This window comes from Manihot esculenta, chromosome 17 (genome assembly GCF_001659605.2).
Source record: "Manihot esculenta cultivar AM560-2 chromosome 17, M.esculenta_v8, whole genome shotgun sequence".
Classification (NCBI taxonomy): domain Eukaryota; kingdom Viridiplantae; phylum Streptophyta; class Magnoliopsida; order Malpighiales; family Euphorbiaceae; genus Manihot; species Manihot esculenta.
Window position 1 is genome coordinate 21,137,390 of NC_035177.2, and position 72,089 is coordinate 21,209,478.

At 40.8% G+C, this 72,089-nt stretch overlaps 2 protein-coding genes, 1 non-coding gene and 1 pseudogene across 4 annotated transcripts; 1 reads left to right on the forward strand and 3 right to left on the reverse strand.

Annotated features, from left to right (window-relative positions):
- Positions 1-11,012: 11,012 nt before the first annotated feature.
- On the forward strand, positions 11,013-12,685 carry LOC110604544 (cytochrome P450 77A2). Its single transcript, XM_021742752.2, has one exon. The coding sequence runs from the start codon at positions 11,047-11,049 to the stop codon at positions 12,562-12,564; it is 1,518 nt and encodes a 505-aa protein (XP_021598444.1). The 5' UTR covers positions 11,013-11,046; the 3' UTR covers positions 12,565-12,685.
- A 7,746-nt stretch (positions 12,686-20,431) lies between these two features.
- On the reverse strand, positions 20,432-41,497 carry LOC110604870 (annotated as a pseudogene).
- Positions 41,498-43,469: 1,972 nt separating this feature from the next.
- TRNAA-UGC lies at positions 43,470-43,542 on the reverse strand. Its single transcript has one exon. It is a non-coding gene; the product is annotated as a tRNA-Ala (tRNA).
- Positions 43,543-43,755: 213 nt separating this feature from the next.
- LOC110605383 (glucose-6-phosphate/phosphate translocator 2, chloroplastic) lies at positions 43,756-47,014 on the reverse strand. Of its 2 annotated transcripts, XM_021743943.2 has the most exons (5): positions 46,214-47,012; positions 45,882-46,107; positions 45,535-45,757; positions 44,514-44,727; positions 43,756-44,094 (listed from the first exon to the last, which is right to left on the reverse strand). In XM_021743943.2, the coding sequence occupies exons 1-5, from the start codon at positions 46,736-46,738 to the stop codon at positions 44,083-44,085; spliced, it is 1,200 nt and encodes a 399-aa protein (XP_021599635.1). In that variant the 5' UTR covers positions 46,739-47,012; the 3' UTR covers positions 43,756-44,082. The 2 variants fall into 2 exon arrangements, with proteins under 2 accessions (XP_021599635.1, XP_021599636.1); XM_021743944.2 differs by lacking the exons at positions 43,756-44,094; positions 44,514-44,727 and adding an exon at positions 45,024-45,333 and having other exon boundaries at positions 46,214-47,014.
- Positions 47,015-72,089: the final 25,075 nt, after the last annotated feature.

Here is a 72,089-nt window from a genome sequence, read left to right on the forward strand (position 1 = left end):
CAATCCCAACAACTTGAGCGATCTCGGCCATGTGGGATGTGTGCACAAATAGGACACCTAACTGATCAATGTCCTATGCTTTATGAGAATTACCAACAAGTAGATGCATTTGGAGGATACTATGGACAGCCAAGACATGATCCCTACCTTGACACATACAATACAGGTTGGGGAGACTATCCGAACTATGACTATGCTAGGGCTGACCACTACCAGGACTACCAAAGAGATTTGCAATACAATCCATGTAGGGAAGACCATCCGAATTATGGCTATCCAGCCCAACCAACACCTACAAGTTCACAAACTGCCATGGGTGAGTTGGCAAAGATGATGCAAATGATGCAACAGCAGATAGATCAATTGAAGGCAGCCATAATAAGGAGAGAGGAAGAGCTTCAAGATGTGTGGGATGATGATGAAAGTTCACAAGTGCAAGAACAAAGTGCTGAAGAGAAACAACCAGAAAACTGTTTGTCCAAACAAACGGATCAAACAGAACTTGTTGTTGATTTAGATATCATTGATTGTTCAAGTAAAGATGTTTTTCATGTAAATCAAGATGACATACTAAATGATGATCTTTGCAGGAAAGAGAGCCAGAAAGAGCCAGAACTGAAAGAAACTGACTGTTGCATCCAACAGGTGGACTGCAGCCATGTGCAGAATGAACAGAAGCAGATCGCACCACTTCAGCTTGGTGCGCAGATCAGCCTTGCGCAGACTAAAACCACCACCTTTCGGCTGCCGAACTTCACCACCTTTTGGAAGCCGAACTTCACCACCATTCGGCCGCCGAACCTCTCACTACAGCTTCCATCGCAGCACCTTCAGCCTTCAGTGCAGAAAGAGGAAGCTGAATCCAATTCAGCCATTCCTCCATCGCAGAAAGCCCATGCACACAATGAACAAGAGGAAATCCAAGACCCAAAACCAAAGGAGCATGAGGATCTATGCTTTCCCAAACCGCCGGATAAGGTAGAGTTTGTTTTGCCTGAATTCAGTACTAAATTGCAGCTACCCATGGAGAAATATGAACTGGAGTTCAAAGTGCTGCCCAATCATCTAAAAAATGCAAACATAAGGGCAAGAGGTACACCTCATCTGAAAGAGGAGAAGCTAATCATGTTACTTCATGAGTACATGAAAGAAATAAGATGGGTCATGACAAAAACAAAAGGCGTGCTACACTATTCACTTAATTCTGTTGGGACCCTTTTTCCTCCCCCAATTACTTGAGGCAACTTGCCAAGTGGATCGCACCATACAACACCACACCAGGGGAGTACTCAGTTTCCTTTGTTCTTTTATGTTTTCTATACATTGAGGACAATGCATGATTTAAGTGTGGGGGTGCGAATCTCTGAAATTTTTAATTTTTTTGCTTTAGACACATTTTTCCTTTCAATTTGCATTTTCCTTTCAGTTTTTTTGCTTTCAGTTTGCGTTTTCTTTTCAGTTTTCCTTTCAGTTTGTGTTTGATCATCCACAATCTTCTTTTTGATTTGCTTTACTCAAACTGATGAACTATGTTGGATGAGCTTTCTTTCCATGACCCCATTGATGTGATAACTCTTTAAACCTGTGTTGAATCAATTGCAATGAGATATATTCATGTTTGGGAATTGCCTTTGAATTGAATCTTTGAGCTTGCCATGGTGAAAAATATATTGATGACACTCATTTGAGAGAATGAATTGAGAATTGTGTGAATGAACTTAATGTGACTTTTTAGCAATTGGTGTTGATTTGCCCAAATCATTGAGAAAAAGAAATTCAGAAAAGGCCTAGACTTCATAAGCACAAATTGAAAACTGTTCCAATGGTCAAAAGACTATGAACAGAGCTAGTAGCCACTTGGACAGGTGACCAACTGAGTAACTGGGGGTGGGTATCACCAATATGTACCCTCACGTCAAAAGGTTGGTGACTTTTTCAAGCAAGTTTAAAGTGCAAAAAGGCTGAATAAAGTACTTCAAGGTAAGGGCAAGTCACTCTGAAAGCTAGAATATGTCTTATTGAACTAGAACTTGTGCATGTATGATCTCTCTCTTGAGTAAAACCGATCCTAGCCATGGTAAGTAAAGGGAAACAAGGAAAGAGGTAAGTAACCTAGATGCATATATTCTTTATTGCAATGCTTCAAAATAGGGGTTTAGAGTAAGAGCTTAAGTGGACATAAAGGATCAAAACAAAGAGAGTTTGTTTAACTATGTTTGTTTGCTTGAGGACAAGCAAAAGGCTAGGTGTGGGGGTATTTGACAGAGCATGTTTTAGCCCACTTTATCATGATGTTCTTGATGTTTATTTGCACCTTTTCTGCCTAATTTTGTGGTTTTAATCATGTTTTGCAGATTTTAGGTGTAAAGAGACAATATGGGGAAAATGCTCTCAAAACTGCCAAAAAGTGCCAAATATGGAAAGTTCCAGAAAAGGAAAGTTTTCATATATGGAAAGTTCCAAATAAGGAAAGTTTTCATATATGGAAAGTGCCAAATAAGGAAAGTGTCAAAAAGCACAGTCAGCAAACTGTCCGAAATTCGAACTGCAGAATCTTTCCTGCCTTATTTAGAACATGTGCCAAGAAAGGAAAGTTTTCAAATAAGGCAAGTTTTCAGAAAGGAAAGTCTTCAAATGAGGAAAGTGCAGAGGCAAAAGCAAATAAGGAAAGCTCAGTCAGAAGATTATTTGAATTTCAAATCACAGATCTTTCTTTCCTTGTTCAAAGATGTGCACACACTGCAGCAGTCATATCTTCCTGTTTAGGCAGCAAGATCTCAAGGAGATGCTCTTCCTCTTCTGCGTTCAGCATTCAAAATTCAAACGAAGGCTCCGCCTAAAAAGGAAAAGATTAGACAGATGCACTTTCCCTTCCGCCTTCAATGACTGCGCACCACTTGCCTCTTGCAACACAATCTGCGCGCCACTCCCTATTCAGGAAGGAGATCTCAATGCACTTGGCCTTTATTTAGTCCAGATTCATAATTCAAAAGAGGCTCCATCTAAATAGGAAGTTTGGACAGCAAATACTTCCTATTCAAAAGCATCCGCGCGCCTACCTCTTCTGCAATCCGGATCCGCGCGCCTACTTCCTATTCAAGCTCCATCCGCGCGCATCTCTCTCTCCTGCAGAGCAAGCCACGATTTTTCTTCCTCTATTGGCATCCATGGATCGCTCTTCCTTCCTTTTCAAGCACAAGGTACGCTCCTTTCCTATTCTGAAGGCAATCTGCGCGCCAACTTCCTTCTGAAGCCTTGCAGTCCGATTCTTTCCTCTTTTGCAACAACTTGGGCAGCAAGTTGCATATGGGCAGCACCTTGGGCAGCCTCTACACTAATTAGGAAGCAAGGTCAGCATCTAAACTTATTTAGGAAGCATAATCTGCGCCTCCTTCCCTTTCTGAGACCAAGCCGCGCGCGCCAACTTCCTTCAGCAGTGCATTTTCGCGCAGCCTTCCTTCTGAAGCCGAAAAGCACGATTCTTTCCTTTTCAGACACATCTTGGGCAGAAAATACCTCTTGGGCAGTAAGTATGACCTAGGGCAACACTTTTCAACTATAAAAAGCCACATAAGAAGCCTCTACAGGGGCCGGAAGCTCTCCTTAGGAGACACCTACGAAATTCACATCTCTTCTTCTACATTTCTTCTTTTCTTTTATTTTTAGTTTTTGTTTCAGCCATGAGAGGCTGAAACCTCTTTTCTAGTTGAAGAACAAGTGAAGCTTTAGTTGTATTGTGGATTGAGAGACTTGGACTACATTGTTTATCTTTTGTTATTCAGTATTCTTGTGATTTCATGCTTAAGGACATTATTGCTTTGTTATTTAAGATCTCCATTGATTCTTTGTTGCAAGGTAATATATTGTTGGTTTGAGTGATTTTAAGTCCGAAATTGCTTGATTTATTCAACCATAAGAACACTTGGTGCTTCACCAAGGAAATCACATGATCTAGTGTTGTCTCCATGCATGTGGGTGACTAGAATTGGTTCTCTCTATATCTTTATGCAATTGACTATTGTAAAAGGCCTAAGGCTCAAAGACGTTCTTTGGCAATTGTTAATTAGTAATTAATTGGAGGACTTTCCCTAATTGATTTAATCTTAAAGAGAGACAATGGATGTGAGAAGCTTCTTCAATCTCCATGGCCAATTTATTGAATCAACAAAGGAACATATGAGTCAATGATCAATCCCATCAACTAAAGTGAATCTGAATCTTCAACTAGAGCTTTTCTCATATTTGTTTTCTCTTTATTATATTATTCGCTTTATTTTATTGCTTTCATCTTTAGTTGAATTCTATCAATCTTAAAACCCCCCTTTTTAATTTACTTGCACTTTATTTTTATTTTTATTTTCAGTTTGTTTATTTGGTCTTGACAAGAAAGATAGGTAAGTATCAATTCCCTGTGGATTCGATCCTTTCACCACTATCTACAGTATTTATATTGTTGATAATTGAATTGTATTATTTTTGACCGGCCTCGACAACCGTTCTGTCAAGTAGGATTGAATCTACCCTTATTTTTTCATCTTTTTCTGCTCTTATGGCGACTGCTTCAGCGCTATCAACAAATTTCTCTCTCATGCCCAATCTTACTCATCAAATTCCTTTAAAATTAATTTCAATCAATTTTCTCTTATGGAAATTACAGTTCTTACCTATGCTACGTGGATGTGCACTTGAGTATTATATTGATGGCTTACAATTCGCTCCCGTGAAATTCTTGTCCGATAGTCAATCTAATCCCATGTATTCTCTATGGGGTCGTTAAGATCAAATGATTCTTAGTTGGATCGTTGCCTCTGTTTCAGAGACCATTCTTCCACAGATTATAGGTGTCGAAACAGCTAAGGAGGCTTGAGACAAGCTGGTCACCTCTTATGCTACCGCCTCTAAACTCAAAATTCGAGAATTCAAGATGCAGCTTTATACCTTGAAGCGTGGAGCTGATTCTATTGAAACTTATATGCAAAAAGCAAAAGGGATTGCTAATAAACTTGATGTGTTACAACATTCTGTTTCAAACGATGATTTGGTCGAATTCATTAAAGTTGGTCTTGGACCTACATATCAACCCTTTACACGAGCTCTTAAAGCTCAACAAGAGGATATTTCTTATGACACACTGTATGGTATGCTCCTTAATGAGGAACGCCAATTACAATTGGATGAGCCTGTTGTTATTGCTCCTACAACTCATTACGGTCAACCTCAGACCTTTACCCGTGGGTGCAGCAGAGGTTGAGGATAGAATCGTGGGCGCGGTAGAGATCCAATCTCTTCTTCTACTTATGGTCCTCATTTTTCCTCCTTTACTCCACCACTTTTACCTACTCCGTCAGCATATACCACTGCAATCCGGCCAAGTTCAGTGAATTCCTCGGGTATAACATGTTATAATTGTGAGGTTTGGGTCATGTGTTGTGCGTGTATCCTTCTCCAAAGGCAGGTAATTACAATCGTGTTACTTGTCCTGTTTCCAATTTAGCTTGCATCACCCTTCAACAAAATCAGTCATGGATTATGGATAGTGGAATTTCGCACCACCTTACTACCAATCTTGATAACCTTGCTATTTATTTTGAATATCAAGAACCTGAAGAAGTGACACTTGGTAATGGCTCTTGTTTACTTATCTCTTATATTGGAAAGTCTGATTTGTCCATTTTTAATCATTGTACCTAAATCCTTAATAGGTACTCCAAGCACGTTGAATATTCGTCCTAGAGTTGCCCCACCGATTGGAACACTTAGAAGGGCTCCTGTGTCAATCACTTCCATTCCTCTCATTAGACCATCTGTAGCACTCATAGCTACAGCTCGAACTCGATCATTTCCTAATAATTGTTGTACTTTACAAGTCACATTAATTTCTTAACCGGCAATATCTCAACCCTTAACTACCAGACCATTATAAATATTAGACATCTTGCCTGGGGCAAAAGCTATATCTAGCACTGGCCCGATGATTTGAGTGATACGCCCTAGGTTCTTTTTTTCAAGTGTAGAAATGTTTTCTTTTGGATAATATCTTACATGAGCCCACCTGCGGCACATAATTTATTATCAGTAAGTTCTTTTATAAAATATAATAATGTTTTCTGATTTGTTTCTTATGAAGGATTTGACAACAAAGGCTATACTCTATCAAGACTGGAATGATTTTGGTCTCTATGTTCTCCTTGCTGCTAAGGAGTCGTCTCTTGCTCCGATGCAACCTTCTCTTCAGTCGTCTTCTAGTGTTTTGTCAAAGTCTTCTTTCTATTCTAAAATTGCTTCTTTAGAAAAATGGCATGCATATTAGGGACATGCCTCTTTTGCAACTATTAGAAAAATAGTGTCTTCTAGTGTTGTTTTTGAGTCTAATAAATGTCTATGTCATGCTTATGCTGTCAACAAAATTTATAAGTTAACTTTTTCAATTTTAAATTTTTATGCTACTGGTCCTTTGGACTTAATTTGTTCAGATATTTGGGGCCCTGCTTCTATTATATCTACTGATGGCTTTCGTTATTATGTGGTATTTTTTGATCATTTTAGTAATTATAATTGGATCTATTTTCTCAAATAAATATATGATGTTTTGGATATCTTTCATCAATTTTGTAGTTGAAACATATTTTGGTCAGTCAATTAAACAATTTCAGGTCTATTGGAGTGGAGAATTTCAAGCCTTAACTTCTTATTTGTGCACATATAACATGGATATCTTTCTTAAAACTAGTAGTTGAAACATATTTTGGTCAGTTAATTAAACAATTTCAGGCTAATTGGAGTGGAGAATTTCAAGCCTTAACTTCTTATTTGTGCACATATAACATTACTCAACGCATTCCCTACCCTCACACACCGGAACAAAATGGTTATGCTGAATGAAAGCATCTTCATATTTCTGAAACTGGTCATGCATTATTATATCATTCTTCTCTTCCTACCCACTTTTGGACCAATGCCTTTGACACTGCTGTCTATCTCATTAATCGCTTTTCCACTCCGCGATTGAATCATCGCACTCTCTATGTGGTTTTGTTTACCATCAAGTCTGATTATGGTATTCTTCGTATCTTTGGTTGTTTATGTTATCCTTGGTTGTGTCTATATTCAAAGAGTAAGTTGGAACCTCAGTCAAAACCATGTGTTTTCTTAGGTTATAGTCGTACTCATAAGGGTTACAAGTGCTTTGGTCCTTCCTTGAATAAATTTTTTTATCTCCCGTCATATGTTCTTTTTAATAAAATTGTTTTTCCTTTTTAGGCACAAGGTAATACGACTTTCACTTTCAAATCCATGGCTGACTCCTCATTGACAATCAGTTTGCCCTTACCCGTGCCCACGCCTTCCATATCCGTGCCCATGCCTGACTTACCTGTGCCCACGCCTACCTTATCCATGCCCATGGCTAACATACCCATGCCCAAGGCTAATATACCATAATCAGAATCACCTCCTTCCACTTCGGATACTACTCCATCCTCTCCATCTTCTCTCAACACATCCATGCCATCATTCTCTCTGCCTTCTGGGTCGGCTACACCTACTTCTCATGGCAAAGGTCTTGGTTTACTTGTTGAATTTGATGCATCCACTTCTCCTGACCGTGGCTCTGTTCCTGCTAAGAGCCAACTTTCTTCCCCACCTGGTCGTGCTCATCCCATGGTGATAAGAGCAAAAATTGGTAATCTCAAGCCAAGGCATATCTAGTCCTTCAATGCTTCTGTGTCTCCTGCTTTGGAGCCTACTACTTATGCTCAAGCAGTCAAGCATGCTCATTGGCATAAGGTCATGTCTAAGGAGTATAGTGCTCTTATTTCCAATGGCACTTGGAAACTTGTACCTCCTTCTCCCTCTTAGAATGTTGTTGGTTATTGTTGGGTGTTTAAGACAAAGCGACATGCAGATAACACTATTGAACGACATAAGGCTCGCTTGGTGGCAAAAAGGCTTTTATCAAAGACATGGAATTGGTTTTAAAGATACATTCAATCTGGTTGTTAAGCCCACTACAATCTGTTTACCCTTTTTCGTTACTGTGGCTAATAACTAGTCTGTTACTTAATTAGATATTTCTAATGCTTTTCTCGGTGGGAAGCTTGATGAAGTTATTTTCATGACTCAGCCATCGAGTTATGTTGATCCTAATCATCCTGATTTTGTGTGTCAATTGGAGAAGTCCATTTATGGTCTTAAGCAAGTGCTAAGAGTGTGGAATCAGTCTCACAGATGCCTTGCAAGAGCTTGGATTCATTGGTTTTAAGTCTGATAGTTCTCTGTTTTACCTTAACCATGCCCACACGAAGGTGTTTTGCCTCATATATATGGATGATATTATTGTCATTGGCTCTAATAAGAAACTTATTGATTCACTCCTTGTCAAATTGCAGACTCGCTTTGCAGTGCGAAATTTGGGTAAGTTGCACTTCTTTCTTAGCGTAGAGGTTGCTTGGTGCTCTAATGGACTTTTTGCTTCATCAATCAAAATATATTAAAGACTTATTGGAATGAACAAGTATGTCTCAATGCAGTGCTATTTCCACTCCATCCACACCTAGTGAGAAGTTGACATTAGCAGATAGTGATCGTTTCCATGATGATACTCTTTTTCAAAATATCTTGGTGGCTTGCAGTATCTTACATCCACACGGCCTGGCATTTCCAATGCAGTCATAAGATTAGTTAGTTTATGCATTGTCCCACCACTCATCATTGGGTAGCTATTAAATGCATCTTGCGGTACTTAAAGGCTACTGCCTTTCATAGTCTCTTCTTTCCTTCTCACACCGCTCATACTCTACATGGTTATTGTGATGCTGATTAAGCGGGTGATATAGATGATCATAAGTCCATCACAAGTTATGCCATCTTTTATGGATCTGCATTGATTTCTTAGTCTTCGAAGAAGTAGCATTCAGTTTCTCGATTATCCACTGAGGCTGAATATAGAGTCTTGGTAGCAGCGACATCCAAGTTACTTTGGGTTCAGAATCTTCTCAAAGAACTCCACTTGCCTATTTCCTCTACTCCAGTCCTTTGATGTTATAATATTAGCGCTATTTATATCAAAACTAATTCAGTTCTATACACTCGCACCAAGCACATGGATATTGACTTTCATTTTGTCCGTGATTGGGTTAAACAAAAACTGTTGCAAGTTAACTACATTTCTTCTCATGATCAAGTGGTTGGTGTGTTGACTAAACCATTGCTCAAGGCTCAATTTCATGAGTTATGAGACAAGTTGAATGTGTATACTACACCAGTTCTACTCGAGGAAGGATAAAGAGGAATAAGTCTATTCTGTATAGAATTGTATGGTCATTTATTGGTATTATAATTCTTTTTCTACTTTGTTTCTAAAATTCTTATATAAATATATTTTTGTAATTAATAAAATATACGATTAACTAAAACTTTTTAATGAGAACTCGAATAGAATGATGTAATTTTAATTATTGATACAAGTCATTTAGGCTAAATAAACTTAATTAACATTTCAGTAAATTTTTATACAAATTAAATAATTCTTTAAAAAAATTTACATATGATATAAAAAATAATGGAAATGTTTAGAATCGGAAGAACAGCGTTAGATAGATGATTTTATAAATACCGAATAAAGAAAAATAGCCAAGTTTAGTCCTGGCAATAAATATTTAGTTGGATTTTAATTTATCAGGAAATTATAGTTATGAATCTTTTTGGCTGATTTGATGGGTATACGAAAGGAATATAATTATCACAAATATATAAAATTTCATTTAAGGCAAAAAATAACAATATATATTTAGCAATTTAATAACAAAATTGTTAATAATGGAGTATTATAAAATTATTATTATTTTTTTTATATATAAAAATTGAGAATTAGAGAAATAGAATTTGATATCTCTTAAATTTATTCAAATTCATTTATAATCAGATTAAGTATGTGAATATAAAATTTATTTATATTTTAATTAGAAATTATATGTGTGATATATTATATTATATTATATAATAATAAGAAAAAAATTATTAAGGTGAATGATGACTAATTTGAAAAAATATTATAGATTTTTTAATTTTTTATAATGATAAATATTTGTGTAAAGAAATTATTTTATAAAAAATATAAAATTAATAAAAAAATGATAACATTTTCAAAGGGAAAAGAAATATTAAAGTTTTTAAAATGTATATAAAGTTAATAATATTTTTTTATAAATAATAAAATAAAACATTATTTTTAATTAATAATAATTTTATTAATTTAATATATTTTTATTATATATTTGAAACATCAATTAATTTTTATTAATTTAAACTATTTTCTGTAAAATATTTAGTTTGCAAAAAGGAGCATCACTTTACATAAATTTATAACAAAAATATAAAATTTAATTTATTTTTGTAATAAAATAAAAAAAAAACTTTATTTTAGACCAAGTAAGTATAAAAATTCCCTAGTATTAAATATCTCTCTTCCCATACTTCCATTTCACACACACACACATCACCAAAATTAAATATGGCAGGTAGGTGCATTGCCAAAGCCCACCCAACTTTACTAGCATTCTCCATTTCCCATTATTATTTAGTTGCTTCATTTATTATTTTCTTGCATTATGCTAATTTTATTATATTATATTATATTTTCTTCTCTCATAAATGAATAGTAAATGTTTCTACTGGTACATAAAATTTATTCTACGTTAATGTATCCACATATATATTAATTGAATTTGGTGTACTGATGCTATATTTAGAAAAAAATCAATTAGTTGAAAGTTTCATAAATTCAACAATAATCAATAAATATATTAAGAAATAATGAAAGATAATTATTTCTTCTTAGGTAAAATTAATATTAAATCGATCAAATAATTGAGTGAATATAATTTGATTTTTAATTACAAATAAAATTTAATTATTTACTGTATGCATTTATGGTTTCAGGTTTACGTACGTGGGTGGCAGGCAAGCGATCATTTACTCACCTTCTTCATCTTCTATATATAACCAACCATCTAGCTATCCATATCACGGTCACTCACCTCCTCAATTATGGAGTTGATAGACCTCTTGCTTCTTGGTTTTTCCGCTGTCTTTCTTGCCCTGTGGTGGCGATCCTCTGTCTCCTCCGGCAAATCTAACAAACTCCCTCCAGGACCACCGGGATGGCCGCTTGTTGGCAACTTGTTCCAGGTTATCCTCCAGCGGCGTCACTTCATTTTTCTCATACGTGATTTACGTGCAAAGTATGGTCCAATGTTCACTATGCGAATGGGTCAACGTACTTTGGTTATAGTCACCAGTCCCGAGCTCATACACGAAGCTTTAGTCCAGAGAGGCTCCGTCTTCGCTAACAGGCCACCAGACTCGCCAATTCGGCTGGTGTTCAGTGTTGGGAAATGTGCAGTCAATTCAGCTGAATATGGGCCTCTCTGGCGAACTCTTCGCCGGAATTTTGTTACAGAGCTGATAAGCCCGGTGAGAATCAAGCAGTGCAGTTGGATACGAGAATGGGCTATGGAAAATCACATGAAGAAGCTTCAAAATGAGGCCTTTGAAAATGGTTATGTAGATGTGATGGACATCTGCAGGTTCACTGTTTGTAGCATTCTTGTATGCATATGCTTCGGTGCAAAAATCCAAGAACAATGGATTAGTGATATTGACAGTATCACAAAGGAGGTTATGCTTATAACCACACCACAACTCCCCGATTTCTTCCCAATTCTCACTTCATTGTTTCGCAGGCAAATGAAAAGAGCGAAAGAGCTAAGGAAGACACAAATAGATTGCTTGATTCCTCTGATAAGGAGTCGAAGAGCTTATGTGGAGAAAGGTGAAAACACTGGCTCAATGATGGTGAGTCCAGTTGGTGCAGCCTATGTGGACTCCCTTTTCGGGCTTGAGGCGCCGGGGCGTGGCCGTTTGGGGGAGGAAGAGCTCGTGACACTTTGCTCAGAGGTGTTTGTTGCTGGTATTGACACTAGTACAAGTGTTCTTCAGTGGGCTTTTCTTGAATTAGTTGTAAATCAAGAAATTCAAGAAAAGCTCTACAGGGAAATCGTTGATACCGTGGGCAAAAATGGGCTAATCACTGAAGACCACGTCGAGAAAATGTCATATCTTAATGCAGTGGTTAAGGAAACTTTACGTACACATTCTCCAGCCCACTTCACGTTGTCACACGCAGCCATTGAGGAGACTCAGCTTGGTGGGTACAAGATTCCGACCAACGTGAATGTGGAGTTTTACATTGAGTGGATGACAGAGGATCCAACTTTATGGAAAGATCCAAGTGTGTTCCGACCGGAGAGATTCATGGAAGGAGACGGAGTTGGAGTGGATCTTACCGGAACTAAGGGGACGGTGAAGATGTTGCCGTTTGGGGCAGGGCGGAGAACTTGTCCGGGGCTGGCACTTGGCATTTTACACGTAAACCTAATGCTTGCCAGAATGGTCCAAGCTTTCAAGTGGGTACCCACACCTCGTTTCCCACCTGACCCCACAGAGACTTTTGCCTTCACTGTGGTCATGAAAAATCCTCTCAAAGCAGTCATATTGCCTCGGTGAAATAAATAAATCAACGGGTTAATTATGGGTGGTTTCCATCTGTATTTTCATGCAGTGTGTTTTGTTTTTTTAATGGAAGTTGATGAATTTTTTATGCAATAAACAGATTGATTAATTATTAGTTGCATGCATTCATGAAACGAGACAGAACAATAAAAGCGAATTCTGTAATTCTATAATAAAAAATACTTTTATTATAATTTTTACTATAAAAATTAGGATCACTATTAAAATTTTAATTTAAAAAATTCATTAAGAAATTTATTTTTATTACACATGTAACAGTTTGTCACCAAATCTAAAAATATTGTTTAGAGTTTCAAAATGGTTTTTAAGTTTTTTTTTATTAATATTTTATAATTTTTTTATATATTTATTTATATCATAAGAAAGATTATTTTCTATTTAAAATTATATTTCTTTTAAATTTATCTAAAATTTAGATTTAAACACCTTTACGCTTCAAAACTTTAATACGAATGTAACAGCACCCTTCAACTTATTTATGAATGAACTTAAAATTTATTAGACTCATTATATAAAGTTTTAAAAAAAATAAAAAAATTATCAAAACCCTGCATTGCTTTTTTTTCTTTTTTTATTGCTGTTGGCCAACGTCCACCTACGCCTCTGCTCATACATAAATTTTCTTATACAGGTCTTAAATTTAGTCAGAACTATGAAGTTCTGATCGGCCCCCAGATCTGTCATTGCTAATTAACCATGCCCATTTTCATTAATAACTTTTGTCTCTACTTCTGTTTTTGATAAGAATTTTTTTTTTTTCAAATCTTATCCTCCGTTTGAATAATTTTACGCGAGAAAAAGTAATCTAAGAAAATTTTATTTATTTTTCTTTTCTTTGTTATGTTTGAATGAGTCGAGAATGAAAAGAAATAAAGGATAACGTAATTTTTTTTCTTTGCTTGGAAAGATGGAAGTAAAGAAAGAAAGAACATTGAATTCTCCCTCATTTTTCACTATTTATTTTCCTTTCTTTCTACTTTCTCCACATCCAAACAGAAGTTTAGTCTTTTGCATCGTTCTTTACTATGCACAAGAAATTTAGACAATTAAGGCAGTTTATGGGGGGACTTATTTTTATAAGATTTCCATTCGAGCTTGAAGCTTTTGAAGGATCATATAATTTATATTATCTTAAGATCTTGTCCCTTGTTGCGTTTGATCTTGCATGATGTTATAGTGATGTAACGTCGAGGGCTGAGGGCTGCAATTTTTTAATCGACACCGCTGGGGTTGTTGTAGTCTTAAATATACCTCAACTGTAATATTTATTTCTCTCTGAATTCTGATCGACGTAGCATAGGACTTGGCAGGTGCATTAAGCTCATGTTCAACTGGCAGCTTCAGCTTGGAGGACTTGTACAATGCTGCTGCTGTCAGCTGCTTTCTCCACCACTTATGGGATGTAAACAAATTAGACTTCATCATTTGTTGTTGAATATTTATCTTATAGTCTAAAACTCACCTTCTGCATTTCTTATGAACATAACACAAGATTGATCTCATTTTCCTTACGTGATTTCAGTAAGACACAATTAGTGACGTGGTGATGGATTTGGATATATATTCTGAATCAGTGTTACTTATTAGTGTTCAAACTTTAAGTAACTACCAACTGATCTTAACCGTATCGACTAATTTTCATGAGTGTGCTCAGGTGCAAGTTCTGCTAGTCTTGTGGCTGGAAATATAATCTCCGTACCAAGTTGCTGATAGTTTTCGGGTTCTCTTGAGAGTCGATAAATCGACATGGTAAAGCCCAAACCTTACTGTCTATCCACCTGTCCACTCAAAGTTGTCAAGCAATGACCAGGCTAAGTATCCTCGTCCATCTGCTCCTTCCCTGACCATTTTTTCAAATAAGTATATTTGGAGGAAAAAGAAAAAAGGTTTCGTTAGGCAACTATGATACTACCTCACTGCCATTGCCAGGGTATCGAAGTAGCTGCTCATGTATTCCACTCTCTTGACATCAGTGAGCAAAACTTTGGTAGTGATATTGCAATTTTGTTTCTCAACTAATCCTACAAGAAGAACACAATTATGAAAAAAAACTTCAATGTTGTCTTGTGGCAACAATTAATCTGCAGTCTATGTTGGTGCTGATAAAAATAATAAGGAAACAAAAACAAAAGAGAGAAAGTGGATCTCTGTTGCTATATCAAAGAAAAGAAAACAAAGCCTTTTAAAGGCATTACAAAGTAAACTAAACATAACTAAATAGCCTAAAAATCTGCAATTAATCTACAGCAGATATGATTTTATTTGCCACTACTAACAATAACATAATATCAGGAATTAAATCAGAAACTAAACACTTATGATTTTGTAATCAAATCTTAACATGTCCTCTTGATTCAAAATCAATGATACCCAATTGTTGACCAAAATAAGTATGTTTTGGTTGAGACAACGACTTAGTGAATAAGTCTGCAACTTGATCATTAGTACCACAAAATTTCAGCTCTATTTCTCCATTTGCAACCAACCTTCGAATAAAATGGTGCCGAATCTCAATGTGCTTTGTTCTGCTGTGGAAAGCTGGATTTTTTGTCATTACTATTGTACCTTTGTTATCACAATAAATTTTAGTTGTTGCCACTTGCTCTTGACCCAAGTCAGCCAGAACTCGCCTAAGCCACACAGCTTGACATACTGCAGAAGTTGCAGCAATATATTCCGCTTCTGAAGATGACAAAGCGATAGTATCCTGCTTCTTTGAGCTCCATGAGATGGCACCTGAACCAAGACTGAAAGTGTAACCTGATGTACTCTTTCTATCATCTAAAGAACCTGCCCAATCACTATCAGTATAGCCAAATAATTTGAAATTTGATACGGTGATATACCAAATTCCAAAATTAACAGTTCCAGCAACATATCGCAATACCCTTTTTGCTGCTCCAAGATGATGCTTTGTTGGACTGTGCATGAACCTGGATAAGACACTAACAGAGAAGGCGATATCAGGTTGTGTATGAGACAAATAGTTCAGTCCACCAACCATCCTCCGAAAATAAGTTACATCAGCCTTCTCTGTCCCATCTTCAGCTTGTAATTTTTCATTCAAATTCATTGGAGTTGTAGCCACATTGCATTTTACCATGCTAAATTTCTTTAGCAAATCATTTGTATATTTTTGTTGTCCAAAAAATATCCCATCTGCATATTGTTTCACCTCAAGCCCAAGAAAATATTGCAATAACCCCAAATCTGTCATCTCAAAATTTCTCATCATAGAAGACTTAAAATCAGCAATAAGACAATTATTGGACCCAAAATAAATCATGTCATCAACGTAAACACACACAACCAGAAATCCAGCTTTGCCTTCTCTTTTCAAGTATAAAGTGGGCTCATTTTCACTTTTAGCAAAATCATTTTCACCAAAATAGCTATCAATTTTACTATACCAGGCTTGTGGTGCTTGCTTAAGCCCGTAGAGAGCTTTTCTCAATCTGAAAACTTTATCCTTATGATCTTTTTCAACAAAGCCCTCCGGTTGAGAAACATAAACTTCTTCCTCTAAATCTTCGTTCAAGAAGGCAGACTTCACATCAAATTGAAAGACAGGAAGGGATAATTGAGCAGCTAAAGCAAGCAATAATCTTACAGTTTCAAGACGAGCGACTGGTGAGAATGTTTCTTCATAGTCGATACCTCGTTGTTGGGCATATCCCTTTGCTACAAGTCGTGCTTTATGCTTTTGCACACTCCCATCAGCATGATACTTGGTTCTGAAAATCCATTTGAGACCAATAACATTCTTTCCTTTCGGTAAATCAACCAACTAGGGCTTAGGGCTTAGGGCTTCTATTCTTTTGTGTTACCCATCTAAGGTAATATTTGTCTCTCACCGTCCACCTAGGGAGGACGTCGAAGTTGTCTTGCAGCTCTTTTATCAGATCTGTGGTTCGTTTGCTGTTTGGGTGTTGAGTGGAGGCGTTTTTTTATACTGTTCACTGGGTTAGGTTTTTTTATCTTCCTTTAATTCGTTTAAAGGTATAGAAGTATAGAGTTTTAATTGAAATAGTTTTTGACAGTAAAACCTATATTATTAAAATTATCCCAACGTCTTCAGTAGCGGCTGAAACAAGTAAAACGTGTTTTATTTCCTCTTCATATAAATGGGTCATTGATTCTGGTGCCACGGATCACATGACAGGTAATCCTCATATTTTTATTAGCTTTCGATCTCATAAAGTACCTTCTCCTGTTATTATAGCTAATGGGTCAACCTATAATGTTGAGAGTTCTAGGACTGTTAAACCTACTCCTTCTATTACCCTATCATCTGTGCTAAGTTTATCTAATCTTGCCTTTAGTTTAATCTTTGTGAGTAAACTTACCAAAGATCTAAATTATTGTGTTTCTTTTTTTTCTTGATTATCGTCTCATTCAGGATCCTGTGACGAAACAGATTATTGGTAAAGAATATGTATCTGGGGATCTTTACATTTTGGATGCATGGGTACCTCAGTCTGTTGCTTGCTCTAGTGCCGTGTCTCTGTTTGAAGCACATTATCGGTTGGGACACCCTTCTTTATCGGTTTTGAAGAAGTTATGCTCTCAATTTCATGAGGTATCGTTACTGGAATGTGAGTCATGTCATTTTGCAAAACATCATTAAAGCTCTTTAAGTCCTAGAGTCAATAAACAAGTTGAGTCTACTTTTAAATTAGTTCATTCAGATGTTTGGGGCCCATGTCCGATTGGATCTAAGACTGAATTCAGATATTTTATTATTTTTGTGGATGATTACTCTAGAATGACCTGGATTTATTTTATGAAGCATCGTTCATAAGTGTTTTCTCATTTTTCTATTTTTTATGCTGAAATCAAGACTCAATTTAATATTTCTGTGAAAATTTTACGGAGTGACAATGCTAAAGAATATATGTCAGAATCATTCCAGGCTTATATGACTCAACATGGTATTCTTCACCAATCGTCATATGTTGATACACCCGCTCAAAATGAGGTAGCTGAAAAGAACAATCGACATCTCCTTGAGACTGCTAGAGCTCTGTTGTTTCAAATGCAAGTTTCTAAGCAATTTTGGGCTGATGCTGTCTCTACTGCATGCTTTCTCATTAATTGCTTGCCCTCCGCAGTACTAAACGGTAATACTCCTTATAATATTCTCTTTCCTAAGAAGCCATTATTTCCTCTCGAACCACGACTGTTTGGCAGTACTTACTATGTTCGGGATGTCAAACCTCATGTTACTAAACTTGATCCTAAAGTTTTGAAGTGTATTTTCTTAGGATATTTTAGCTTTTAGAAGGGGTATCGGTGTTACTCTCCAAACCTCAATAAGTATCTGGTCTCAACAGATGTAGTATTTTCCGAGCAAGTTTCTTTTTATCTTGTTACACAAACCTCTCCTGATCAAGAGGATGATGATGAGTGGCTCATCTATAGAATCAAATTTTATGGTGGGACAGCTTCGAGTATGTATTCTACTGTACAATCTGATGGTAACATTCCTCTTAATACTCAGCCTCCTATTAAACCGTCAGCTGTTCAAATTTACTCTCGGAGACCAGTACCTGATGATACATGTCCTGCACCAGAATCTTCTTCGTCATCATATCTACCACCGAGTGTCTTTGACCTCCCCACTAGTCTTCGTAAAGGTAAATGATAGTGTAAATATATCTATTCTATTGCTAACTTTCTGTCTTATGATCACTTATCTCCTTCTACCTCCTTAATTGTCTCTCTAGATTCCATTTCTTTGTCTAAGATAGTTAAAGAAGCCTTGGCTCATTCTGGATGGTGTGATGCAATGTTTGAGGAGATCAAGACTCTAGATGAAAATCATACTTGGAAACTAGTTGATTTACCCTCTGGCAAGAAGGCTATAGGCTGGAAATGGATTTTTGCCATCAAAGTCAATCCAGATGGCTCCATAATGAGGCTTAAGGCCCATCTTGTCGCCAAAGGTTATGCCCAAACCTATGGCATTGACTATTCTGACACTTTTTCTTCTGTAGCAAAAATGACCTCAGTTCGCTTGTTCATCTCCCAAGCTGCTTCTTAGCATTGGCCTTTACACCAATTAGATATCAAAAATGCATTTTTACATGGTGACCTCTAGGAGGAGGTGTATATGGAGCAACCACCATGGTTTGTTGCTCAGGGGGAGTATGAAAAAGTCTGCTATTTGAAGAAATCTTTGTATAGTTTGAAGCAAAATCCCCGTGCATGGTTTGGTAAGTTCAGTGAAGTTGTTCAAAAATTTGGATTGAAAAAAAGTAAGTGTGACCATTCAGTCTTCTATAGAAATTCAGATACTGGTATTATTCTCCTTGTTGTATATGTTGATGATATTGTCATTATAGGGAATGAAAGTACAGGGATCTCTTCTCTCAAAAACTACTTGCATGCGAGTTTTCATACCAAATACTTGGATTAGCTTAAGTATTTCTTAGGAGTCAAAGCCTTGAGGAGTAAAAAGGGAAGTTTCCTATCTCAAAGGAAGTATATCCTTGACTTACTTGCAGAAACTGGGAAGATGGGAGCTAAACCATGTAGCACACCAATGATTCCTAATATATGTCTTACAAAAGATGACGGAGACCCTTATGATAATCTAGAGAGGTACAGGAGGTTGGTTGGAAAACTGAACTACCTTATGGTGATGACTCAACCAGATGTTACTTTTGCAGTAAGCGTTATAAGCTAATTTATGTCTGCACCTACGGTGAAATATTGGGCTGCTCTAGAACAAATTTTATGTTATCTAAAAGGGACTCTTGGACTCGGTATACTCTACAGAGATCATGGACATACTGCACTTGAATATTTTTTTGATGCTGACTGGGTGGGATCCAAAAGTGATAGAAGGTTGACTACAGGCTACTGTATATTTGTTGGAGGAAACCTAGTGTCTTGGAAAAGTAAGAAGTAAGATATGGTATCCAGATCCAGTGCCGAGTCAGAATACAGGGTCATAGCTCAATCCACTAGTGAGATTTTGTGGATAAATCATCTACTAAAAGAAGTTGGTATGGATGTTGCGTCACCCGCGAAACTTTAGTATGATAATCGGGTTGCTCTTCATATTGCTTCCAATCCACTATACCACGAACAGACTAAGTATATTGAAGTTGATTTTCATTTCATTCGTGAGAAGATTCAAGAAAATTTAATCTCCACCACTTATGTGAAAACAGGATAGCAACTGGGTGATCTACTCACCAAAACTTTAAATGGGCCTCGAATAAAATATCTTTCTAACAAGTTGGGCATGATAAATATCTATGATCCAACTTGAGGGGGAGTGTTAGAGTGTGAATATAATTTGTACATAATTATAGGAGATTACGTAATCATAGGCTAATTGATTGATAGGTAATTATTAGGGGTTGTCTTAATAAGGCCTTGAAATCTGTATATATACTAATTATTTCAATAGAACAATATACTGAAATTACCTAATTATTCCTTATCTTGTTATATTAAAAATTCCGGAGCTAAACTTAGCTTAACCGGAAAACTATAGAATTTAAATAGTTTAAAATAGAAGCTCAAATAAGTTTGCTTGAGCTTGAAATAGAGATTTTTTTTTTCAGTTGTATCAATACAATAGGGGTAAAAGTTACATTCTAGATTAACTCAATTAGACTTACGAGCTGCTCAAGTAGAGTATTGTGATACTCAAAATTCAACTCACTAAGCCACTTAACAAGTCAAGCTCGAGCTGAGCTCGACTTGAGCTCGACTTGATTCTAATCTAATCAATTTCGAGTATTTTTTATGAGTCGAACTTGAGTAGCTCAACTCATTTGATCCCAACATTTGATGTCATCCTTGCATAGATATAAGATGGAGATCCTTACCACTGCAAATAGAAAGCTTGAGCTCTCTCAACTGCTACTTTGTCTTCTAAGGAAATGCTGATGTGTTCAAACCATATGGCATTCATAACAATTCCTATGTTGCCACCTTGTTCTTTCTGAATACTTTTGAAAGTAAGATTCCAACTGATGTCTCGTAGAATCAAGGTAAATTAATTATGTCCATGTTTATATTAGTGAAATTCATATGTATATATAGTTAATAGTGATTATTCTGTCACTCTAGACAGAAATGTTGTCATCTTTTCAGATTTTGGCATATTGACTCAATTCAAGTACCTGATATCTAGTTCTGTAAACATCAACAGCAGCTGCATGTGATAGTATTGTAACGACCCGAAAATCGGACCGCTACCGGCGCTAGGATCCAGATCGGCTTAAGGCCACCGGGACTCGTAGCAAGCCTGACATAAAACCTGTAAACCTGTATAATCCCATACATGATCAACAACATGCATAAAAATTAAAACTTTTCTTTCCTTATACATCAACCAAACTCAACCTGATCATAAACATAAACATAACTTTGACCCCTCCGTGGGATCTCATCTGTGCCCCCAATGGGTGACATACATCTGTTGAGTTGGTTTACATAAATGACATAAAATAACCAAGATCATGTATAAAAAGGGATACAACATTCTATGATCAAGCGCACACTAATCATCCATAAACCTCATTACATAACTATACTGTACTTTTACATTACAATTTGATCATGTCCATTGCTAGCTATTACATAAACAGAACTTCTTTACTCTAACCGGACTCCTGCTCTATACTGCACCTGCAAGCCTGGGGGTAAAGGGAGAGGGGTGAGCTAAAAGCCCAGTGAGCTGAACTAAAAAACATATTAACACTATGCTTTAATGAAATGCATCATAACACAGACAATTCACATAAGGGTTGGGTGAACTTGTCACCAATTAGTCCAAGCTAACATGGTGCCAGGCCGTAGCATGGGGTCCTGGTCTTCCTGTCATACATACATTTCTTACCATTATTCCAGGGCCTCCTCTGGGCTCCTGGTCTTCGAGTCCACAATCATGCCAGGCCGTAGAATGGGGTCCTGGTCTTTCATTTTCGTGCCAGGCCGTAGAATGGGGTCCTGGTCTTCCTGTCATGGACTAATTGGATCATCCAACATTCACCCACATCAACAACACATGATGCAATGCGGCATATTCGTGAAACTAATGCAATCACCCTATTGCATAATCATGATGCATGAAACATGATAAAACATTTAATTTAAAAGATTAAGTTTAGTTCCACTCACCTCTGGCTGACTCTGACAACACCGAAGCAGCTGAACTCACTGCTGGGGTCCTCGGTTCCTCGGGTCCGAACCTACACAGGTGGACTGAAATGAGGGACCAAACATGCTAGAACATAACTCTAAACTACTCCCCAAAAACCCCCTAAAACATCATGAAAACATCACATAAAAACATGCAAGAAATGGCTGAACAGGGCACTTTCGGCGGCAGGTTCGGCGGCCGAAAGTCCCTCCAGAGCCGAAAGTCAAGCAGGTTCGGCGGCACCTTCGGCGGCCGAAACTCCCAGACAGAGACGAAACTCATGCATGTTCAGCGGCACTTTCGGCGGCCGAAACTGCCCGACAGAGACGAAAGTCTCCCTTTCGGGGGCAAGCTTCGGCAGCCAAAAGGCTGCCTTCCCAGCCATGTTCTGCAGCCGAAAGTCCTTCTGCGGCCGAAAGTCCTTCGGCTGCCGAACCTGGTTTCTGCCAAAGGGCAGAAACTTGGCTCCCAATGCACATTTCGCCTCCAAACTTATCAAACATGCATCAAACCTATTCTACAACACACAAACACAAGCATACATGTTCCTAGGGGTCTCAAACCATCATAAACCCCATCTACAACACATCAAGCAACTCACATTGTTCAAGAACACACATTTATACCCATAAACATGACCATAACCTAAACATGCATTCTAACCCATAGATCTTGCATAAAACTTATTTAAAACACATAAGGAGCTTAAGATCGGCTCTTACCTCTTGAAGATCGAGAGGGAGACGACCTAAACTTGGAGATCCACGAAAATGAGCTCCTAAGTTCCCAAAGCTCCAAAACTTTGCTCAAAAGCTTAAATCTTCAAAACCAAGTTAAAACAAGTGAAAATCTTGAAAGATTTAGAGGAAGAACATCAAAAATGGATGAGGGACGGCGGAGAGCTCACCTTGGCCGAAAATGGGGAAAAGCTCGCCCGTTTTCGGCTAAGGGACCCTTTTATAGTGGCTGGCCAGACCACGTTCGGGGGCCGAATGTGCCTCCGCATGCATGTCATGTTCGGCGGCCGAACTTGAGGTTTGGCGGCCGAACCTGGACTTCCCTCACTTATGCTTTCGGGGGCCTAAAGCACACCCGAAACGCATGCATGTTCGGCGGCCGAACTTGAGTTTCGGCGGCCGAACCTGAGTTTTCCTCAAATGCTATTTTCATGCAAAAACTCATTTTCTTCCATGCTTAAAACATAAAACACATTAAAACCTTTCATAGAAACATGATTTTACCCTACTAGAGGCTTCCGACACCCGAGATTCCACCGGACGGTAGGAATTCCGGTACCGGAGTCTAGCCGGGTATTACATTCTCCCCCCCTTAAGAACATTCGTCCCCAAATGTTCCTCAACTAGCACATGCATAGCAAACAACATAACATACTTACAAAAACACATAAACTCACAATAAACTAACCTTAGAAAAGATAAGGATACTGCTGGAGCATGGACTCCCGTGTCTCCCAGGTGCATTCTTCCATATTGTGGTGGTTCCACAGGACTTTCACCATCGGGATTTCCTTGTTTCTCAGCTTCCTGATCTGGGTGTCTAGGATCCGTACTGGCTGCTCAACATAGGTGAGATCCTCTTGGATCTCCACATCAGGCTCACTAAGAACCTTGCCCGGATCTGACACGAATTTTCTCAACATAGAAACATGGAAAACCGGATGGATTCTCTCCATTGAAGCAGGTAAATCCAGCTTGTACGATACATTCCCAATCTTTTGCAAGACTTCAAAGGGTCCGATGTACCGCAGAGCCAGCTTACCTTTCTTCCCGAACCGAACCACTCCTTTCATTGGAGACACCTTAAGCAATACCAGATCCCCCTCCTGAAACTCTACTTGCCTTCTGCGGATGTCTGCATAACTCTTCTGTCTGCTTGCAGCAGTCTTGATTCTTTCTCTGATTAAGGGTACCACCCTGCTGGTGATCTCTACTAGCTCAGGCCCTGCCAAGGCCTTTTCTCCAACTTCCTCCCAGCAAACAGGTGACCTGCACTTCCTCCCATATAAAGCTTCATATGGAGCCATCCCGATGCTAGCATGATGGCTGTTATTGTAGGCAAACTCCACCAAAGGTAGATGTTGCCTCCAAGAACCGCCAAAGTCCAGCACACACATCCTTAGCATATCTTCTATGGTCTGGATGGTCCTCTCTGACTTTCCATCTGTCTGTGGGTGGAAGGCAGTGCTGAAATCCAATCTAGTACCCATGGCATCCTGCAGACTCCGCCAAAACCTGGAGGTGAACTGGGGCCCTCTATCTGACACTATAGAAACAGGAACCCCATGCAGTCTGACTATCTCATCAACGTACACCTGCGCCAACTTGTCCACAGAATAGCCACTCCTGACAGGGATGAAGTGAGCAGATTTGGTGAGTCTATCCACAATCACCCATATGGAGTCCAATCTGTTGGACGTCGCCGGTAACCCCACTACGAAGTCCATAGCTATATTCTCCCATTTCCACTCTGGAATAGGTAGCGGGTTAAGCATTCCAGCCGGCTTCTGATGTTCCAGCTTCACCCTCTGACACACTTCGCAGGCTGACACAAACTGTGCCACTTCTTTCTTCATAGCTGGCCACCAATAAACTTTCTTCAGATCTTGATACATCTTGGTGGCCCCGGGGTGAATGCTGTATCTTGCATTATGAGCCTCTCTCATAATGTCTCCCTTTAGCCCTATGTCATCTGGTACACATAAACGGCTCCCATAGCGGAGGATCCCCTTATTGTCGAATCTGAACTCACTACCATTGCCTGACTGAACAGTCCTGGCATTCTTCACTAACTCTGGGTCCTCATGCTGTTTCTGAGCCACCTGCTCCAGAAACACGGGTGTCACTTTCATCTGAGCGACCAAGGCACCTGTACCAGACAACTCCAACAGTAGACCTTCCTCAATGAGCTTGTAAAACTCCTTCACCACTGGTCTCCTCTCTGCCGCGATGTGGGATAGACTGCCTAGTGACTTCCGGCTTAGGGCGTCTGCCACGACATTCGCCTTACCCGGATGATACTGAATCTTGCAATCATAGTCACTCAGCAGCTCTACCCATCTCCTCTGTCTCAAATTCAAATCTCTTTGACTCAGGATGTACTGCAGGCTTTTATGATCCGTAAAGATCTCACATTTTACCCCATAGAGGTAGTGCCTCCACATCTTGAGTGCAAAGATTACTGCTGCCATCTCAAGGTCATGTGTGGGGTAATTCAACTCATGCTTCTTCAGCTGTCTAGAAGCATAAGCAATCACCCTCTCATTCTGCATTAGTACGCAACCCAGTCCCACACGGGACGCATCACAAAAGACTGTAAAGTCTTCATCACTAGATGGCAGAGCTAAAACTGGTGCTGAAGTCAACCTCTTCTTAAGCTCTTCAAAACTCTCTTCGCACTGGTCGGTCCACAGAAACTTCTGATTCTTCCTGGTTAGTCTGGTCAGAGGAGTTGCTATTTTCGAGAAGTCCTGAACGAACCTTCTGTAGTAACCTGCCAAACCCAAGAAACTTCTAATCTCTGTCACTGAAGTGGGTCTGGGCCAGTTAGCCACAGCTTCTACCTTCTTGGGGTCTACCTCTATTCCATTCTCCGACACTACATGCCCCAAGAACGAAATGCTCCTCAGCCAGAACTCACACTTTGAGAACTTGGCATACAAGCCATGTTCCCTCAAGGTCTGTAGAACCAACCTCAGATGATGGGCATGCTCCTCTGCATTCCTGGAATACACCAAGATATCATCTATGAAGACAATAACGAAGTGATCCAGGTATTGGCTAAACACTCTATTCATGAGGTCCATGAATGCTGCAGGGGCGTTGGTTAACCCGAACGGCATCACAAGGAACTCAAAATGCCCATATCTGGTCCTGAAAGCCATCTTTGGTACATCCTCTTCCCTGATCCTCAACTGATGATACCCGGACCTCAGATCTATTTTGGAGAAACAACCCGCTCCTGCTAGCTAGTCGAATAGATCGTCGATCCTTGGCAATGGGTACTTGTTCTTGGTAGTGACTTTGTTCAACTGTCTGTAGTCGATACAAAGCCTAAGGGATCCATCCTTCTTTCTCACAAACAAAACTGGAGCACCCCAGGGTGAGGTACTCGGTCGGATGAAGCCCTTGTCTACCAGCTCCTGTAACTGCTCCTTCAACTCTTTCAATTCTGCTGGCGCCATCCTGTAGGGAGGGATAGAGATCGGTCGGGTTCCAGGCATCAGTTCTATCTCGAACTCTATCTCCCTAGCAGGTGGTAAACCTGGCAGTTCGTCTGGGAACACATCTAAGAACTCTCTAACCACTGGCACCGAGGCGGGCTCTCTAACCTGACTGCTAAGCTCTCTCACATAAGCCAAATACCCCTGACATCCCCTCCTGAGCAACCTACGAGCCTGAAGAGCTGATATCAGACCTCTAGGTGTACCCCTCCTGTCTCCTCTGAAGACAACCTCAGACCCATCCTGACCTCTGAACCTGACTACCTTGTCCCTGCAGTCCAAGGTAGCACCATGGGTAGATAACCAGTCCATCCCTAGAATGACGTCAAAATCTGTCAAATCTAGAACCACTAGGTCGGCGGACAAGCATCTTCCCTCAACAAACACAGGACTACACTGGCAGACTGACTCTGCCACAGATGGATCACACTTGGGTCCACTGACCCAGAGAGGACACTCTAACCCAGAAGTCATCAGACCCAACCTTCCCACGGCTCTCGGAGCGATAAAAGAATGAGATGCACTAGGGTCCATCAAGGCATATACATCTGAACAACCAATAATTAAGTTACCTGCCACCACGGTGTTAGATGCATCTGCCTCCTGCTGTGTCATTGTGAAGATCCGTGCTGGAGCTGATGGACCTTCACCTCTGAAACCCGCTGAAGAAGAGGCTGCCCCTCTCCCTCTGCCTCTGCCACTGGCCTGAGTCATGGCTGGAGCTGCTGGCTGCGCTACACTGCCTGAAGCTGTCTGCTGGGACGGAGCCATCGGGACTGCTCTTGGACAATCTCGAGCCATATGCCCCTCCTGACCACATCTGAAACAGGCGTTCGTCCCAAACCGACATACTCCCCTGTGTGGCTTACCACACCTCGCACAAACTGCATTATCCGCACTAGAGCTTGAGCCACTCCCAAATCCCAGACTGGACTTGACTTTATTCCAGAACTTGTTCTTCTTACCCTTGGGCTTACCCCATCGCTTACTGCCTGAAGCTGCTGCACTCAGGGTAGAGGGATCTAATCTTCCCCCACCCGGAGTTTTAGAACTGGAAGACTGTGCCACTGACTGCTTGACTGTCCCCTGAACGATGGCACTGGCCTCCATTTTCCTGGCCATATCTACTATGGCATGGAAGCTCTCCCTGTCCACTGATTGAATCAAGGAGGAATACCTGGAATGGAGTTTCATAACATACCTCCTTGACCTCTTCGAATCTGTATCCAGACTCTGCCCAGAAAAAGGCAACAGCTCCAAAAATCTGTCGGTGAACTCCTCCACACCCATTTCATCCGTCTGCCTCAACTGTTCAAACTCTATCATCTTCAGCTCCCTTGAACTATCGGGAAAAGCCCATCCTGCAAACTCGTTTGCAAACTCTTCCCAAGTCATGCTGTCCACTCTCGGGTTCACATAATTCTTAAACCACTCCCGTGCCTTCTTGCACTTAAGCGTGAACCCGGCCATCTGAATGGCTCTACTGTCATCAGCCCCAATCTCATTAGTGATTACTTTAACCCTTTCAAGATACACAAATAGGTCATCCCCTTTTTCATACTGAGGAGCACCCAATTTCATGTAGTCGGTCATCTTAACCTTGCTCCCACTGGCTGAGCTAGGTCTAGGTGGCTGAACAACTGGGGCTGCTGGTTCTGCAGGTGGTGGAGGTGGTGCAACATTTTCTGAGGTAGGGTTTTCTGGATTTGGATAGTAGGGTGGAGGTGGATACATTGGGTACTGAGAGTATGGTGGGTAGTATGGTGGGTATGGCATCTGTGTGGGATAAGGGGTGAAACTAGGGTAATCCGATGTACCTCCCATCGAATACCCGGGATGTTGTGAGAAATGTGGGTAGTGAGGTGGCTGTACAAATCCCGAGGCCTGAGTGCCTCCTTGGGACTCTCCCATACCTTCCTCTGACATGCTTACTCCCAGACTGCCATCCCTCCTCTGTTCTACATCCATATCATCCCCCATGCTCTCAGACATTCCTCCCTGAACTGTTCCTCTGACTGATCTGCTTCTACCCAGATCCAACGACCTTCTAGGGTCTCTTGCTGCTCTTTCTCGGTTAGACCTACTAGACATTGCCCTAGGCAATGCTGGAGGACGGGCGCTCATGCCCTCATCCTCGGGTGGTACTCCAGTCAATCTTGCTGATCGACGAGTTCCTCTCATCCTGTTTTCTGAAAAACAGTACACATAGCACAAACATTAGCATCATATGGTTCATGTGGGCACACATGAACCCGCATCACATACTTCACATATCAGCATATCATGCATATTATCATGGCATTTCACATCATCATGCAAGACAGGACTCCACATCCTATCCTAGTGGACATGATCTTTTCCTATTGTGCTTGACCTTCTATAACATCTATGAGCCCGACACTCTAGGTCCGACCATATGAACCTAAGGCTCTGATACCATTCTGTAACGACCCGAAAATCGGACCGCTACCGGCGCTAGGATCCAGATCGGCTTAAGGCCGCCGGGACCCGTAGCAAGCCTGACATAAAACCTGTAAACCTGTATAATCCCATACATGATCAACAACATGCATAAAAATTAAAACTTTTCTTTCCTTATACATCAACCAAACTCAACCTGATCATAAACATAAACATAACTTTGACCCCTCCGTGGGATCTCATCTGTGCCCCCAATGGGTGACATACATCTGTTGAGTTGGTTTACATAAATGACATAAAATAACCAAGATCATGTATAAAAAGGGATACAACATTCTATGATCAAGCGCACACTAATCATCCATAAACCTCATTACATAACTATACTGTACTTTTACATTACAATTTGATCATGTCCATTGCTAGCTATTACATAAACAGAACTTCTTTACTCTAACCGGACTCCTGCTCTATACTGCACCTGCAAGCCTGGGGGTAAAGGGAGAGGGGTGAGCTAAAAGCCCAGTGAGCTGAACTAAAAAACATATTAACACTATGCTTTAATGAAATGCATCATAACACAGACAATTCACATAAGGGTTGGGTGAACTTGTCACCAATTAGTCCAAGCTAACATGGTGCCAGGCCGTAGCATGGGATCCTGGTCTTCCTGTCATACATACATTTCTTACCATTATTCCAGGGCCTCCTCTGGGCTCCTGGTCTTCGAGTCCACAATCGTGCCAGGCCGTAGAATGGGGTCCTGGTCTTTCATTTTCGTGCCAGGCCGTAGAATGGGGTCCTGGTCTTCCTGTCATGGACTAATTGGATCATCCAACATTCACCCACATCAACAACACATGATGCAATGCGACATATTCGTGAAACTAATGCAATCACCCTATTGCATAATCATGATGCATGAAACATGATAAAACATTTAATTTAAAAGATTAAGTTTAGTTCCACTCACCTCTGGCTGACTCTGACAACACCGAAGCAGCTGAACTCACTGCTGGGGTCCTCGGTTCCTCGGGTCCGAACCTACACAGGTGGACTGAAATGAGGGACCAAACATGCTAGAACATAACTCTAAACTACTCCCCAAATACCCCCTAAAACATCATGAAAACATCACATAAAAACATGCAAGAAATGGCTGAACAGGGCACTTTCGGCGGCAGGTTCGGCGGCCGAAAGTCCCTCCAGAGCCGAAAGTCAGGCAGGTTCGGCGGCACCTTCGGCGGCCGAAACTCCCAGACAGAGACGAAACTCATGCATGTTCGGCGGCACTTTCGGCGGCCGAAACTGCCCGACAGAGACGAAAGTCTCCCTTTCGGGGGCAAGCTTCGGCAGCCAAAAGGCTGCCTTCCCAGCCATGTTCGGCGGCCGAAAGTCCTTCGGCTGCCGAACCTGGTTTCTGCCAAAGGGCAGAAACTTGGCTCCCAATGCACATTTCGCCTCCAAACTTATCAAACATGCATCAAACCTATTCTACAACACACAAACACAAGCATACATGTTCCTAGGGGTCTCAAACCATCATAAACCCCATCTACAACACATCAAGCAACTCACATTGTTCAAGAACACACATTTATACCCATAAACATGACCATAACCTAAACATGCATTCTAACCCATAGATCTTGCATAAAACTTATTTAAAACACATAAGGAGCTTAAGATCGGCTCTTACCTCTTGAAGATCGAGAGGGAGACGACCTAAACTTGGAGATCCACGAAAATGAGCTCCTGAGTTCCCAAAGCTCCAAAACTTTGCTCAAAAGCTTAAATCTTCAAAACCAAGTTAAAACAAGTGAAAATCTTGAAAGATTTAGAGGAAGAACATCAAAAATGGGTGAGGGACGGCGGAGAGCTCACCTTGGCCGAAAATGGAGAAAAGCTCGCCCGTTTTCGGCTAAGGGACCCTTTCATAGTGGCTGGCCAGACCACGTTCGGGGGCCGAATGTGCCTCCGCATGCATGTCATGTTCGGCGGCCGAACTTGAGGTTCGGCGGCCGAACTTGAGTTTCGGCGGCCGAACCTGAGTTTTCCTCAAATGCTATTTTCATGCAAAAACTCATTTTCTTTCATGCTTAAAACATAAAACACATTAAAACCTTTCATAGAAACATGATTTTACCCTACTAGAGGCTTCCGACACCCGAGATTCCACCGGACGGTAGGAATTCCGGTACCGGAGTCTAGCCGGGTATTACAAGTATCATGTTATGGGCAGCAATAAAAGGCTCTTTCTTTGAATTTCCACTGCTACAGTCCCCAAATGAGTTGGACCAATGAGCTAGCGGGAAGAGCCCAGATCTATAACTACGAATTGCTGCCACATTTAGCTCATTGAAGGTGAATCAGTAATTAACTTTGTTTCCAAAGGATATGAAACATACATTTGCACAACATTGGAAATCCTCCCTAAAGTTGAATTCGAAAACATATTAGCCAAACCCAAGGGACAGATGCCTAATAATACTGCCGGAGTATAGGCAGAGCAGGAGATCAACTACTTACTGTATTTAAGGACTTGGCCAAGCTCCATATCTGTCTTCAAGTTCCTGAGTAATGTCAAAGTGAGTCAACATCACAAAGGGTTGAATTCCTAAAACCAAACCAAAACAAATATTATTGTGAAAACATATCTATAAAAGCTACTACTTGTGCATTAATATGTTTCTGTTGATAAATAGGTTTGTTTATTCTGAGGGTTTTTTGCCTTTTCAGGCTTAAAAAAAAAGTTCTAAAACCCTGGTCTGGGAAAAAGTATTTCCCATACTAGGGTAAAATTTGACTCTACCGCACACTTTAAAAATGCGTTAGAGTCTTCCACGCTTTTAAAGCGTGGTAGTGTTTAGAATTTTTAGTGTGCTTATTCTGAACCCATGGTGACAATCAGGTTGTGCTACACATTTCTGACTATTTTACTCTAGAAATTGATTAACCTTTATGCAGAAGGGCATCAATGAACTTGTCATAATGATCAACACCAGCTTGGTTCACATTTCCAAATCTTCCCTCTGGCTCGATAAAAGATGATAGTTAGAGATGGAATTAACAATGCTTCAGACTAGTAAAGCATTCAAATTTCTAAACTCACTCGATAAAATTCTTGCCCAAGACATGGAGAAACGATAGCTATTAACTCCAATATTTTCCATGAGATCAAAATCTTCCTGTTTTCTCATGTCACAGGAGATCAAATTGGTCAGTTTCCTTTGTATTGCAATGTATTCAAAACTTCTACATTTTCATAAACAGATTCCCAATTGCATAACATTTATCTAACATACAAAGATTTCTATATTGTCGAAGGATTTCAAATGCTAACATATAATTTTCTTCTCAATTTGGTGACTTAGATATAATTGGTTCAGTTTTATGGAATCCCTTATCATGATCGAGAACTATACACAAGAGTTATTACAGTTAGTTATGACCTTATAAGCTTTAAGGTGATGAACTTCGCATCTCTATCAGGAATAAAAAACTGAAAATTATATGCATATTTAAGCCTTTGGATTGGCCATAGATGGGAATCACAAAATTGTTTGAAGATTTAGAAAATTAGTTATTTTTGTCACACCCATTCTCTAATATGTAGAAATGGATATGATTCGAAAAACTGATAGAGTTTCCCCTAATATTATGCATATAAATATATATAACCTGCTATAAGTTTTAAAATATTAAACATATAAGAGAAAACTGATGGTTGTTCTAGTCAATTCATAATATATTTACATTAAACAAAATACGTTCCTCACTAGAATGTACAATCTATACATGATCTTTCAAAATTACAAAAAGATATGACAAAAGACCTAGGATTGGTCCGACCTCCTCTAGACTCTGAGTGGACGATGTGGAAAGAAGGTCAAACTAGGAGATGCGGACTGCTGAACGGATCACCGAAAAGAAACTGAAATAATAAAAGTATAAGGGTGAGTACAAAATACTCAGTGAGTGGATAAATAAATAACAAAGGGGAAAAGATAAAATTTAAGTACTTAATAGTACCAAATATTTAGCTATAATAAGTCAGCTGAATAAATACAATTTAATTCAATTAATACAAATAAACTGTGAAAAATAGAATCTGCATACACTCATAATATGTTCTCTGTAGATAATGTTGGTATCTCAGGTGTGATAAAATAATGACAGCCTGAGAGCAATGCTGGCATCTTAGGCTCTATGATGATAATTTTGGCCCAAGAGCTAATAAAATACTGATCATACACATGTGCAGAGCTACCCCCAAAGGGTAACCACCTGACATACGCCCCAAAGGCTATCTGTATATCAAGCGCTGTCCCAAAGACAATATAAATATATATTATGCTGAAAATAAATCACCTGTCATCAAGGTGTTATCTATTCGGTGCATATACAGAGTGTAATCGGCTATTTATTCAGCTGTGCTTTAAATTCAATTTTCATTAATTCAAGAAATATACATTATCGTTATCCTTTCCCAACTTAAATAAACAAAATAACATTTATGAATATATATATTTAAGAAAAGTATCAATGTTATATATTTATCCACTCACCAGTACTGAGGATAAAATAACCTAGGTCGCAGGAGCACCCCTATTATCTTTCCCGGAAGCTGGATCCTCTCAAATAATAAATAAATATTCTAGGATGAAAATATAAAACGTAAAATATGAAATTTTAAATATATATTTATATGTAATTTTAAGAAAAATTCGGCAATATTTCGACATAGCTAGACCTCCCAAAATACACAATCTCAACAAAAATATACAATAAACTATAAATATTATATAGGACAACCTATGAAAAATCATCAATCTAAAAAGAAATATAGAATTCCATTAATTGGGTCTGACTAAAACTTATCCCCTTTTTATTCTCAAATCACCAAAAATCACTATTTAATGGTAGAGAAAATAAATTATATCATAATAATTCGAATAAAAAGGATAAAACTCACCTACCCAATTTTGGAGCCTCTGGAAGAAATTATTGAATTCTTGAGCAGGATATTGGTTTAAAATAGGATCTAGCTGAGAATTTTAGAAGTTTATGGGTTGATTGGATTGAGGAGAAGGAGATTTGGGTTAAAAGAGGAATTTTTTTTTCTAATAACAGAGGTTGTTGTGTTTCTGCTTTCTTCGGGAGGAAGAGAGCTCGCTCTGGTTTCGGGACGGAACTTTCCCAAAACCAGAGCTTTTAATGCTCTCTTTTCTTTTTTTTATATATTTTATTTTATTAATTATTCTTATTATTTTATTAATAATAATTTTATATATATATATTTGTAAGTTATGGGCCTTCTCTTCATTCATTTTTTTTCTTTTTAATTTTTATGGGCTGGGCGTGATAATTCTCTCCTAAAAGAAATTTCGTCCTCGAAATTTTACATACCTGGTGAAGGGAATAAATGTGGGAATCGAATTCGCATACTCTCTTCTTTTTTCCAAGTAGCTTCTTTGGCAGAGTGATTACTCCATCGAACTTTAACCAGGGGTATTATCTTATTCCTTAGAACCTTCTCTTCTTTCGCAATGATCTCAACTGGCTCTTCTTCATATGTTAAATCCTCCCTCAACTCGATAGGCTATTTCTGGAGGATGTGAGAAGGGTCACTTCTGTATCTCCTTAACATAGATACATGAAAGACATCATAAATTTGAGATAGCTCTAGAGGTAGTGCTAAACGATAAGCAACTGGTCCAATTCTCTCTAAAATCTCATATGGTCCTATGAATCGCGGACTCAATTTTCCACGTTTGCCAAAACGTACAACCCCTTTCCAAGGAGAGATCTTTAGGAATACCTTGTCGCCAACATTATATTCAATATCCCTTCTCTTCATATCTGCATAACTCTTCTGTCTGTCTTGTGCTGCTTTTAATCTACTTCTGATCATCTGAATTTTATCTGTAGTCTGTTGTACTAGTTCTGGACCTTCTAATTGTCTTTCCCCTACCTCATTCCAACACAATGGTATTCTGCATCTCCTCCCATACAAAGCTTCATAAGGAGCCATGCCGATACTCGAATGATAACTATTATTATAAGAAAACTCCATTAAATGCACATACCTATCCCAGCTTCCTTTAAACTCCATCACACAAGCTCTCAGCATATCCTCCAAGGTCTGAATAGTTCTTTCTGATTGACCATCAGTTTGAGGGTGAAAGGAAGTGCTAAACTTCAACTTGGTGCCTAAAGCATTTTGCAAGCTAGGCCAAAAACGAGAAGTGAATCTTGGATCTCTATCTGAAACAATAGAAATTGGAGCACCATGGAGTCTTATAATTTCATTGACATAGATCTCTGCTAATTTGTCTAAAGAATAATCCATCCTGACAGGCAAAAAGTGTGTTGACTTGGTTAATCTATCAAGTATCACCCATACTGCATTATGTCCGTGCGAAGTACGAGGTAACCCAGAAACAAAATCCATAGTAATGTGTTCCCACTTCCATTCTGGAATAGAGAGCGATTGCAGCTTTCCTGTTGGATGTTGATGTTCTGCTTTAATCTATTGGCAAACTAAGCATGTGGACACAAAGTCAACTATTTCCTTCTTTATGCCTGGCAACCAATAATTTTCCTTAAGATCTCTATTCATTTTTGTACTGCCTGGATGCATAGAGTAAGCAGAACAATAAGCTTCCTCCATAATCTCTTTCTTCAAACTTTCCACTCTGGGTACACATAGTCTATCACCAAACATTAAAGTCCCATCCTCCCTTAGGGAAAAGTTGGAACGGGTGCCATCTCTTACTTCATTACTGATCTTACTCAACTGCTCATCTTGATTTTGGCTTTCCTTGACTCTTTCTATCAAAACTGGTCGAACTTTGAGAGTTGTCAACAATGCTCCTGCATCATCCACTGCTAGTTGTACCCTTAAGGATCTGATCTCTAGTAACAAGGGAAGCCGAACTGTTTTGAGATAAGCCAAATTACTAAAGGACTTGCGACTAAGGGCATCAGCTACCACATTAGCTTTACCTGGATGATATTCAATAGTACAGTCGTAGTCCTTAAGTAACTCAATCCATCGTCACTGTCTTAAATTTAACTCCTTCTGTGTGAGAAGATACTTCAAACTCTTGTGATTTGTAAAAATCTGGCAAGTCACGCCATAAAGATAATGCCTCCATGTCTTTAATGCAAACACAACTGCAGCTAATTCCATATCATGGGTGGGATAATTTAATTCATGTTGTCTAAGCTGTCTAGAAGCATAAGCTATCACCTTCCCATGTTGCATGAGTACATAGCCTAAACCCTTGTGAGAAGCATCACTATACACCATAAATCCATCTGTACCTGAGGATAGCGTAAGAACTGGGGCTGATGTGAGACATGTTTTAAGCTTCTCGAAACTCTCTTGACATTCATCTGTCCATTCAAACTTTGCATTCTTTCGAAGGAGTTTAGTCAATGGTGCTGCAATGATGGAGAAATCCTGAACAAAGCGACGATAATACCCTGCTAAGCCCAGAAAACTTCTAACCTCTGTAACATTAGTTGGAGGGTCCCAATTGACTACTACTTCAATCTTCTTAGGATCAACCAAAACTCCATCTGCTGAGATAACATGTCCCAAGAAAACCACCCGATCAAGCCAGAACTCACATTTGCTCAATTTAGCATATAGTTGCTTATTCCTCAAAATTTGCAGTACTATCCGTAAATGCATCTCATGCTCTTCCTTGCTACGGGAATATACTAAGATGTCATCAATAAACACAATAACAGAGCTATCCAAGTAGGGCTTAAACACCCTATTCATGAGATCCATAAAAGCAGCGGGTGCATTAGTTAACCCAAAAGGCATAACGAGGAACTCATAATGCCCGTAACGAGTTCTGAAGGCTGTCTTAGGTATTTCAGACTCCTTGATCTTCAATTGATGATACCCAGACCACAAATCAATCTTAAAGAATACTTTAGCACCTTGGAGTTTATTAAAAAGATCATCAATGCGGGGTAAAGGATACTTATTTCGCACAATGACTTGATTCAATTGTTTGTAGTCAATACACAACCTTAAGGAACCATCCTTCTTCTTCACACATAGCACAGGGGCTCCCCAAGGTGAAACACTAGGTCTTATGAAACCTTTATCAAGTAACTCTTACAACTGTGCTTTTAACTCTTTCAATTCTGCTGGGGCCATTCTATATGGTGCCATAGAAATAGGAGTTGTACCTGGATTTAAATCAATAGAGAATTCAATCTCTCTATCTGGAGACAACCTAGGAAGTTCTTTAGGAAATACATCAGGAAACTCACTCACTATTGGTTTATCCTCCAATTTAGGTCCTTCTAGGTTACTGTCCACCACATAGGCTAAATACGCTTGACAACCCTTCCGAAGCATCTTCCTAGTGGTCATGGCGGAATCACATAAGAAGGAAGTAAATGCCTCTCCCCAAAGAAAGTGAACTTGGACCCTTCTGGACTATTAAATACCACTGATTTCTCAAAGCAATCTACTGTGGCATGATGACGGGATAACCAATCCATACCTAGGATAACATCCAGATCTTGTAGACACAAAGGAATCAGATCCACTAACAGCTCATGGTTGCCCAACTTAACAACACGATCCCTATACACATGTTCACATACAACAGAATCCCCAACTGGAGTACTCACAGCTAATCCACAATCTAAAGGTTTTAATTCTCTATCAGCATACTCAGAGAATGATTGAGATATGAAAGAGTGAGTAGAACCAGGATCTATAAGAATGTGTGCATCTTTATTAAAAATGGTTAACATACCAGTCACCACCTCTGGAGATGCTCGTGCCTCCTGTTGTGTCATAGCAAAGACTCTGGCTTGAGTGCAAGGTCTACCAGGTTGCATCATTAGTCTAGTCTGAAAAGATGAAGTAGCACCACTGGCTCTGCTTGAGCTAGGCCCAACTTGTGCCGTAGGTACACCCTGTGATTGTGTCATACCATACTTTAGATTCTGAGGCGCCACAATCCTTGCTGAGAACCAATGTCTCTAGCTATAGCAATGGACAATCTTTCTTAAAATGCCCCGAAGAACCACATTCAAAACAACCCCTATCAAATTTTCTGCACTCCCCAGCATGATATTTACCACAGGTGACACATTGAGGAAAAAGTCTCTTCCTTTGTCCAAACCCAAAATTATATCCTTGTCCTTGTCCACATTTTTGTGCCCCAAAGGAACTACCCACCGGTTGTGCTACTGAACTCTGACTAAACTGTGGTCGAGTAACCTGCTGCTCTGTATTGACAAAAGAACCTCTACCACTACCACTGTATTCAGTTTTGGACTGAAATGAACAGTTCCCTCTCTTAGCTGGTCTCTCTCTGAACCCCTGTGAACCCTGCATATGCTTCCTACTCATCCTCTGCTCATACTCTTTCTCTTCTTGCTTAACTTTCTCAACGTTCAAGGTTGCTTCCACCAATTCTCTAAAATTATTTCCTCTGAACCAGGTCATAGATGATCTAATATTGACATGTAGACCCTGTCTGAATCTGTCACATTTAGCTTTCTCAGAAGGCAGTATGTCTGAAACGAAGCAATAGAGGTCTTCAAACTTGTCAACATACTCTCTTATTAAGAGTCTTCCTTGAAACAACTTGAAAAAGGCATCCTGTTTTCCCTTTCTGTAACTTTCTGATAAATACTCCTGGCGAAATTCATATATAAATTGATCCCAAGCCAGTCTAACTCCATGTCTGCGATGAATGCCATCAAACCAACCATCAGCCTTACCCTGAAGCAATCCATGTACATTATCTACCTTATATGGATCAGTCAACTTCATTAATTCAAACACTTTTATCACTTTCTTTAACCATTTATCTACAATGTCAGCATCGGAAGAACCCTCAAAATCATAAGCCCCCAAACGTCTAGCACGATCCACTATCTCCCACGGATCTCTAGGTTTAGCTGTAACAGCTGCTGTAACTACTTGTGCCACAAAAGCACCCAGGTCTGCATTGATCTAAAAAGGATTGGCTGGTGCTATAGGTGGAACAAAAGGTGGAACTGCAGGTGCGACAGGAGGTGCAACTGCAGGTGCTGAAGGAGGTGATAATGCTGTCGGATATGTTCTTGATTCAACACCATGAGAAGCAAAATCTCCATGCCCTTCTCCGCTCTCAAGTAAATCATGGTCTGCCATCCCTTCTAGAGGTGGAGGTGTAACTGTAGGATCCCTGTGAGGTCGACCAATATCAGCTAATCTAGCTGTACGAACACCACGGCCCCGATTTCTATTACCTACTCTGGGCGGCATTATCCTACAAATGAAAAATACGAAAAGAATTATCAGAATATAATTAAGAATACTGACTCGAGAAAAGTCAACAGAATCTATAACCTAAGCTCTGATACCAAAAATTATCACACCCATTCTCTAATCTGTAGAGATGGATATGACTCGAAAAATTGACAGAGTTCCCCCTAATATTATTCATATAAATATATATAACCTGCTATAAGTTTTAAAATATTAAACATATAAGAGAAAACTGATGGTTGTTCTAGTCAATTCATAATATATTTACATTAAACAAAATACATTCCTCACTGGAATGTACAATCTATACATGATCTTTCAAAATTACAAAAAGATATGACAAAAGACCTAGGAGTAGTCCGACCTCCTCTAGACTCTGAGTGGACGATGTGGAAGGAAGGTCAAACTAGGAGATGCAGACTGCTGAACGAATCACCGAAAAGAAACTAAAATAATAAAAGTATAAGGGTGAGTACAAAATACTCAGTGAGCGGATAAATAAATAACAAAGGGAAAAAGATAAAGTTTAGGTACTTAATAGTATCAAATATTTAGCTAAAATAAGTCAGCTGAATAAATACAATTTAATTTAATTAATACAAATAAACTGTGAAAAATAGAATTCGCATACACTCATAATATGTTCCCTGTAGATAATGCTGGCATCTCAAGTGTGATAAAATAATGACAGCCTGAGAGCAATGCTGGCATCTTAGACTCTATGATTACAATTTTGGCCCAAGAGCTAATAAAATACTGGTCATACACATGTGCAGAGCTATCTCAAAGGGTGACCACCTGACATACGCCCCAAAGGCTATCTGTATATTAAGCGATGTCCCAAAGACAGTATAAATATATATTATGCTGAAAATAAATCACCTGTCATCAAGGTGTTATCTATTCGGTGCATATACAGAGTGTAATCGGCTATTTATTCAGCTGTGCTTTAAATTCAATTTTCATTCATTCGAGAAATATAAATTATCGTTATCCTTTCCCAACTTAAATAAACAAAATAACATATATGAATATATATATTTAAGAAAAATATCAATGTTATATATTTATCCACTCACCAGTATTGAGGATAAAATAACCTAGGTCGCAGGAGTACCCCTATTATCTATCCCGTAAACTGGATCCTCTCTTAGAATTAAAAAGAAAAAAATAATATATCAAATAATAAATAAATATTCTAGGATGAAAATATAAAACGTAAAATACAAAATTTTAAATATATTTTTATATATAATTTTAAGAAAAATTCGGCAGTATTTCGACATAGATAGACCTCCCAAAATACACAATCTCAACGAAAATACATAATAAACTATAAATATTATATAGGACAACCTATGAAAAATCATCAATCTAAAAAGAAATATAGAATTCCATTAATTGGGTCTAACTAAAACTTATCTCATTTTTATTCTTAAATCACCAAAAATCACTATTTAATGATAGAGAAAATAAATTATATCATAATAATTCAAATAAAAGGGATAAAACTCACCTACCCAATTTTGGAGCCTCTAAAAGAAATTATTGAATTCCTGAGCATAATATTAGTTTAAAATAGGATCTAGCCGAGAATTTTAGAAGTTTATGGGTTGATTGGGTTGAGGGTTAGGAGATTTGGGTTAAAAGAGGAAATTTTTTTTTTTTTTTTAATAACAAAGGTTGTTCTGTTTCTGCTTTCTTCGGGAGGAAGAGAGCTCGCTCTGGTTTCGGGACGGAACTTTCCCGAAACCAGAGCTTTTAATGCTCTCTTTTCTTTTTTTTTTTTTATATTTTATTTTATTAATTATTCTTATTATTTTATTAATAATAATTTTATTAATAATAATTTTATATATATATATTTATAAGTTATGGGCCTTCTCTTCATTCATTTATTTTTTCTTTTTAACTTTTATGGGCGGGGCGTGATAATTTTAATGTTTTGCTCAATCTGTAAAATGAGCACCAGATGTCGTTGATAATTATCAACAACAATGTCTCCATTACTTCCATCTACAATATACCTACCAAAAATCCACACAACTGTTACAGCAAGTAGCAAGAGGTGAATATATGATGAATAACAGAGGAAAGTACAAAAATGTAAGCCATCTAACCAGGCTTGTGAATAAAAGTATCCGAATTGTTAAGACCTTTACCATCACTCAAATATGCTCCTTCAAACTGTGCTATGAAAAATAAAAAATGGCATATGTAAATTTGATTATACTTTTGTGTGAAGGAGAAAAGGAAATTAAGGCAATGACATGTATAATACCTGGTCTGAATAAGATACAGTTCCAAACAGAAAGCTGCTTGAAAATGGAGAGGCATTAGAACTCCCCTTTAGAGAGATGGAATTGCATGATACAATAAGAACTGATATCTACACTTCAAACATTAAGGAAGAGTGATGTAAGAGCCAAAAATCCATAATAAAGGATTGCTAGTAAAAAAATATGTTTGAGAAGGACAGAGAAAAATCACCGAGATCAAAAGAACAAGCAGAGAAATGCATACAAGAAATGTAAACAAACATTAGAAAATAAATAGGAATCTTATTGAAAAGCATACTTAAATATCAATAGATGAAACATTTTCCTGAACACGATCCAGTTGATATTTGCATATCTAATTTTGATGTAACCCAGGCAAATTATAAATGAGGGAGAGACAGTGATGTGATACCAACAAAGACCAAAAAATCAGAAACAGAAGATGAAATGAAAGATCAATTCACTAGTTGACCAAAAATATCACCATTCAATGTAGGTTTCATTGTTGTTAGTGTTTACTCGTGAATCCCATTCCTTCGCAGTGGCATTTGATCGATGCCCTCTTTAATGGCTGGTTCTAATCTCCTTCTTGATGCTCAAACTTAAAGGTTTCATATCTCTGGCTCTAATAGCACCATTGGTGATAGAAAATGTTCTTTAAGTCAAACTTCTTACTTCACTCTATTTTTTAGCTATATAACGTTAAAGTTGAAGTCTCACTTTCTTATTGCTTATTTTACAGTATGTTGATAACGTGGTTGTTAGTTTAAGTATATGCAAGTCTTTTTCTAGTTATTCTTTTTGATATGGAGTTGTGTTACATTTTGGGTGACTTGAAAAGTTACTATTGTTATATGCTATAGAGGTGTTGACAAGTAGAAAGAGTTTTTCTCTTAGAATTTTCAGCTAGATTAAAATTTATGGTTAATGCGTTGAATTCTGAATTTGAATCGGTAGTATACTATTCGATTGAAACTTCCATAATGAGTAGTGGGCGGATTTTTCTCCTTAGTGGTTGGGGGTGTCAACCACAACTTCTTGTAGGCTGTTGATGTATCCTATATATACTCCTGCATATGTAAATGTGTGGGGTTGGCTAGAGAGAGCTAAAAAGAGAGCACTGCTAGAACATTTTGGGAGAGTTCTGTAAGAGGTGTCTCTTGTATTGTTTCCTTTTAGTGAATGAAAAGTTGGGAAAGTTATTTCCTGTAAATACTGTTGTCTTGCACTTTGTTAGTTGAGATTTTGTGCCTTTCGAACCTCACTTTGTGAGATTGTGTGGCTGAGCCAAGTGGGATCTCTTGGTTGCCTAGCAGGTTTCTGAGTGATTATTCCGCTGCGTGTGTTTCGACTTAAAAATCTTATTTATTTTTTTTTCAAGCTTGTAAATTAGATTTGGATTTCAAACCGATTTTAATAAAATCTCTTGTACACTACAAAAAAAAGTTTGAATAAGTAAATTGAAAAAAATCAAAATTAAATATATTATTTCCAGTTAAAATCAATGTCTTGATATTTTTTAACAGTTTTTCTAATAGAAATTTCTGATCTGTCTACATCCATTAATATAATTAAATTTAAATGTAAACTTATGACAATGTAGTAAATATATCCGATTTATAGACAAATGTATACACTAAGAATAATTATTTTTCTGTACACTGACACAAATGTTTATGAGAAGTGTAATTGTGTTTTCTCTCTGTTGATGTATCCTATAAATACTCATGCATATGTAAATGTGTGGGGTTGGGTAGAGAGAGCTAAAAAGAGAGCACTGCTAGAACATTTTGAAAGAGTTCTGTGAGAGGTGTCTCTTGTATTGTTTCCTTTTAGTGAATGAAAGGTTGGGAAAGTTATTTCCTGTAAATACTGTTGTCTTGCACTTTGTTGGTTGAGATTTTGTGCCTTTCGAACCTCACTTTGTGAGATTGTGTGGCTGAGCCAAGTGGGATCTCTTGGTTGCCTAGCAAGTTTTTGAGTGATTGTTCCGCTGCGTGTGTTTCGACTTAAAAATCTTATTTATTTTCTTTTCAAACTTGTAAATTAGATTTGGATTTCAAACCGATTTTAATAAAGTCTCTTGTACACTACAAAAAAAAGTCTGAATAAGTAAATTGGAAAAATCAAAATTAAATAAATCAAAATTAAATATATTATTTCCAGTTAAAATTAATGTCTTGATATTTTTTAACAGTTTTTTTAATAGAAATTTCTGATTTATCTACATTCATTAATATAATTAAATTTAAATGTAAACTTATGACAATGTAATAAATATATCCGATTTATAGATAAATGTATACACTAAGAATAATTATTTTTCTGTACACTGACACAAACAATTGACGTTTATGAGAAGTGTAATTGTGTTTTCTCTTTTTATTTCCTCTTAGCAGGCCCTTCAGCGTCCTGATACAGCCTACTGTGCAGGCTGATATTATGAAAATTGGGCCAAGGTAGGCCCAAAAAAATTGGAGATGCGGGGTATCGAACCCTGTACCTCTCGCATGCAAAGCGAGCGCTCTACCGTTTGAGCTACATCCCCTGCACAACATTTGGAGTTTATCATTGCTTCCATTCTAAAAAAAGAGAAATTATTATTTAATTTAATCTATACATTATAGAAAAATTTATTAACTAATTTTTAAATTTTAAAAAATATATTAAAATATTTATAAATTTTTAAAAATTTTATTAATTAATTAATCTATTAATTTTAGTTATTAAATATTATAAAATAATATTTAAAATATGCTTATAAAAAAAATTAATTTGTATACATTTTTATAAGAGTTATATTAAAATATTACATAGATGAAAAAAAATTGCAACCTACTTGGTCACCAGCAATTATATGAATACACTATAGATTTATCATTCCAATATTGAAAAAGAGACTGCTGTTAACCCAACTGTCCTAGCAAGGTTGATTCCCTTTGATTGTCTAAGGCCATCACCAGTGATTGTTAATTGAAAGCCACTGCCTGAATTTTCGGTCACCAATCATTCCGGCCAAACTAGCATCTTCATTCTAACTCTTCTATCATCTACTGTTTACATCAAAACCTCGGAATTCTTGATTCCTTCACTGCTTTGCCTGCTCAGATTTATATCAGAACAATGTTAGACATGTTCAAACAATCAACCTAACCTCAAGTGTATGTTTGATCAACTCTCACTTTTAATGATCTTATAAATTAATAGTATGTTCAACTCTTTTCCACAATCAAGCAGAACCTGAAGCCTTCAAGTAACCATGCAAAAGAATGAGAATTCAAATATCTTGCCCCATACCAAGGAGAGGGTGGGATTTGACCTTTGCCCCTTGCTATTATGTCCCCAGAGAAGATGGAATGGCTATTTGCAAGATATTTGTCTCCATATGAACGAGTTGCAAGAAAATCAGATTTGTAATGTCCCCCCCCCCCCCCCCACCCAGCTGAATTGTCCCCACCCCCAAACAAAAATCCACCCTTTTAACAGTCAACCTTAACATGCCCAGTGAAGAGAATATACCTGTGAATACAGGAATGTGCCAAGAATTGCGATGGCGGCTCCAAGGGCATTGACAGGTTGGACAGGGGTATGGAAGATGATGATGGAAGAGATGATGACGGATATCCGCTTCATTGTGTTACCAATGCTAAATGTCAATGGAGAGATTTGATCAAGAGACATGTATGAGACTTGGTTATATAGGTGATAGAAAATACTCTGCGCCGCCACCCACCTGACAATTCCAAGCCACAAAATTTTTTCTTAACAAAATATCAAAAATGAAATAAAGTTATTATTGTGGACTTGATCAATACCACAAAATAAAACATCCATCACATCAGGATCACCAAAATTATTTACAACCAAACAGAAGTGCAGAACACCAAATGTGATGAAAATAAAAGATCTTAGGTTTTGAATTATTAAATCAATATTGAAGAATCATTGCAGGAATTTTCTTGTCTAGGCAAGAAATTGCCCAAGAGTGTTATTACTGCAGGCACAAACTTAGATACTTCTAAACGAAAATTACCATCAGATACCCAACAACCAAGATTGTATTTTCTTCAGTGCTTCAAATACATTTCACAAGAAGGCAAGCTTAAAACAAGGAAGTCGGCGTCCAGTTTAACCAACCTCCATATCCACAATTACAATAAGCAGATGATGATATCAGTCTATGAAACAACAAGCAATTTTAACTGATGAATCAGGTAAGCAACCATTCAGTTATTCATATATCTTGATCCCCCAGTTTGGTTTTGTTCTAGAGCTGATAGATATTGTATTGGCCTCAAGTCTTGGTGTTCATCATCGTGTTCCAAATTGTCGTCATGGTCTAAAATGTTATCACCAGTGTTTCGTTTACTGATTCAAATTTCCAGATGAAGTACTAAACGACTTTAATTTCTAATGAACTAGATGTAATCACCAAGACTATTTAACATGTCTATAAATTTATTTTGCAATCTCTAAATGTGTAATTAAGAACACGTATAAAAGGACTATAAAGCGAGTGAGAGTAGAATGCAGAAAGTACCAAGCAAAATTTGGTCCAATTTGAGCAAGAGCATTTTGCCAGCCAGCAGCCCACACCTGAGGGCCCTCCATAGCTATTGCAAAAGGGGTTAGGATCAACAGAGACAACATAGACAAACAAGCATAGTAGTTCATCCCACTAACGGAGTTCCCCTTCATCCCCTTCTTCGAGAATATGTTCCGAAACACAAATGCCAAATTTGAGATCATAGCCCCCATAAACCCTGAGGCAGAAAGCAACATAATACTGAATTCCACTAGAAAATGATAAAAATTATAGAACATCAAAGCAAGAAAGGTAAACTTCCCTCATTAGATCAAATTATCAAACAGAAGCAAGTTTCATACCAGTCATGTTGAAATTGAGCTCAGTGACTGCTGCTAGACCGCAACCTCCAATAATTGGCGCAAGTGATAGATAAACTGGAAGAGGGAACGTCTCACCCAGTAGAAACCTCGACACCAAAACACTGAACGCAGGCTCGCCGCTCTTGATGATGTGAGTAAATGACACTGCAACTTTAGACATGCTCACAGTTGCAGCCACATGTCCAATTGTGTGAGCAACCGCAACCTAACACAAAATTCATGGAGGAAAAAAAAACTCAATCACAAGGTAAACTCAGATCCCTGTTTCTCTATTCAATGTATTAAACCCAGAAAAGCATCAAATTACTTACAGGAAACAGTGTCTTCCAAAACTCGAAATCAGTTTTTGGGGCATCAGCCACCCTCGAAGCCCAAGATATCAGCATCATGAGAGACCCACAAGCAAGGGAGAGCGTAGAAGTGAGCCAAGGATAAGGGAAAGCATTCAAGACCTTTTTGTTATAAATATTGAACACCACATTCAAAGCCCACCAAGTCGCAAAGTCTATCCCAATCTTGATCTTCTGTGCTGCCTGCTCGTCCGGAAGCTCTATGTTGATGTCCAGCGGCCGTGACCGGTCAGCTTCATAGGCATTGCAAACGGACAAAGGCTTCTTTTGTTGGGTTTTGGCAGAAAATGTAAATTTCTCAACTGAAGAAATGTGAAGCGGCTTTTCTGGAGTCAATGAAGCGACAAAGTTATGGCCTTTCTGAGAATTCTGAATACCGGTTACTGGAGAATATTGAGGTTTAAGAACTGAAAGCTTTCTGGATAAGAAATCAGAAGAAGGGAAATTGGAGTGCGAGTGATTTAGTGAAGAAATCATCGTGTTCATGTTCTATAGTACAGTAAAAGTTTACAGCTACGAACACAAGACTATGTTAATGAAACTGGTGCCAAAAGGAGTTCTTTTTCCTTGAAATTCAGTTTGTTTCCTAAGAAAATATATCAGAATGCAGGGAATATATAAAGGTACGAAAAGCAAAATTGGGAAGACACTTGGGTAATACTGGTGTGTTAGGTGAAGATATAGAGAGAACGATAGGAGAGGGTTGTTGGGACTTGAGATTGAAGCTGAAAGGAAGCTTTTCTTTCACAAGGAGGATAGGTGGTAGGAGGAGGTGTTTATATATATAGGGAGAAGGTGAGCAGAGGTTGTAGAGGCCACGTGGCAGAGTCGTTGAGCGGGGAAATTCTTCCACGCGTATAAATCGTCCATATATAATTTAAAATTAAAAAAAATCTTATTTAAAATATGGTAAAACCTAATTAGATATGTAAATTAATTTGTACTTCGGACAAAAATGTTTGGTTGGCAGGATAGAACAGCTCAAGTGCACTCGGAAATTACTCACATAGGATTTTACTGATTTCATAAATTTGCTAAGACTGCTTGAAATATTACGCTATTTAAAGTAGATTGGGCTGTAAATGATTCGAGTTGAGGAGTTTTAATTAATTTAAGTTTAGTTGGTTACAATTTTTTAGTTTGACTTAAATTTGAATTTTATTTATTTTAAATTTAAATGAAATATTAATAAATTTAAGGTTGATTTAGTAAATTAGTTCAAATGAGTTAAATTTTTATTAAATTTAATTTCAACTGTTTAATCATATAAAATTATGATTAATAAGTTTTTAAGGGTAATAAAGTCAAAATAAAAAATAAAGACTAAACAACTATTAAAATGAAATAAAATACACTAATTGTGATTGAAAATTCAGCTGATATGACTCATATTGTCAGTAAACTTTTTATATTATACAATTTCTTAATTTTAAAATTTGTCTTTTTTAACTTTTGTTCAGCATAATATGTTCTCTTAAAATTTTTTATATACCACTTGTTAATATTCTATCATTTGATTATTTATTAATTTTATTAAAAGATGAATTATGCATTTATACTAATAATTAGAGATAAAAATAAAATAATGATATATTTTTGTGAGTATAAAATTATAATATTTCAAAATTTGGAATTTGCGTGAGTAGACATATCAAACTTTTTTTTTAAACCCTGTTCCTTATTTCAACCGAGCTTCATGAGACATGAATTTCCCACATTTTTAAAATGTATAATAAACCTCTAAATTTGGCCGTGGAACAAGAACTGAACGTGCATTTTGGTCAGCATTTCTCTTCACCAGCTTTCACAAATTGATTGATGTAAATTGTTGTCTAAGAAAATGCCAAAATTTACCATGGAAATGAGATATTTCCATCTCCCTTCCCTTCCACAAATATTTCCAGCCGTCCATTTTCTGAGCAGAAACAGCCATTTCTGGTTCATAACTTCATATTTTGGGTCCAACAGCCTTCAATAATTCAAAAAAGTACAAATTCCAATAGCGAATAACTTCTCATGTGAATCAAAGCCGCCTTGGCTAGCTAGACCGTGCAAATTCTGGACCGCCAATTGCCTGCAACCCAACAACTCGCAAGGCAATATACAGCCTAAACATGAGAATGCTTTGAGTTACTTGATTTATGTGTAAAGTGTAAGGGACACACACCTGGCCTGTGGTTGTCTAATTAGCAGCTGCTCTGCTGTCCAGCTTGGTGTTTATTGAACTGGGTTGATATTGATTTATATTGTTCTGGACGGATGAAAATTTTCGAGCCTAGACAAAAATCTTCAATGATATTTTTATTTATGTGGCCGCTTGTGTATAATTTAATTGGGTTTTCCTACTGTTTCCATTTTAATCAGTGGTGTCAGCTTATATTTACCAAAGTCTACAGTTTCCCTCAGTTGGAACAACTTAAATGGAGTGAATGTTACTGCTTAAGGCGGATCAGTGGTAGCTTGTAAAGAAATTTTATTAGAATGAAAATTTATTTTATTTTTAATATGAGTGTAGTATAAATGGATATAAGAGAGTCCAAAATACAAAGATTTTAACCAACTCAAAATTAAGAGTTATAACAAAAGATAAATTTAAGTGGTTGATTTTGATTGTGCTATAACCTATAAACATAGCAAACGTGATGCATGAACATGCTTAGAAGTTTAATTACTTTTAAAATAGAAAGTAGTTCTGTTCTACTCACCTCTGGCCGACTCTGGACTAACTCTGAAGCAGCTAACACTGCTGGCCTCCTCGGTTCCTCGAGTCCGATCCTACACAGGTGGACTCAAATGAGGGACCAAACAAATTCTAATATGACTTTAAACATCTTCCCAAAAATGTAATACCCGGCTAGACTCCGGTATCAGAATTCCTACCGTTTGGTGTAATCTCGGATGTCGAAAACCTCTAGAAGGGTAAAAACATGTTTTCATAAAATGTTTTCATGTATTTTATGGTTTTAAGTAAGAAAGAAATTGAATTTTGAATGAAAAAGACCATTGAGGGAAATCCAGGTTCGGCCGCCGAACATGCATGAGTTTTGGAGTCGCCTTCGGCTGCCGAAGGTGGCCTGGCCAACCCCCTATAAAAGGCCCCATGGCCGAAAATGGGCGAGCTTTTTCCCCTATTTTTGGCCAACGGTGAGTCCATGCCCTCCCATGGTTGGTTTTGATGATTTTCCTCAAATCTTTCAAGTTTTAACAAGTTTTAACTTAGTTTTGAAGATTTTTGAAGCTAAGATCAAGTTTTGGAGCTTGGAGACCCAAGGAGCTAGATTTCTCCCATCTCCAAGTTAGGATCGTCTCTCCTCTCGATCTTCAAGAGGTAAGCTTAGATCCTACCTTTCTTATATGTTTTAAACAAGTTTTGAGGGGTTATGGGGTAGAAATGCATGTTTAGGTTAATGTTGAGTTTATGGTTAATGTATGTTGTTTGAGTTGCTATATGTGTTTGTGTTGGGGTTTAGAATAGTTTAAGACCCCTATATGCTTGGTGTAACGACCCGAAAATCGGACCACTACCGGCGCTAGGATCCGGGTCGACTTAAGGCCGCCGGGACCCGTAGCAAGCCAAACATACATCCTGGAAACCTGTTTAATCCCATACATGATCAAGAAAATACATAAAAATCAAAACCTTTCTTTCAAACATCCAACTCAACCTGAACATAGCCATAAACATAAACATGATCCCTCTGTGGGATCTCATCAATGCCCCAATGGGCAAATACATCATGAGATGAGTTGGCTTTCATAAACATTATAAAACATAACTATAGATCATGTATCAAAAGGGACAACAATACTCATAGGGTCAAGCACATCTATAACCTCAATATACCTCATTACATAATATACTGAAATCTCTTACATTACATTATAATACAACTGTCATGTCCACAATCTAACTATTACATACATACTTCAAAACTCTGGCTAACCTCCTGGTCTACCCTGTACCTGCACATCTGGGGTTAGGGGAGAGGGGTGAGCTACAAAGCCCAGTGAGCAGAATAGAGAAAACATATATTAAAATTTCATGCCATTATGTAATGCAACACATCACAACAAATCACATCTCGGATGGTATTGTCACCAATAGTCCTCTACATAGTCCAACTGTGCCGGGACGTAGAATGGGTACAACCGGTCTTTCCCTTAACATATCATATCATACAGTCCAACTGTGCCAGGGACGTAGAATGGGTACAACCTGGACTTCCTCTTACATCGTGCCAGGGACGTAGAATGGGTACAACCTGGACTTCCATACCATATCTCATGCCGTAGCATCATCATATCATATGAGGACTAAGGATCATCCAATGACCAATCCACATCAACATCATAAATGCAATGCAACATATTCGTGAATACTAATGCAAACAACCTACTATATCTCATGGCATTCATGATGCATGGATCATGCTCAAATTTCACATTTCATTTATTTTAAAACTTAAGGTTTATTCCACTCACCTCTGGCTAGCTCTGACAAACTCTGTAGCAGCTGGCTCACTGCTGGGGTCCTCGGTTCCTCGGGTCCGAACCTACACAGGTGGACTCCAATGAGGGACCAAACATACATAAACATAACTCTAGTATACTCCCCAAAAACCCCTTAAAACATCATGAAATCATTACATGAAAACATGCAAGAAATGGCTGAACAGGGCACTTTCGGCGGCACCTTCGGCGGCCGAAAGTCCCAGACAGAGGCGAAACTCATGCATGTTCGGCGGCACCTTCGGCGGCCGAAAGTCCCAGACAGAGACGAAAGTCTCTTTTCGGGGGCAACTTCGGCAGCCGAAAGGCCTGCCTCCCCAGCCATGTTCGGCGGCCGAAAGTGCCTTCGGCTGCCGAACCTGGTTTCTGCCAAAGGGCAGAAACTCGGCTCCTTTATGCATATTTGCCTCCCCACTCTCAAATCATGCATAAATCTCAACCAAAACATGCATACAAGTTCCTAGGGGTCTCAAACAGTCAAATACCCCAACTACAACTGTAATACCCGGCTAGAGTCCGGCACCGGAATTCCTGTTGTCTGATGGAATCCGGGGTGTCGGAATTCTAAAAAGGGTAGGATTTATGTTTTACTAGGTGTTATGATGTGTTTAAATGTTTTAAGGTTAAGGGAAGTGAGTTTGGCGTTGAAATGACCAAAGGCAGTTGAGCCAAGTTCGGCCGCCGAAAGTAAGTTCGGCCGCCGAAAGTGTTTGGCTTCCGAAGGGAAGTTCGGCCCCCGAATGTTGCATGATGTTGCATGCGATTGGGCAGCCGACATTGAGTTGGCCAGCCAGCTGAGTCATGGCTTTTGACAGATGTTGGCCTCAGATTCTTGCCATGAATTAGCCACGTCTTCTATGACTCATCTGCAAGTGTTTTGAGCAGCTCATGCAGGAGTTTGCTCATTCACCACGTTTTGAGAGGTTTAGCAAAAAGTGAGTTTGAGAGAGTTTGAGAGTGGGAAAGGAGGTGATCCGTTTTCCCTTGTTCAGAGTGTGTCGTTTCTTACTACAGGAGGTAAGTGATGTTCTTGAATGTGTTTTCTAAAGGTTTTAGTGGGATTTGTGGAAGGAGATGCATGCTTAGGTTATTCATGATAGTTTTGATGAGTTAAGCATGGATACATGTTTATGTGTTATGTTTGATTTGTTGTTTGGGGTTATTAGCTAGTCTTGGACCCCTGTGATCATATACATGAGTATATGTATGGTGAGGAGGTGACGTTTGCATGGTTTGAGAAGTTGAAGGAAAGAAGGAGATGGTTTGCCGTTGAAACTGAGTTCTGGATGAACTCAGGTTCGGCAGCCGAAAGTTCATTCGGCCGCCGAACCTCTTGCATGGTGGCTTAGGCTGCCACAGCTTGCCCCCGAGTGTTTTGCATGTTCGGCTCTGTTTGGGGGATTCGGCCGCCGAAGGTGCCGCCGAAGGTACTTGAGTTTCGTCTCTGGAGAGGACAATCGGCCGCCGAACCTGCCGCCGAAAGTGTCTTGTCCAGCTTTCTTTTGCATGCTTTGCATGGATAGTTAAGTGAGTTTCAGGGGATTCTTGGAGAGTTTAATAGAGATATTGATAAGTTAGTTTGGTCCCTCATTTGAGTCCATCTGTATAGGTACAGACCAGAGGAACCAGAGAGAGCAGCAGTGAGTACTGCTCCAGAGTTTCAGAACCTGCAGAGTCAGTCAGTCCAGATAGCCAGAGGTGAGTGGAACTAAACTTATGACTTTTAATTGAATCACAAACTGCTTTTAGCATGTCTCATGCATCATGTTTATGCCATAGGTTGATTGCATTAGTATTCACGAATATGTTGCATTGCATTGTTATTTGATGATGTGAGTAAATGCTGAATGATCCAATAGTCACAGACAGGAAGACCAGGAGCCTTTGACTACGCCCTGGCACGTATAGCAAAGACCAGGAGCCTTTGACTACGCCCTGGCAGGTATATAGTAAAGTCCAGGAGCCTTTGACTACGCCCTGGCAATGGTAAGTTCACAGGTGTTATATACACATATACATATATGACAGGAAGACCAGGTGCTCGATTCTACGCCCTGGCACAGAGTTACTGGGACTATGTGGTGACAGGTTTACTCTTGATGTGGCTTGTCTGTGATATGGTGCATTCCATGAGATCATATTTTACTGAGATGTTTTACTATTCTACTCACTGGGCTATAGAGCTCATCCCACTCCCTTAACCCCAGTTTTGCAGGTTCAGTGTTCAGTGTTCAGTGTACAGTGTACAGGGACAGTCCAGCAGAGTACAGGAAAAGTAAAGAGATCTGTAATAGCTTAGAGTGGACATGTAATTTAAAGAGATGTAATAGTTGTTGCTTGACCTAGTGACCTAGTGATGTATGTTTTGTACATGATCTGTATATGTATGTATGTTTTCCTGTATGTGAAAACCAGGCTTAACAGGTATGAGTTAACCCATCTAGAGCAAGCTCTAGTCAGGGATACAGAGTACAGAGTACATGAGTACAGAGTACAGAGATAGTGCATGCACAGGTTAAGCCTTGGTTCAGCAAAAAGTTTTATTTTCACATAATATGTATGATCATGTATGAGTTTTACAGGTACACAGAGAGTATAGCAGGCTTGCTACGGGTTCTGGCGGCCTTAAGCCGACCTGAATCCTAGCGCCGGTGACGGTCCTTTTTGGGGTCGTTACAGATTGGTATCAGAGCCCTAGGTTCACATGATCGGACCTATAGAGACAGTGTTGGGCTCAGACAGGGTAGAAGTGGTCAAGCACAGTAGGAAATCATGTCCACTAGGATAGGGTCTTGAGTCCTATCTGCTATGATATGCCATGAGTGTTGTATGTGTATGATTGGTATGTGATATTTATATGCTAAAGTGGTATGTTATATGTTGTGTTTCCAGAGTAAAGATGCGAGGAACTCGTCGATCAGCTCGATTGACTGGAGTCCCACCAGAGAGTGAGAGACCAGCTGCTCGTCCTCCTGCATTGCCAAGGGCAAGGTCTCAGAGATCTAGCAGGGAAGGTACGTCAATAGACCCAAGAAGGTCTGTAGACGAGAGCAGAAGAGGAACAGTTAGGGGAGGAAGATCAGAGGAAAGGAGGGAAGCGATGGAGATTGATCAGTCTAGAGACGACAGCATGGGTATAGGCAGTTTTGAGGAAGGTATGGGAGAGTCGCAGGGAGGTGCTCAGGCCTCAGGTTTTGGCTATCCATCCTTGTTTCAGGAGCCAGAGTATCCGATGGAGGGGATGTCGGAGTACTCTCGATTTGACCCATATCCTACATACATGCCATATATGCCATATCCTCATTATTACCCATCATATCCTATGTATCCCTCTTCCCCTATACATCCTAGTGCAGCACACCTAGAGCTAAATGAACCAAATGACCCAGTACTACCACCAGAACCAGTAGCCCCTGTTGTTGACAGACATGAACCTAGCTCATCTGGAGGTAAAGTTCACATGACGGAGTACTTGAAATTGGATGCTCCTAAATACAACACGGGAGATGATCCATTTGATTACCTCAGAGCAGTTAGGATGATAACTAGTGAATTGGGAGCAGATGATAGGAGAGCCATTGAGATGGCAGGTTTCACAATAAAATGCAAGAAAGCCAGAGAATGGTTTAAGAATTATGTGGAGCCTAAAATGGACAGCATGTCATGGGGAGAGTTCGCCAATGAGTTTGCAGGGTGGGCTTTTCCTGACAGTTCGAGGGAGATGAAAGTAATTGAATTTGAACAGTTGAGACAAACAGATGAGATGAGTGTTGATGAATTCACAGATAAGTTTCTGGATCTGCTTCAGTACGTGGGTCAAGCCTATGATACTGATCAGAAGAAAGCAAGGAGATATACCATGAGACTTCATCCCAGGTATGCTTCCTTGATTCTTCCAGCAGAAAAGGAGAGTTTCCATACGATAGTAGACGCAGCCAGGAAAATGGAAGCTAGTGCCAATATTCAGAAACAGTCACAGACACAAGCTTCGGGTTCTAAGGCCCCCAGTTCAGGTTCTACAGGCAGTAAGAGATGGGATAGAGTGAGAGGAACAAGGAAAGGGTTCTGGAATAAAGTCAAGTCAGGTCTGGGAATAGGTAGTGGCTCAAGCTCTGGCACAGCTCCAGTCTGCAGACGATGCGGAAAACCACATGGAGGAGTTTGTCGGTTGGGATCTACAGCTTGTTTTCGCTGTGGACAGGAAGGGCATATTGCTCGGGATTGTCCGCAGATGACTTTTGCACCATCCCAGCAGATGAGTTCAGGCAGTGTGGTACAGCCAGTTGTACGGCCAGCAGCTCCAGTCATGCCTCAGACTAGTGGTAGAGGTAGAGGGAGAGGGGTAGCCTCTACTTCAGCAGCAGGTTCCCGAGGTGGAAATCCGGTAGCCCCAGCACGGATTTTCACAGTGACACAGGAGGAGGCTAACACGTCGAACACAGTGGTGTCAGGTAATCTCATCATTGGGTGTTCAGTTGTGTATGCTTTGATGGACCCCGGTGCTTCTCATTCCTTTATTGCTTCGAGAGCCATAGAGCGATTGGGTTTGATCAGTTCTGAGTTAGAGTATCCTCTCTGGGTCAGTGGACCTAGATGTGACCCATCAGTGGCAGTGTCAGTCTGTCGTTTCAGTCCAGTGTTCATAGAGGGTAGATGCCTTCCAGCTGACCTTGTGGTTCTAGATTTGACGGATTTTGATGTCATTCTAGGGATGGATTGGCTATCTGCATATAGTGCTACGTTGGACTGTAGAGAGAAGCTAGTGAGTCTCAGAGACCAGGATGGGTCAGAGTGTGTCTTCAGAGGAGACAGGAGAGGTACACCCAGAGGTATGATTTCAGCCCTTCAGGCTCGTCGTTTGCTTAGGAGGGGTTGTCAGGGGTTTCTAGCTCATGTGAGAGAGCTAGACAGTCAGGTGAGGGAACCAGCCACAGTACCAGTAGTCCGAGAGTTTCTCGATGTGTTCCCAGACGATTTGCCAGGACTACCACCTGATAGGGAGATAGGGTTTGAAATTGAATTACTGCCAGGTACTAGACCTATCTCTATTCCTCCCTACAGGATGGCGCCAGCTGAGTTAATAGAGTTGAAAGCACAGTTGCAGGACTTGGTAGATAAGGGTTTCATCCGCCCTAGTACCTCACCTTGGGGTGCTCCAGTGCTCTTTGTCAGAAAGAAGGATGGATCCCTCAGACTTTGTATCGACTACAGACAGTTGAACAAGGTCACTATCAAGAATAGGTATCCCTTACCTCGGATTGATGATCTATTTGACCAGCTAGCTGGAGCAGGTTGTTTCTCGAAAATAGATCTGAGATCTGGGTATCATCAGTTGGGAGTCAGAGAGGCAGATGTGCCTAAGACAACGTTTAGGACCAGATATGGGCATTATGAGTTCTTAGTGATGCCGTTCGGGTTGACTAACGCCCCTGCAGCATTTATGGATCTCATGAACAGGGTATTCAGTGAGTTTCTGGATCACTTTGTCATTGTGTTTATCGATGATATCTTAGTGTATTCCAGAGATGCAGAGGAGCATGCCCAACATCTGAGGATAGTACTGCAGACACTGAGAGAGCATGGTTTATATGCCAAGTTCTCGAAGTGTGAGTTTTGGTTACGGAGCATTGCCTTCTTGGGACATGTGGTATCAGCAGAGGGTATTGAGGTAGACCCCAAGAAGATAGAGGCTGTAGCTAACTGGCCCAGACCCACGACAGTGACTGAGATGAAAAGCTTTCTGGGACTGGCGGGTTACTACAGGAGGTTCGTTCAGAACTTCTCAAAGATAGCAGCTCCTATGACCAAACTGACTCAGAAGAACCAGAAGTTTATCTGGTCAGACCAGTGTGAAGAGAGCTTTGAGGAGCTCAAGAGGAGATTGACAACAGCACCAGTGTTAGCTCTGCCTGTCAGTAATGAGGACTTCACAGTGTTCTGTGATGCGTCTCGAGTGGGATTGGGTTGTGTATTGATGCAGAGTGATAGAGTAATAGCTTATGCTTCTAGACAGTTGAAGAAGCATGAGTTGAATTACCCTACCCATGACCTAGAGATGGCAGCAGTTATCTTTGCACTTAAGATGTGGCGGCATTACCTCTACGGGGTTAAATGCGAGATCTTCACTGATCACAAGAGTTTACAGTACATCTTAAGTCAGAGAGAGCTAAATTTGAGGCAGAGGAGATGGGTAGAATTGCTCAGTGATTATGATTGTAAGATCCAGTATCATCCGGGTAAGGCGAATGTTGTCGCAGACGCCCTAAGCCGGAAATCACTAGGCAGTTTATCCCATATAGCAGCAGAGCGGAGACCAGTTGTGATGGAGCTTTATAAGCTCTTTGACGAGGGATTACAGTTAGAGTTGTCTGGTACAGGTGCATTGATAGCACAGATGAGAGTGACACCTGTGTTTCTGGAGCAGATAGCTCAGAGACAGCATGAGGACCCTGAGTTGATGGAAATTGCCAGGACTGTTCAGTCAGGCAATAATGCAGAGTTCAGATTTGACAGCAAAGGGATCCTTCGCTATGGCAGTCGACTTTGTGTACCAGATAGGGGCAGTGTGAAGGAAGACATTATGAGGGAAGCTCATAATGCGAGGTATAGTGTTCACCCAGGAGCTACCAAGATGTATCAGGATCTGAAAAGGGTCTATTGGTGGCCAGCCATGAAGAAAGAAGTGGCGCAGTTCGTGACAGCCTGTGAGGTTTGTCAGAGGGTGAAATTAGAGCATCAGAAACCAGCAGGAATGCTTCACCCATTACCGATTCCAGAGTGGAAATGGGAGAACATAGCCATGGATTTTGTAGTGGGTTTACCAGTAGCGTCCAACAGGATAGACTCGATATGGGTGATTGTGGACAGACTCACGAAATCTGCTCATTTTCTTCCAGTACGGAGTAACTATTCTGTGGATAAGTTGGCACAGGTCTATCTGGATGAGATAGTGAGGTTACATGGAGTGCCAGTGTCTATAGTTTCAGACAGAGGACCTCAGTTTACTTCTCGCTTTTGGCGGAGTCTGCAAAGTGCAATGGGCACAAGATTAGAGTTTAGTACTGCTTTCCACCCACAGACTGATGGACAGTCAGAAAGGACCATCCAGACCATAGAGGATATGCTTCGCCTTTGTGTGTTAGACTTTGGCGGTTCTTGGAGGCAGCATCTACCTTTGGTGGAGTTTGCCTATAATAACAGTCATCATGCTAGCATTGGGATGGCTCCTTATGAAGCATTATATGGGAGGAAGTGCAGATCACCTGTTTGCTGGGAAGAGGTAGGAGAGAAGGCTCTTGCAGGGCCAGAGTTAGTAGACATTACCAGTAGAATGGTGCCCATGATCAGAGAGAGAATCAGAACAGCTCAGAGTAGACAGAAAAGTTATGCAGACGTTCGCAGAAAGCAGTTAGAGTTCCAGGAGGGTAATTGGGTATTGCTGAAAGTGTCTCCAATGAAAGGAGTGGTTCGTTTTGGGAAGAAAGGTAAATTGGCTCCACGGTACATTGGACCATTTGAGGTGTTGCAGAGGATCGGAAATGTATCATATAAGCTGGATTTACCTGCTTCTATGGAAAGAATTCACCCGGTATTTCATGTTTCTATGCTACGACAGTTTGTATCAGATCCGAATCAGGTTCTGAGTGAGCCTGAGGTGGAGATTCATACAGATCTCACCTATATAGAGCAGCCAGTGCGGATTCTGGACACGCAGATCAGACAGCTAAGGAACAAGGAGATTCCGATGGTGAAAGTTCTATGGAACCACCATAAGCTAGAAGAGTGCACATGGGAGACGCGAGAGTCGATGCTCCAGCAATATCCCTATTTGTTTTGAGGTTAGTTCCCTCCTTGTGTTTTGTTTTGTGTTTTAGGAACATCCGAGGACGAATGTTCTTAAGGAGGGGAGAATGTAATACCCGGCTAGAGTCCGGCACCGGAATTCCTGTTGTCTGATGGAATCCGGGGTGTCGGAATTCTAAAAAGGGTAGGATTTATGTTTTACTAGGTGTTATGATGTGTTTAAATGTTTTAAGGTTAAGGGAAGTGAGTTTGGCGTTGAAATGACCTAAGGCAGTTGAGCCAAGTTCGGCCGCCGAAAGTAAGTTCGGCCGCCGAAAGTGTTTGGCTTCCGAAGGGAAGTTCGGCCCCCGAATGTTGCATGATGTTGCATGCGATTGGGCAGCCGACATTGAGTTGGCCAGCCAGCTGAGTCATGGCTTTTGACAGATGTTGGCCTCAGATTCTTGCCATGAATTAGCCACGTCTTCTATGACTCATCTGCAAGTGTTTTGAGCAGCTCATGCAGGAGTTTGCTCATTCACCACGTTTTGAGAGGTTTAGCAAAAAGTGAGTTTGAGAGAGTTTGAGAGTGGGAAAGGAGGTGATCCGTTTTCCCTTGTTCAGAGTGTGTCGTTTCTTACTACAGGAGGTAAGTGATGTTCTTGAATGTGTTTTCTAAAGGTTTTAGGGGGATTTGTGGAAGGAGATGCATGCTTAGGTTATTCATGATAGTTTTGATGAGTTAAGCATGGATACATGTTTATGTGTTATGTTTGATTTGTTGTTTGGGGTTATTAGCTAGTCTTGGACCCCTGTGATCATATACATGAGTATATGTATGGTGAGGAGGTGACGTTTGCATGGTTTGAGAAGTTGAAGGAAAGAAGGAGATGGTTTGCCGTTGAAACTGAGTTCTGGATGAACTCAGGTTCGGCAGCCGAAAGTTCATTCGGCCGCCGAACCTCTTGCATGGTGGCTTAGGCTGCCACAGCTTGCCCCCGAGTGTTTTGCATGTTCGGCTCTGTTTGGGGGATTCGGCCGCCGAAGGTGCCGCCGAAGGTACTTGAGTTTCGTCTCTGGAGAGGACAATCGGCCGCCGAACCTGCCGCCGAAAGTGTCTTGTCCAGCTTTCTTTTGCATGCTTTGCATGGATAGTTAAGTGAGTTTCAGGGGATTCTTGGAGAGTTTAATAGAGATATTGATAAGTTAGTTTGGTCCCTCATTTGAGTCCATCTGTATAGGTACAGACCAGAGGAACCAGAGAGAGCAGCAGTGAGTACTGCTCCAGAGTTTCAGAACCTGCAGAGTCAGTCAGTCCAGATAGCCAGAGGTGAGTGGAACTAAACTTATGACTTTTAATTGAATCACAAACTGCTTTTAGCATGTCTCATGCATCATGTTTATGCCATAGGTTGATTGCATTAGTATTCACGAATATGTTGCATTGCATTGTTATTTGATGATGTGAGTAAATGCTGAATGATCCAATAGTCACAGACAGGAAGACCAGGAGCCTTTGACTACGCCCTGGCACGTATAGCAAAGACCAGGAGCCTTTGACTACGCCCTGGCAGGTATATAGTAAAGTCCAGGAGCCTTTGACTACGCCCTGGCAATGGTAAGTTCACAGGTGTTATATACACATATACATATATGACAGGAAGACCAGGTGCTCGATTCTACGCCCTGGCACAGAGTTACTGGGACTATGTGGTGACAGGTTTACTCTTGATGTGGCTTGTCTGTGATATGGTGCATTCCATGAGATCATATTTTACTGAGATGTTTTACTATTCTACTCACTGGGCTATAGAGCTCATCCCACTCCCTTAACCCCAGTTTTGCAGGTTCAGTGTTCAGTGTTCAGTGTACAGTGTACAGGGACAGTCCAGCAGAGTACAGGAAAAGTAAAGAGATCTGTAATAGCTTAGAGTGGACATGTAATTTAAAGAGATGTAATAGTTGTTGCTTGACCTAGTGACCTAGTGATGTATGTTTTGTACATGATCTGTATATGTATGTATGTTTTCCTGTATGTGAAAACCAGGCTTAACAGGTATGAGTTAACCCATCTAGAGCAAGCTCTAGTCAGGGATACAGAGTACAGAGTACATGAGTACAGAGTACAGAGATAGTGCATGCACAGGTTAAGCCTTGGTTCAGCAAAAAGTTTTATTTTCACATAATATGTATGATCATGTATGAGTTTTACAGGTACACAGAGAGTATAGCAGGCTTGCTACGGGTTCTGGCGGCCTTAAGCCGACCTGAATCCTAGCGCCGGTGACGGTCCTTTTTGGGGTCGTTACAACAACACTTCAAACACACAAAATCAACATACATTGTTCATCAAAACATCAAAACCCATAAACTCATCAACAAGCCTAAACATGCATCTCTACCCATAGATCTTGCATAAAACTTATTTAAAACACATAAGGAGCTTAAGATCGGCTCTTACCTCTTGAAGATCGAGAGGGAGACGACCTAAACTTGGAGATCCACAAAAATGAGCTCCTGAGTTCCCAAAGCTCCAAAACTTGTTTCAAAAGTTCAAAACCTTCAATGCAAGCTTAAAACTCAAGAAAAATGGTGGGGATTTGAAGGAAAAACACTAGATTTGGGGAGAGGGAGGTTGGAAGCTAGCTGTGGCCGAAAATGGGAGAAAGCTCGCCCATTTCGGCTAAGTGCCCCTTTTATAGTGGCTGGCCAGACCACGTTCGGGGGCCGAACTTGCCTCCGCATGCATGCCATGTTCGGCGGCCGAACTTGACTTTCGGCGGCCGAACCTGAACTTCCCTCACTCATGCTTTCGGGGGCCTAACATGCCTCCAAAACGCATGCATGTTCGGCGGCCGAACTTGACTTTCGGCGGCCGAACCTGGGTCTTCCTCCAAAGACTTTTCATGCAAAAACTCATTTAAAAACATACTTAAAATTATTAAAAACATGAAAACATATCATAAAAACATACTTTTACCCTTCTAGAGGTTTCCGACATCCGGGATTCCACCGGACGGTAGGAATTCCGATACCGGAGTCTAGCCGGGTATTACATTCTCCCCCCCTTAAGAACATTCGTCCCCGAATGTTCCTCAACTAGTACACAAAGCATGGCATAAAACATAACATACATACAAGGCACATAAACACATAGGGATCCAACCTTAAAAGAGATGAGGGTACTGCTGGAGCATAGACTCCCGTGTCTCCCAAGTGCATTCCTCCAAATTGTGGTGGTTCCACAGGACTTTCACCATCGGGATTTCCTTGTTTCTTAACTTTCTGATCTGGGTGTCTATGATCCGTACTGGCTGTTCAACATAAGTGAGATCCTCTTGGACCTCCACATCAGGCTCACTAAGAACCTTGCTCGGATCTGACACAAACTTCCTCAACATGGAAACATGGAAAACCGGATGGATTCCTTCCATTGAAGCAGGTAAATCCAGCTTGTACGACACATTCCCAATCTTTTGCAAGATTTCGAAGGGTCCGATGTATCGTGGGGCTAGTTTACCTTTCTTCCCGAAGCGAACCACTCCCTTCATAGGAGACACCTTGAGCAATATCAGATCCCCCTCCTGAAACTCTAACTGTCTCCTGCGGACGTCTGCATAGCTTTTCTGTCTGCTCTGAGCAGTCTTGATTCTCTCTCTGATTATGGGTACCACCCTGCTGGTGATCTCTACTAGCTCAGGCCCTGCCAAGGCCTTTTCTCCAACTTCCTCCCAGCAACCAGGTGATCTGCACTTCCTTCCATACAAAGCTTCATATGGAGCCATCCCGATGCTAGCATGATGGTTGTTATTGTAGGCAAACTCCACCAAAGGTAGATGCTGCCTCCAAGAACCGCCAAAATCCAGCACACACATTCTAAGCATATCCTCTATAGTTTGGATGGTCCTTTCTGACTGTCCATCAGTCTGGGGGTGGAAGGCAGTACTGAAATCCAACTTGGTACCCATGGCGTTCTGCAGACTCCGCCAAAACCTGGAGGTGAACTGGGGCCCTCTATCTGACACTATCGAAACAGGAACCCCATGCAGCCTGACGATCTCGTCCACATACACCTGCGCTAACTTGTCCACAGAGTAGCCACTCCTAACAGGAATGAAGTGAGCAGATTTGGTGAGTCTGTCCACAATCACCCATATGGAGTCCACTCTGTTGGACGTCGCCGGTAACCCCACTACGAAGTCCATAGCTATATTCTCCCATTTCCACTCTGGAATAGGTAGCGGGTTAAGCATTCCAGCCTGCTTCTGATGTTCCAGCTTCACCCTCTGACACACTTCGCAGGCTGACACGAACTGTGCCACTTCTTTCTTCATAGCTGGCCACCAATAAACCTTCTTTAGATCTTGATACATCTTGGTGGCTCCGGGGTGAATGTTGTATCTTGCATTATGAGCCTCTCTCATAATGTCTCCTTTTAGCCCTATGTCATCTGGTACACATAGTCTGCTCCCATAGCGGAGGATCCCCTTGCTATTGAATCTGAACTCACTACCATTGCCTGACTGAACAGTCCTGGCAATCTTCACTAACTCCGGGTCCTCATGCTGTTTATGAGCCACCTGCTCCAGAAACACGGGTGCCACTCTCATCTGGGCCACCAAGGCACCTGTACCAGACAACTCCATCTGTAGACCTTCCTCAATAAGCTTGTAGAACTCCTTCACCACTGGCCTCCTCTCTGCCGATATATGGGACAAACTGCCTAGTGACTTCCGGCTTAGGGCGTCTGCCACGACATTCGCCTTACCCGGATGATACTGGATCTTGCAATCGTAGTCACTCAGCAGCTCCACCCATCTCCTCTGTCTCAAATTCAAATCTCTTTGACTCAGGATGTACTGCAGGCTCTTATGATCTGTAAAGATCTCACATTTTACCCCATAGAGGTAGTGCCTCCACATCTTGAGTGCAAAGATTACTGCTGCCATCTCTAGGTCGTGTGTGGGGTAATTCAACTCATGCTTCTTCAGCTGCCTAGAAGCATAAGCAATCACCCTCTCATTCTGCATCAGTACACAACCCAGTCCCACACGGGACTCATCACAAAAGACTGTAAAGTCCTCCTCACTAGATGGCAGAGCTAAAACTGGTGCTGAAGTCAACCTCTTCTTAAGCTCTTCAAAACTCTCTTCGCACTGGTCGGTCCACACAAACTTCTGATTCTTCCTGGTTAACCTGGTCAGAGGAGCTGCTATCTTTGAGAAGTCCTGAACGAACCTCCTGTAGTAACCTGCCAAACCCAAGAAACTTCTAATCTCTGTCACTGAAGTGGGTCTAGGCCAGTTAGCCACAGTCTCTGTCTTCTTGGGGTCCACCTCAATCCCATTCTCTGACACTACATGCCCCAAGAACGAAATGCTCCTCAGCCAGAATTCACACTTAGAGAACTTGGCATACAAGCCATGTTCCCTCAAGGTCTGTAGGACCAACCGCAGATGATGGGCATGTTCCTCTGCATTCCTGGAATACACTAAGATATCATCTATGAAGACAATAACGAAGTGATCCAGGTATTGGCTAAATACTCTGTTCATGAGGTCCATGAATACTGCAGGGGCGTTGGTCAACCCGAACGGCATTACAAGGAACTCAAAATGCCCATATCTGGTCCTGAAAGCTGTCTTCGGTACATCTTCATCTCTTATCCTTAGCTGATGGTACCCCGATCTCAGATCTATTTTGGAGAAACAGCTCGCTCCTGCTAGCTGGTTGAATAGATCATCGATCCTTGGCAAAGGGTACCTATTCTTGGTAGTGACTTTGTTCAACTGCCTGTAGTCGATACAAAGCCTAAGGGATCCATCCTTCTTTCTCACAAACAAGACCGGAGCACCCCAAGGTGAGGTACTCTGTCGGATGAAACCCTTTTCTACCAGCTCTTGCAACTGTTCCTTCAACTCCTTTAACTCGGCTGGGGCCATCCTGTAGGGAGGGATAGAGATCGGTCTAGTTCCAGGCACCAACTCTATCTCGAACTCTATCTCCCTAGCAGGTGGTAAACCTGGAAGCTCATCCGGAAAAACATCCTGAAACTCTCTGACAACTGGCACCGAGGCTGTAACAGCCCGGACGTGATCCCCGGCACTGTTACCGTTCACACCCAGGGCTATCCCTCGCCTGGCCTCTTGCCACCTCGGGCTTTCCACTGGCGTATGAACAGCTCTTAACATCCCTTCACCCTCACGGGTTCCAGGCAGGATTTGTCCCTCGGGGGAGCCATTACGGCCCGCCCTAGCCCGAGTGGATTTGGCCCAATTCCTTCCTCTGGGAATTAGGTCGCCTCCCCCACTGCTCGAACCCTTGACCTCCCACTTTAAGGGAATAGTCTGGTGAGAGTGAGTGGGGGAGGCGACCTAATTCCCAGAGGAAGGAATTGGGCCAAATCCACTCGGGCTAGGGCGGGCCGTAATGGCTCCCCCGAGGGACAAATCCTGCCTGGAACCCGTGAGGGTGAAGGGATGTTAAGAGCTGTTCATACGCCAGTGGAAAGCCCGAGGTGGCAAGAGGCCAGGCGAGGGATAGCCCTGGGTGTGAACGGTAACAGTGCCGGGGATCACGTCCGGGCTGTTACATAAAAAGGCGCCTTTTTATGTAACAGCCCGGACGTGATCCCCGGCACTGTTACCGCTCACGGCCCAGGGCTATCCCTCGCCTGGCCCTCTCGCCACCTCGGGCTTTCCACTGGCGTCGTGAGCAGCTCTTAACATCCCTTCACCCTCACGGGTTCCAGGCAGGATTTGTCCCTCGGGGGAGCCATTACGGCCCGCCCTAGCCCGAGTGGATTTGGCCCAATTCCTTCCTCTAGGAATTAGGATTGGCTATCTACCCATAGTGCTACCTTGGACTGCAGAGACAAGGTAGTCAGGTTCAGAGGTCAAGATGGGTCAGAGGTTGTCTTCAGAGGAGACAGGAGGGGTACACCTAGAGGTTTGATATCAGCCCTACAGGCTCGTAGGTTGCTCAGGAGGGGTTGTCAGGGTTTTTTAGCTCATGTGAGAGAGCTGGATAGTCATGTTAGAGAGCCCGCCTCAGTGCTCGTGGTCAGAGAGTTTTTATATGTTTTCCCAGACGAGCTGCCAGGTTTACCACCTGCTAGGGAGATAGAGTTTGAAATAGAATTGATGCCTGGAACCAGACCGATCTCTATACCTCCCTACAGGATGGCACCAGCAGAGTTGAAGGAGCTTAAGGAGCAGTTGCAAGAGCTGGTAGATAAGGGTTTCATCCGACCGAGTACCTCACCTTGAGGCGCTCCAGTGCTGTTTGTGAAGAAGAAGGATGGATCTCTTAGACTTTGTATCGACTACAGGCAGTTGAACAAAGTCACTACCAAGAATAAGTACCCGTTGCCTAGGATCGACGATCTATTCGACCAGCTAGCAGGAGCAGGTTGCTTCTCCAAGATAGATCTGAGATCCGGGTACCATCATCTGAGAATAAGAGAAGAGGATGTGCCGAAGACGGCATTCAGAACCAGATATGGGCACTATGAGTTCCTTGTGATGCCGTTCGGATTAACCAATGCCCCTGCAGCATTCATGGACCTCATGAACAGAGTTTTCAGTCAGTATCTGGATCACTTTGTTATTGTCTTCATAGATGATATCTTATTGTATTCCAGGAATGCAGAGGAGCATGCCCATCATCTGAGGTTAGTTCTGTAGACCCTGAGAGAACACGGCTTGTATGCCAAGTTCTCCAAGTGTGAGTTCTGGTTGAGGAGCATTTCTTTCTTGGGGCATGTTGTATCAGAAAATGGAATAGAAGTAGACCACAAGAAGGTAGAAGCTGTGGCTAACTGGCCTAAACCCACTACAGTGACAGAGATCAAGAGCTTTTTGGGTTTGGCAGGTTACTACAGGAGGTTCGTTCAGGACTTCTCTAAGATTGCAGCTCCTATGACCAGATTAACTAAGAAGAATCAGAGGTTTGTATGGACTGACCAGTGTGAAGAGAGTTTTGAGGAGCTAAAGAGGAGGTTAACTTCGGCACCGGTGTTAGCTCTGCCTACTAGTAATGAAGACTTCACAGTGTATTGTGATGCGTCCCGTGTGGGACTGGGTTGTGTGTTGATGCAGAATGAAAGGGTGATTGCTTATGCTTCTAGGCAGTTGAAGAAGCACGAGTTGAATTACCCTACACATGACCTAGAGATGGCAGCTGTAATCTTTGCACTCAAGATGTGGAGGCATTACCTCTATGGGGTAAAATGTGAGATCTTTACTGATCATAAAAGTTTGCAGTACATCTTGAGTCAGAGGGAGTTGAATCTGAGGCAGAGGAGATGGGTAGAACTGCTTAGTGACTATGATTGCAAGATTCAGTACCATCCAGGTAAGGCGAATATTGTGGCAAACGCCTTAAGCCGGAAATCACTTGGCAGTCTATCCCATATCACAGCAGAGAGGAGACCGGTGGTGAAAGAGTTTCATAAGCTCATTAATGAAGGTTTGCAGTTGGAGTTGTCTGGTACAGGTGCTTTGATAGCCCAGATGAGAGTGACACCCGTGTTTCTAGAGCAGGTGGCTCAGAAACAGCACGAGAACCCAGAGTTAGTGAAGATTGCCAGGACTGTTCAGTCAGGCAAAAACGAAGAGTTCAGATTCGACAGCAAGGGGATCCTCCGCTATGGGAATAGATTGTGTGTACCAAATGACGTGAGTCTGAAGGGAGACATTATGAGGGAAGCTCATAATGCCAGATACAGTATTCACCCTGGAGCCACCAAAATGTATCAAGATCTGAAGAGAGTTTATTGGTGGCCCAGCTATGAAGAGAGAAGTGGCACAGTTTGTGTCCGCTTGCGAAGTATGTCAGAGGGTGAAGCTGGAACATCAGAAGCCGGCTGGAATGCTTAACCCACTGCCGATTCTAGAGTGGAAATGGGAGAATATTGCTATGGACTTCGTGATGGGGTTACCGGCGACGTCCAACAGATTGGACTCCATATGGGTGATTGTGGACAGACTGACCAAATCTGCTCACTTCATCCCTGTCAGGAGTGGCTATTCTGTGGACAAATTGGCGTAGGTGTTTGTTGATGAAGTGGTCAGGTTGCATGGGGCTCCTGTTTCAATAGTGTCTGATAGAGGACCCCAGTTCACCTCCAGGTTTTGGTGGAGTCTGCAGAGTGCTATGGGTACTAGACTAGACTTCAGCACTGCTTTCCATCCTCAGACGGATGGACAATCAGAGAGGACCATCCAGACAATTGAAGATATGCTCAGAATGTGTGTGCTAGATTTTGGAGGTTCTTGGAGGCAGTATCTACCTTTGGTGGAGTTTGCCTACAATAACAACTATCATGCTAGTATAGGGATGGCACCATATGAAGCTTTGTATGGAAGGAAGTGCAGGTCACCTGTCTGTTGGGAGGAAGTTGGAGAAAGGGCCTTAACGGGGCCTCAGCTAGTGGAGATCACCAGCAGAGTAGTGCCCATAATCAGAGAAAGGATCCGAACTTGTAATACCCGACTCGAGTCCGGCATCGGAATTCTCCTTTCCGGTGGGATCTAGGATGTCGGAATCCTCTAGAAGGGTACGATTTATGTTTTTCTCAAGTATTTTAGTATGTTTGCTAGTTTTCAAGTTAATAGGAAATGATTTTTTGAAAGAAAAGCACCAAGGAAGAAAAGCCAGGTTCGGCCGCCGAAGGTGAGGTTCGGCCGCCGAACATGCATGGCTTTCGGTTTCACGATAGGCCGTCGAAGGTGGTCTGGCCAGTCACCTATAAAAGGCCCTCAGTCGGTTGAAAGGATAAGGATTGCCTTTTTCTTTCACTTTCAAAGGTGAGACCTTGTCTTCCTTAGGTATGTTTCATGTTTTCATCAAATCATGCAAAGGTTTGATTGGTTTTAATGTTTTTTTGAAGGTTTTGAGCTTAAACCATAAGTGTTGAAGTTTGGAGAGGTTGAAGGAGAGTTGCTCCATATCTCCACGTTAGGATCGTTCATCTTCTTGATTTCAAGGGATAAGTGAAGATCCTGAAGTTTTTATTATGAGTTATGGAAGTTTTATGGAGTTTATGGGGAGAGTTGCATGAATAGGGTAAAGAGTGAGTTTTTGGTGTTTTTGTGATAAAAGCTTGTATATGTGTTATGTGTATTGTTTTGTTGGGGTTTTTAGGTAGTTTTTGACCCCTTTGTGCATATACTCAAGTATATGTGTGGTGAGGAATTGTGGTGTTTGAGTTTGAAGAAGTTTGGTGCATTTTGGCGTGAGGCAGAGCAAGGTTCTGCCTTGCTAATGAACCCAGCTTCGGCCGCCGAAGAATGGTTCGGTCGCCGAATGTGCTGAAGAGGTGACTTTGGTTGCCTAAGCTTGCCCCCGAGAGTTTGGACTTTTGGCTCTGGAGGGGAGTTTCGGCCGCCGAAGATGCCGCCGAAGGTTATGGACTTTCGTCTCTAGAGTGCCTTTCAGCCCCCGAAACTTGCCCCGAAAGGGTTCGGCTGCCGAAAGTAGAGATTCGGCCGCCGAAGGTGCATGAGTTTCAGCGCTGGAGAGGACTTTCGGCCGCCGAACCTGCCGCCGAAAGTGCTCTGTCCAGCCTTCCTTTGCATGTTTTTGCATGCCTGTTTTAGGGTGTTTAAGGGGATTCTTGGGGAGTTTTATAGAGTTGTTTTTGCACTAGTTTAGTCCCTCATTTGAGTCCATCTGTGTAGGCACAGACCAGAGGAACCAAAGAGAGCAGCAGTGAGTACTGCTTCAGAGTTTGCAGAGTCAGTCCAGAGATAGCCAGAGGTGAGTGGAACTAAACTTAATTATTTTAAGTGAGAAATCAAATGCTTTTAGCATGTTTCATGCACCATGATTAATAGGTTGATAGCATTAGAAACCACGAATATGTTACATTGCATACTTACTTATTGATGTGGGTGGATGCTGAATGATCCAATAGTTCCTGAGAAAGTCCAGGTGCCCAGTCTACGCCCTGGCAGATATAGTAAAGTCCAGGTGCCCAATCTACGCCCTGGCAGGTATAGTAAAGTCCAGGTGCCCAGTCTACGCCCTGGTACAATGGTAAGTACAGGTGTTATATACACATATAGATATACATGACAGGAAGACCAGGTGCCCATTCTACGCCCTGGCACGGATATGATGCTGGGACTATTTGGTGACAGGTTTACCCTTGATGTGAATTGTCTGTGATCTGATGCATTCCATAAGATCATGTTTTAATGACCCGTTTTGTTGTTCTACTCACTGGGCTATAGAGCTCATCCCACTCCCTTAACCCCAGTTTTGCAGGATCAGTGTACAGGGGAAGTCCAGCAGGGTACAGGAAGAGAAAAGAGTGTTGTAATAATCTAGTGTGGACATGTCATATGAAAGAGATGTAATAGATATAAGTTAGAATTGTGCTTGACTTCATCAGTTTGTTTTTGTAAATCCTTTTGGATACATGGTCTGTTTTTATGTATATGTCCAGTTGATGAGTATGAATGACCAGGTTTAACATAGACTGTGTGGACTCAACTAGAGCTGTGATGAGTGCTCTGGCAAGGAGGTCTGTGTACATAGATAGTGCATGCACAGGTTGAGCCTTGGTTCAGAGAAAAGTTTTTATTTTTACAAAAAATGTATGATCATGTATGGGATTACAGGTACACAGAGAGTATAGCAGGCTTGCTACGGGTTTCGGCGACCTTAAGTCGACCTGAATCCTAGCGCCGGTGGCGGTTCGATTTTCGGGTCGTTACAGAACTGCTGTGAGCAGGCAAAAGAGTTATGCAGATGTCCGCAGGAAGCAAGTAGAGTTTCAGGAGGAGGATTTGGTATTGCTCAAGGTGTCTCCTATGAAAGGGGTGATTCAGTTTGGGAAGAAGGGTAAGTTAGCTCCACGGTACATCGGACCCTTTGAAATCTTGCAAAAGATTGGGAATGTATCGTACAAGTTGGACTTACCTGCTTCAATTGAGAGAATCCATCCGGTTTTCCATATTTCCATGTTACGGAAGTTCGTGTCGGATCCGGGCAAGGTTCTTAGTGAGCCTGATGTGGAGATCCTTAGAGATCTCACCTACGTTAGGCAGCCGGTGCGGATCCTAGACACCGAGATCAGAAAACTAAGGAACAAGGAAATCCCGATGGTGAAAGTCCTTTGGAATCACCACAACATCGAAGAGTGTACCTGGGAGACACGGGAGTCTATGCTCCAGCAATATCCTTATCTTTTTTAAGGTGAGTGTTATGTGTTTTGTATGTATGTTTATGTTTTATGCTATGTTATGCATGTACTTGTTTGGTGAACATTCGGAGACGAATGTTCTTAAGGGGGGGAGAATGTAATACCCGGCTAGACTCCTGTATTGGAATTCCTACAGTCCGGTGGAATCTCGGATGTCGGAAACCTCTAGAAGGGTAAAAACATGTTTTCATAAAATGTTTTCATGTATTTTATGGTTTTAAGTAAGAAAGAAATTGAATTTTGAATGAAAAAGACCATTGAGGGAAATCCAGGTTCGGCCGCCGAACATGCATGAGTTTTGGAGTCGCCTTCGGCTTCCAAAGGTGGCCTGGCCAGCCACCTATAAAAGGCCCCATGGCCGAAAATGGGCGAGCTTTCTCCCCTATTTTCGGCCAATGGTGAGTCCATGCCCTCCCATGGTTGGTTTTGATGATTTTCCTCAAATCTTTCAAGTTTTAACAAGTTTTAACTTGGTTTTGAAGATTTTTGAAGCTAAGATCAAGTTTTGGAGCTTGGAGACCCAAGGAGCTAGATTTCTCCTATCTCTAAGTTAGGATCTTCTCTCCTCTCGATCTTCAAGAGGTAAGCTTATATCCTACCTTTCTTGTATGTTTTAAACAACTTTTGAGGGGTTATGGGGTAGAAATGCATGTTTAGGTTAATGTTGAGTTTATGGTTGATGTATGTTGTTTGAGTTGCTATATGTGTTTGTGTTGGGGTTTAGGATAGTTTGAGACCCCTATATGCTTAGTGGTATGTGTATGCATGTTGTAGAATAGCTAAATGCATGTTTGAATGGTTTGGGAGGCAAAATGTGCATGAGGAGGCTGAGTTCTGCCCTTTGGAAGAACTCAGGTTCAGCAGCCGAAGGACTTTCGGCCGCCGAACCTGCCTGTGGAGGCAAGCTTTCGGCTGCCGAACCCTGCCCCCGAAAGTTGGACTTTCGGAACCTGCCTATGGAGGCAAGCTTTCGGCTGCCGAACCCTGCCCCCGAAAGTTGGACTTTCGGCTCTGGAAGGGAGTTTCGGCCGCCGAAGGTGCCGCCGAATGGATCTGGAGAGAACTTTCGACCGCCGAAGGTGCCGCCGAAAGTGCATGACTTTCGAATCTGGAGGAGGGTTCGGCCGCCGAAGGTGCCACCGAAGGTGCCCTGTTCACCCTTCCTTTGCATGTTTTCTATGATTATTTTAGGGTGTTTTAGGGGATTTTTGGGGAGTAGTTTAGAGTCATGTTCATGTATGTTTGGTCCCTCATTTGAGTCCACCTGTGTAGCTTCAGACCCGAGGAACCGAGGACCCCAGCAGTGAGATAGCTGCTTCAGTGTCTTGTCAGAGC

Excerpts from the sequence above, each read along its gene's own strand:
- LOC110604544 (XM_021742752.2), top strand. The coding sequence starts at position 11,047 with ATGGAGTTGATAGACCTCTTGCTTCTTGGTTTTTCCGCTGTCTTTCTT.
- LOC110605383 (XM_021743943.2), bottom strand. The coding sequence starts at position 46,738 with ATGAACACGATGATTTCTTCACTAAATCACTCGCACTCCAATTTCCCT. Across the intron at positions 46,108-46,213 it reads TTTGGAAGACACTGTTTCCT|GTTGCGGTTGCTCACACAAT; the intron begins GTAAGTAATTTG and ends ATTTTGTGTTAG. Across the intron at positions 44,728-45,534 it reads ATTGGACCAAATTTTGCTTG|GTGGGTGGCGGCGCAGAGTA; the intron begins GTACTTTCTGCA and ends TGGAATTGTCAG.